This window comes from Phyllostomus hastatus, unplaced genomic scaffold, assembly GCF_019186645.2.
Source record: "Phyllostomus hastatus isolate PE091 unplaced genomic scaffold, TTU_PhHast_1.1 phas_contig_29, whole genome shotgun sequence".
Lineage (NCBI taxonomy): Eukaryota > Metazoa > Chordata > Mammalia > Chiroptera > Phyllostomidae > Phyllostomus > Phyllostomus hastatus.
The window spans coordinates 33376908-33448996 of NW_025333835.1; the positions used below are offsets into that span (position 1 = coordinate 33376908).

Consider the following 72089-nt stretch of genomic DNA (forward strand, 5'->3'; position numbering starts at 1 on the left):
CAAAGTCGAGACATCTTATTCCCAATTGAGCTATGACACTTCTGTATAGAACAAGTATTACGTTTGAAAAAACACAAAAAAAAATCTTAAATCCCACAGTTTTGAGAAGTAACACAAAGCTATTATTATCACTTGCAGTGAGCAAAAAGCATTGCATTGTGATGATAAATACCAGTCATCTGGAAGAAAAAAAACACTCATGAAAATAAGTTAAAAGAGATGACAAAAATGGAAAGAATAGTTGAGACTTTTATATTTTAAATGATTTAACTTCATTTAATTTTAATTTTTAAATTTATTTTTAACTGCCAAATTTGGATGATACGTGTTTAAACAGCTGGAAAGTAAATGGGATGGTAATTATTATGATTAGAATAAAAATTAGGTATGTGTGTAAATTTTTCTTAAATTGTAGATTTTTTTCTAAAATATTACTAATTTAATTTTTAATTTCAAAAAGAATATAATTTTTGATAGTAGTCTACAAAACAGGGTTTTGAAGGTTATAGGTTGTGGACATACTTTTTATTTTTGTTTTTTTGAGATATAAAATATGTTACATCGCTATGTATGTTATATCCTCAGGACTTATTTACCTTACAACTGGAAAACTGGAAGTTTGAGTTGTTTCTCTAACTCATTCCACACAGTGAAGTGCCCTTTCTGGAAAGCTGTACTGTCAGAATTTCTTTATTTTTTTATGGCCAAATATTACATTTTATAAAAATATAGCACATCTTTGTCTATCAAAAGAGACTTAGACTGTTGCTATATCTTGACTACGGTAATTATTCTGTAATAAACATGGGGTTATAGATATCTTTCTAAGATAGTATGAAATTTCATTTTCTGTTTTTTGGGTACATGGATATACTTTTAAGTAAACACAAAAATTAGATGTAAATATAAACAGGTCTAAATATGTGAATTATAAAGTTAAATTAGTAAAAAGGAAGAAAACTAAAAAATTTGAAGACTAGGAAAATGACCTTTTTAAATGTCTTTTCTATTAGTGACATCAATATGATGAAAAATAACTTCATACACAAACTGACAATGAGATAGAAAATAACAATGAAGAATCAAGTAACTGCGTTATAGATGGTTTATGTTTGCATGTTTGTATGCATGTTTTCAACCAACTAAGTATTCTAGTGTGATGTTTTCCATAGGATATAAAAGATGTTTATTCTTCTACCAATGTAAAAAAACTAAATATATAAAAATTAAATATGCATTTACATGGAAAGTAATCATTAAACTAACTTTAAACACTTAGAATTACTTTAAGTTAATTATTTCATTAACGAGAATGAATAACTTTCTTATATGTAATTTCTTTCACATCTCCAAGAGTAAATGTTAAACATATTAAATTACTCAGATACTTCCACAAGCCCATATTTTTGTTGTTGTAATCAACATATTGTATTCAAATTAATTTAAGAATTTGAATTTACCAAGGAAATTATGTCTCTCTAGATACCAGTATTAATATTCAATATTAAGTAAAAGAAATTTTAAATTATGAAGCATGATTACTATATACTTCAGAAAATGTGGCTTTGTTTTAACACATTTAAATTAATATTCAAATTTGATGGAACAATAAAAATTATACTCACTAAATTATGGTTTAATTTAATGTATTTTTCCTAAATATATATTTTAACATATTTTAAATGGAATATGTTTAAAAATAATAGATTGCAATATCTCCATGTAACTTCTAATATGTGAACTGATTTTCCTGAAATTTAACCTTTAAAAGGTATAATTTTTGAGGGATTATTTATAATTTATAATTGGCCTAAATATTTATCATTTTGTATGCAGAACTGAATGGAATTTTGTCAATTACATGGTTATGTTCTTTATTTTCCAGGTGGGAAATAAAGCATACAGAAATTATGTAATTTATTCCTTAAGATACAAGTCATACCAAGTTACTATCCATTTGAACATTTTTGCATATTAATCCTCATTTAGAAATAGTGAATTCATTATGTTGAGACAATATGATTTTAGATAATATTGTTTTGCATATATTTTAAATCATTATAAATATCCATATATCTATCTCTACATATCAATATATATCAATATCTCTATCAATATATAGGTAGAGATAGATGTAGACATAGAAATATAAGTATAGGTATAGATATATATGTATTTTACCACAGATTCATAGTAGCATTGCTTAGTTTTCTGATTTCAATGGATTCTTTTTAACAGGAACTCTCATTCACTGATGTGTTCATATTTTTCTGTCTATTTAATAGTCAATTTAGTTAATTTAATTTAGACACCCTTACTCTTGTATTTATGTTTCATAGCAGTTTTTGAACATCTATAAAATAGCAAATAGACTTAATTAAATTTGACATGTTTTATAAATAACTATGGTCATAATTTACAGAGCATTTCTAGACTTCTAGGACAGAGTGCTTTTTCTCTATACAACATTTCATTAAATACTAACAGCGGTAGCTCTGTGAGGTACTCCATTTCTGAGTTGAAACTGACACTAAGTGGGAAAGTTTTGTCCTGAGTGAGGAATGGAGTAACGGGAAAAGGGGTCTTCAATCTGCACCCCACACTTTCCTTGAACAGTGATCATTGATGATCAATATTCTCATGACCTTGTGTATCAAAGAATGTGTAATTAGGCAACAAAATATTTTTAAAAGAAACAGAAAGGTTAAATACCTATAATTTTCATACTGATAATTTATAGTTCTTAACATGGAGAATTTCCAAATTTGATCCTAATTTTCTGTAGTATTATCACAAACCCTATTCACAGTAAATATGATGCTGTCATATGCAGCTTCTAAAACTCCTCAGTTGCCCCCTCCTTGTACTGAGGCAATTGGATAATCCCTTCCCTTCTGTGTGGTCTGGACCTGATGACCCACATCCCCAGCTGACAAATTAATTGCAGCTTTGTGAATGACCTTAACCAAGACAATCTAGCCAATATTTTCCAACCCCTACTCAAAGAAACTAAGAATTAATAAGAAACTATGAATGTTTGTTATTTCAAGGCCTAAGTTTTGAGGTAATATTTTACACCGCAGTAGATAAATAATATAATTACCAAAACAAAGAAACTTATTTTTTAGAATTATTTTAAGATTTATTTAAAAGTTTTAACTTATACATATTTCTTTATATTTCTGCTTTAAAAATGAGTTTTACAGTCTTGCTTTCTTGGGTTAATTTATAGGAGACACAATTTACTCTGGATTTTCAGCCACCTTTCTGATCCTTCTGCTAGATTATGTTTTACTTTTAAAAGTAGCAGGAGAAGCAAAAAAGAACCAAAGCTAATGTTTATCACAACATTTATTATCATAGTAAAATATCTTATGAATATAATTTAAATGTGAGACTACCTAAATACACTAATGAAATGAAATATTAGACTATAATTTGAAAAGTATAGTTTAATGGCTCTAATATTTTAATAATTTATGAATAATTTATTACTATTGATTTTAATAATTTAATGTTTCTTTTATAATTTTAGTGATGTATTAAACAAACATGAAACATATTAGGCAATGTAAATATTTTTTCTTTCTTAAAGTATAATATATTTACACATAATTTCACTATTTCAATACTTTACATTATTTCAATAATAGTGACTTAAATATGTGAGCAATTTGACTGAGACATATTGTGTTAGTAATAATAAAAAACAATTACCTAGCACTATGTTTCAGGTATTGCATTAAACTAGTGATAGTTCAAGTGTGTTCCCTAGACCATTGCTGGTCTGTGAACTGTTTGTGCTGATTAATGACAAAGTATGGAAAGAGAGTTTAATCATTAAAAACTGAAAGACAGCCCTGGCTGGTGTAGCTCAGTGGAGTGTGCACGGGTCTAGAAACCAGGCCTACCAGTTCGATTCCCAGTCAAGGCACATGTCTAGGTTGCAGGCCATGCCCCCAGTAGGGGGTGCACTAGAGGCAACCATACATTGATATTTCTCTCCCTTTCTTTCTCCTTCCATTCCCCTCTCTCTAAAAATAAATAAATAAAATCTTTTAAAAAACTGTAAAGACATTTGACAGAAAAAAAATTCACATTTCTTATTCAAACAATCTTTAGATAACAACAAAAGATAGATTCCGAAAACTGCTTTTGCAACATCTTCTCTAGCCACCTTTTATATTCTTCTCATTTATTGTGTCGTAATGTATCCTGAAACTTCAATGAATTTTAGTTCATGAAGTGTGAATTTCTATAACTGTGGATGAATACCGACCATGTTTGTTACTGTTTTATGTTCTTGGCATTTGTTCTTTGTTTTTTATTGCTTATATTTTTCTGCCTTCTGTTGTTTTAATTGAGCATTTTATAATGATTTCATTTTATGTTAGTCTGCTGATGATCCCATAGAAAACCTTTTTCATTTTCTTACAGTGTTTTGATGTTTGCCATTTCATATTAACACTTTCAGAGGGTTTCCATCTTTTTGCTTAGACTACACTTTTATTCTTGCATGTTGTTTACTTTTTATATTTGGGCACATCACGTATTTTTAACTGCATTTCTAATAACTCCAAAAATCTGTGTTATGTCTGTCTCTGGTTTTGTCTATGTGTGCTTTGTCTATTTAAACTGTGTTTTCACCTGAATTAGGATATTTCTGGGATTTTCACCCTGAAAACCTGGTGAGGTTTCTAGAAGAAACACCCGAAAAGTGTTGAACTTTCTCTAAGATTGGGGTCCCTGTAGCTTTTCACTCACATATTAATATACAATCGCCATGTAGCAATTCAATACTATTGCTATTTATTTTTTACTATGATTTATGTCTCTAAATGTTTCTTCTCCCACGAAGCAGATCTTGGCTGTGGCTCTCTGGTATCACCTCTCTCCAGAATTCCTGTTGGGGTTTGCCCCACATCCTCAGTACTCTGGTGTACCCAAGGAAAGCAACCCACTTTCAGTTCATTCAGCCGTTGCTTGTTTTGAGGATGGAAATGGTACCTTCCAAGCTGTTTTCATGATGGGGCTGAGAGCAGAAGACATATGGGTCTATTTTGAGGCATGTTTTAAATAGGAAATTTAAATAATACAGAAAAATATGAAGAATGTAAAAATACACAAATAAAATTCTGCTCAAGCATTATTATATTCTTTCAGTATATTTGTAAAGAAGAATGAGCAATAAATAGATAAGTAGGTAGGTAGATGATAGATAGATAGATAGACAGATAGATAGATAGATGATAGACAGAAAGATAGATGATAGATAATAGATAGATAGAAGATAAGAAAGACTCCTGGAATTCGGATGAGAAGAGAAATGAGAACCACAAAGTTAAAGTTTCATCTCAGACAGTGCATGAAAGCTATTCAAAGAAGCAAGTGTTATTTTAGTACTTTAAAGAATGGCTACGCTAAAGCCACAAATACAGGTTTCTTTTCAGCCACCCACCCACAAATATGTGATTCTTTTCACAATAGTCCAGGTAATCAATGTTTTGAAAGAGCATTTTATTTTTATCTCAGTAAACTGAACTCTATGTTTTGTAAAAACAAGCTTGGTGAATCTTTTACTAGTGTAAGTTATATAAGGTTATAAATAAGAAAATTGACAGAAAATACTTAAACTAAATAAATCATGAATAATCTCCTGTTTTAACATAAACACTGAGAACATGTCAAAAATATATACTTTACAATATAGTTTGCTTTCAAAGTCCAGAGGTTGAACAATGAAACTGTTTATCTTTTTTTCTGGGATTTAAAATAAGTCCATATTATTTAGAGCATCCTCAAACTCTGTGTTCAAAACTCAAGTATTTGCTAAGTTCTACTCTTAGTATATCTGCATATCATAACTTGGTTTCCTGTTGCTGGTCACTTTAAGTTGCTTTTGTTACATTTCTTCTACAATGAACATTTTATAAAAAATTTAAATGTTCAATGTGAAAAGTCACTAACAATCCTAAGAATCTTTTCTTTAAACAAAATCATAGAAGACCTTTCTATTTCCTACAAAATGAGCTTATTTACAAAATAAGAGGATCGAATCAAGTGCCAGTGCCTTATGTTTACCCAGCTTCAGGTTCTAAAATCTCTAGATAATTTATGGTCAATTTAACGCATTAACTCATTTTCTTCCTTATAGTTTAAGAAAGCTAAAATGTTTTATTTAATTTGCCATCATTAAAGCTTCAAATTCTCTTATGAAATAATAGAAAATGGATTCAGAGTTGATAGGAGATTTAAATGTGATCTATGCAAACATTGTTTTATCTTATCCACTTACAGAGGCAGTTCGAAGATACGTAACTGTCACTGAGAGGGTTGAGGGGAGAGACACTTTTCTAGATTGCTGTACTGCAGTATCTCGCATTTCTCTCCCGCTTCTCTCTTTCTCACAGGTACACTCATGCACACTTTTTTCTTCAATGAACACAGATGGAATTCTAGGATAAGTGGTAAAGTTTGAATTAAACATAAAGTAAATACTCAGATTTATTATGCAGTCAGGCAAGGGCCATAGTACAGATGGATTCTGTACTCAAGTATGAGCAGTAACTACTTTTTGTTGGTAAATACACGAGTCTTAATATGTTGGAGTGGAAATGTACCTTATCATACAGAAAATAATTGCACTGAGATTGATTAGAGATAATTGATTATGCATATATACACACACCACCGTATATCATATATGGAACAAAAATGGTGCACATTTATTCAAATAGTACTTTCCTTATTAGTATATAGGGCCAATGGACCACAAGTAAAAACTATTTTTGAATTTGCTCCCTGTTTTTTTTAATTTCTGGCCTCTCTTACTCTCTTCTATCTCAAATTCAATGCTGTGTCACAGTGTAAGCCTTCTATGACTTGTGCTGGAGAGAATACTGTCTATGCTCTGTGTTCCCATGCCACCCTCGGCCCCTGTGAATTATAACACCCCTTCATATAACACTGCATACGGGTCTTTGCTTTTATCTATGTAACTACATTACATTTTACCCAGCACCTAAAAATTTAAGGAAAATTTTTGTTTCTATTCCTATAAATATTTTAAGCCAAAACCATTTCTTATTTATTTAAATATTCAGGTAAATGCATGTGCTATTTTACTTCTGTAATATGCACCCAGCTGTTGGTATTAATCAGCTCATGCTCTTTCCTGTCCTTTGGCTTCCTATTGACACAACTCTCATGGCCTGGGTCCCCGAGTACCACTGTTTCCTGAATAGAGTCACAGTGTTGGACAATTTGCTTATGAACTCTAGATTTTATGCTGGAGTCTCCATGAATAAATTTTATTAGGACTTTCTAAGCATTAGATGCATGTTCTTTGGTGAATGTTTTGCTGTAAGGCTTTTAAATTATTCTTAATTTCCTTTAACAATAGGCCAGTGTATTCAAAATTATTTAGTTATTTCAAGATTTCTGGAATAGATTGGCTATGAATAAACTACTGAGAACTTATGTTAAAAGTAAATTCTTTTATTTTTTCCTGTATACTTTCTAAGGGAAATAATATAGATATGGACCATTCTCTCTGAAGAGGGGTAGAAGTCGGAAATAGAAGATCTAAGCAATTTCCACTATTTTATTTCTTGATAATAATGATGAAAATGATCAAAAAATAAATAAAGAAAAAGGCGAGGCATACATAAATTGAAAAGGGAGAATTTTAACAACTTGTCTGAGATAATGTTGCAAGTAAGTGTCAAACCAGGGATTTGACCTCAGGTAGTTTTTTGGAGTTTTTTTCTTAAATATTTATTACACCTCAGCATCACATCAACATTTTTACCAAATATTTACCAAGTTAGAAGTTTTAATGTTATGTACATTTATTTTTGCCAAGATATATATGAATTTTTCCACAACTTATTTTAATATTGTACTACACATTTTATTGTACAATATACAAGGGCAACTGGAGATTTTATATGTTTAATATTACACTGTAAATATAAAGTGTGTGTGTGTATATATATATAGAGAGAGAGAGAGAGACAGAGACAGAGACAGAGAGAGTAGTTACAGTGTTCACAATGATAACGTTTGTAGGAAATGAATAGATCGGTCAGCTAATACAGTTAGTTTCCCTGTATTGTTATGTGTAGATGGTGCATAATGGAGAGGATGTTGGAGAAGCTTTGTTTAAAGCTGTGACAATATGTGACTTTACCATTGAAAGACATTATGTTTGTAAGACTAAAACATATGATAGTCAAGTAGACAATCTTTATTGTTACTTTCAACTAAAAAAACACTTTTATTTGAGAATTTACATTTTTAATTCAGATTCCAAATAAAAAGGGAAAATAACCATTAAAAGATATAAAAGGTGCATGATTTCTGTGACATTACAAACTGATTTATTTGAGTAATAAGGGTTGGAAAACAAACATCAAAACTAACTGTACCCTTTCAGTGTCAATAATTTAAAAATAAATTAAAAGAACAATGGAGCACTATATCCAAATGTCTTGGATTAAGAGGGGAAAAGGTTTTATGAAATTTGCTATAAGAAAGAAGTGATGTATACATTTTGAATATGTACTTTTGTTTTTAAAAAGATGTATTTGGAAGTTTTTTTATTATAACCTGACAAGATTACCTAAAAGAGTTATAATGACTAAAAATGGAACACTAAAAGCATTTTTTCCTTTACATTTTTTATATTTAGTGTTATGGAGTACTACATACTATACATATACTATTCCATTTTATCCTTTAAACATTATAATATTAAAATGAGTGATTTCTAATGAGCAGTCTCAGATATATATTTATTTAACTCAACTTATAAATAGAAGAATTACTTATACAACTGTTCATGCTGCAAAAAAAGGCATCTGACAATATGTGATTCAAACAAGGTAAAACTGTATTTCTCCCGGCACAGTTCAAAGTTAATTGGTGGCCAGGGTTAGAACCAATCTGCTGTATTCATACACTGTTTCATTCTGAGACTAAGATGGCTAAGATGGCTATTCCTTTTCTTTGGCGTTGGAAAAATGACAAAGCTAGGTAGTGCTCACACATTGCTTAATCTGTACATCAGAAGAGACTGACATTGTTGCTTCTTGCACCTCATTGGCTAGAACTGAGCCATAACAAAGAACAGACCAGTTGGGACAACATCAAAGAAGTAGTCCATATTTCCAGCTAAAAATTGTCAATATGACATGTAATAAAGGGAGCTTGGATATTGGTAAGTAAGTAACTACCTGTTTTGTCACAGAGAAAGCTAGGATAAAATTTTAAATATGTTTAATTTTGAATGTTTTTATTTTACCTCTGTTGCATACTAACTCCATTCCTTTGCATTTACCTCACTTATGATTCGAATGGTTTGTTATGTCATTTATTATGTATTATTGTACTTAGTATTAATTTTAATAAGTTTGTTTTTTACACTCTTGTGTTTAATTTTTAACACAAGATTAATAATTTGTAAATATTTCATAGTTCCTGAACCTTCTACCGATAGGTACCAAATTAAAGAGTGTTGAGAGAATGAATAATCCTTTGCTACAGGGATCGCATTAAGTACATTTTTGTTATTGTTGTTTACTGGTAATTGGAAGAGGTCAGGAAAAAAGGCCATTTTGAGCTCACATTGCACATTTTATCGAGTGTAAATGCTTTGGTGAATTTCTTAGAAAGTATATGATAGTCATCATTTATAAATCTTTGGAGAATTGTTACCATTCTCATGGAAATTGTTTGCAGAATTGCTGATTTCATATTCCATTGCCTGCCTAATTTTTTGGTGCACACTTTTTCTGTTCCAGAAAAAAAAGTGAAATGATTTTTGTTAAGTTAAACATATATCAGAGTGCAAAAGTTTTCTTTTGTCTCATAGTTTCTTTAGTTTCTGTACTTTTCAATGAATAAAACATTTTTTTCTAGGCCATTTATTTTTTGCCTGAATTATTTTTTGATGCTCTGTATACATTGTTCTTAATGCTGGCTACATATAATTTTCACTTGGAAATGTTTTACTTGTTTGCTTAAAAAGACTTCAGTTCATCACCCTTGAGGATTCAAATTTCATATTTGAGAATAGGAAATGAGAAACATGATTTTAAGCAATCTCAAGGTTGATCATTATTTAGAATCAGGCTGGAAAACAACTTCTTAAATATAAGACGGGATGGGATGGTGGTTACTAACGCAGGTTCTGAAATCAGAAACAGAGAAAAAAGTTCCAATTACCCAACTCATTGACTATGGACTTAAAGGTGGTTATTTTACCTGGAAGTACTTACTGTGACATCAGGCACTAGTCAACAAATAATAAATGTTAGCTACATTATTATCATTATTGTTATTATTTTGTTATCATTGTTATTACTATTATTGTTATTTGTTAGAGATGTTACAAAGTTTTGCAGTACGCTACTCTTTCTCTGATCTACTTCATTTGGCTCTATCTTCCTCACTTTTTAAAAATTTGAATTCATGCATTAGCATTCTATCTAAACGCTTGTTACTGAAATAACATTGGAGAAAAGAGTAAATTTCTAGAACCTCTAGTTCAATCATTGACTCAAATGTATCCCTATCATATTCTAGGCACTCCATCCAGGCATTGAGCTTGTATCAAAGATCAAAACAGGGAAAAACATTATTGGCTATCATCTAATTTAACAGGGTGGTGAACAACAACAACCCAAATAAATAAGTTTTCACAGTAAGAGTTATGCAGCAAAGACAGCAAAAAAGGGAAAGAGGATATGAGTGTCAATCAATCGTAATTTGAATGGCCCCGAATGGCTCACTGCAAAGATGAGAGATTAACAAAAAACTGGAAAAGTCACCTGGACAAGATATGTAGGTACCTGGGGGATGAGTACCTCAGGTGTCGAAAACAGCTTGCACAGAGACTCAAGTCCGGAACTTGGCTGCTGCAGGAGGCGTGGCCAACCGAACAACCTGCCTGAGGGAACTTCAGAAAATGTAAAGTCAAAATAAAATCAGGAAAGGCTTGGAAATGATTCTAACAACTTCCCGTTTAAATCTCTGACGAACACTTGAAGCAGAAGATTTACCCAGTAGGATCAATTAGGCTTCTCTTCTCTAAATATACTGAAAAACAAAAAAAGGAAAAGAAAAAAGGAGACTACAACAATGCAGGTATGAATTGATTGTAGCTTTGACAAAATTGATAGTAAAGAAAGGAGAATTAGTCCACTTATGAAAGCATTTTAAAGGTAGACCATGTATTTTGTTGATGAGGTAGATGTTCAAATGTATAGTGAGGGAGAGAGAAGTTGGGTATCTTAAGAGTTACAACTTTATTCTCAAGATATGAAACCATTTTAGATTCCCAGACAAAAAGCATTTCCTATAATTAGATTTGTGTTAATACAGCATTGGAAAATATGCAATCTGCTCATTTAAACTACGGGATGAAATGCAGAGGAAAACAGTCCACATGCCAGCATGTGTTCATTGGCTTGCCATCAGATTTGGAAATATAAAATCTACAAAAGGCATTGGATTTTCACTACAGATGGATCAACATTCTCTGTCTAGGTAGTCTCAATTATGTCCAAAACATTAGATGTCATTTGTATATGTTTCCAAATTTATCTATCTGGCCCCAAACAGGGAAATCATCCGTGATTCCTTTACTTTTTTATACAAATCTATAGGCCATCCATATGTCCCGCAAGTCTTAGCTTCAAAATGTCTTTAACACATCCACTGCCGTGTTCCTTGGCCCAATATCCTATGGCATCTTCTGCATAACAGTGCAGGTGTTTCCACAGCAGCCAGAGCGATGTCTTTAAATATGTAAATAGATGTCCTGTCTTCTATTAAAATGTGTATACCTTTCCCTGTAACCTGAACAAAATTTAAGTATTTCATAATGAACTGTGACGTACAATATGATTTCCCTTTCTCTCCAAGTAAAAAAAATGAACTACAAGCCTTTTCCTCTTCTCAGATATTTTTTTTCAGCTCCTACAACATAGAAATGCCTTTCTGTTTTAGCAAGTGTTTACAAGATTTTCCTTATGCCTAGGCTTTTCTGCAATATCTATTAAGTAGGTACATTTTTATCTTTAAACCACAATAAAAACTTAGTTCTTAAGAGACATCTTTTATGACCAGCTAATGGAAATAAGAACTCAGATCCCCCTTCTCTTAGCTCATTAGTACTATGGTTTATTGCATTTCTGAACTAAGAAGGAATGGATAATACCAAAATGTTTGTTGAGTACTAACTCCTAGGAGAGAGTCTCCATTTTGGGTACCAGCCTAATACTGAAAGGAGATTTGGACTGACATTGGACACATGCATTAGTTATAAAAGTTCTACTTAAGAAAAAAGTTGAATCAAGTGTTCTTCCGGTAGTTTGATTATACTGTTTCTGAAATATTAACGATTTGATCTGCAAATAAATACAATTGTTGTCAGTGGAAATCAGGCCCTTCCACAGGACCATGAGGAAGGCATTTCAAGGATCATGCATGGGTGATTGTGGCGTGGCAAAATGGTTTATTATGGTGGAAATCTGCTCTTGGGTTTCCGATTTTTCATCTCTCTCTCTATCTTGCCATGGAAAAGTCAAACCATGTGTTCTGCAAGGCCAAAACAAAAGCCAGCATTCAGAGTATCTACTTCACATTAAAGCTTGGCCCTTTGGAGCCCACACGGTCTGCCCCAGGCCCTGGTAACAGATAAACCCACGTGGCCATGCTCTCCCAGGTGAGAGAGAACGGCAAATGCACAGGGTGAGTGTGGGTGAGGAAGCAAGAAAATGAGAGAGAGAGAGAATAAGATCGCAAGAATGTATGGGTGAGATGGGTTCCCAGGTAAGAAAGAGAAAATCTTCATTTCCCTGGGATTATGTTGGCTTGGGTTTGCTATGGACCACGTGCTTTTTCAAAATAACCAATCAATTTCCCAGCTTCGAGGACGTTTCAATGGGTCCTCTCCCTAGTTATACTGGCAGGTTTCTATGTTCAAGTACTGCTCCCAGGGCCCCCCAACAATTCAGTAAGGTCAAGGGGGGGTGGGGTTCATTCCCTCCACAGAGTAACACTGTCATCCCCTGTAGTGTGAAATTGTAGCTTCCTGGTGAAAGACACAAGCTCATGCTCCCCAGTTTAAGCTTAATATTTGATTCAGTTCCCTTTGGCTCCTTTCTTATATTAATAATACACTGTGCTAATACATTGATTATTGTAAAACTAGTAGCAGACATCCCGTTTACTAAAAGATAAACTCTGAATTTGCCTTTAAGGAAATATAATACTTTTGGGGTGATTAAAACAAACAATGAGAAACAAGCACAACTTTTATGAATTTTCTCTTAAGCAAGTAAAATTATTTTCTGGGTCCAAAAATGTCTAGTGAATGTGAAGATATGAAAAAAAAATGCTGTTTTTTTTTTCTTTTTAGGAGAAAATCCGATCAGAGATTATGTTTATTAAATGGAGACTTTGGATTGTAAGACTGGGGAGAGTCAATTGTTTTTCTTTTTTCTGGATATTCACAGGATTGGGTACCAGAATTTTAGACAAGGAGGATACAGGTACGGATAATTTTAGCAGCAAAGGTTAAGGTCAGAGGAGAGTGGAGGAAACCCCAGAAAGGTAGTTGACCTATGTGACAGTATCAGTAGGAATCATTATCACCATGTTGTAAATCAGTATCACCAAATGTCAACCAAGTTTTAAAAATGTTAAAATTTTATATAAAACATACCTTGGAGCTTTAATGGACACCCATGCATGCTGCGACAGACATTAGGGGGAGATGAAGCAGCTTGTAAATTGTCAGTCCCGTGATCTTTATGAAACAGAGGAACTGCAGCCACCAGGGGACTGTTCACTGGCTAATGAAATAGACGGCACAGAGGACAGCTCTGTGGTGCATGTAAGCATAGCTTAGAAACTGCCACATACGTACGGACAAGCTAACTGGGAGAAGACTTGAATTCCTGAGGTCAAGAAAGATGACTAACAGATTGATATTACCTAGCTAATTTTAAAAGGCGAAATCTAAAACCTAGAATAATCAGACTTAATAGCTCAAAGAAGAAATTAGGTACTTAACTTTTATAGGGATATGACAATTACATAATAATATTTTCTGTTTCTTCTCATTCTTGCATCATTTTGTTAAATTTTGAGACTGTGTTAAAATATTACACACAAATTGTGTTTTTAAATTTTCATTTTCAGCACAGTCCTTTGCCCAACGTCTTAGTGCTCTTCTTTAGGATAATCTTAATAGACTAGACTTTTATCAGCTTCTCTTCCTGCTATTTGGCCCTCTGCCATTCTGAAAAAAAATTGTGCATGTGAAAAAATGATCTCTTGCAAAAATTGAACAGTCATGCTCCTAGAATGTGTCTGTTGGAACTCTACGTTAAGCCATGTAAGTCATTTATCTACTTGTCTAATATTTATGCAGCCTATTTATGAATATAATTAAGAAGAAAATGATGAGAACTTTTAAGAGAGAAAATAAAGATTCCTTGGTACTTCCCAGAGCCCTGGGATTTCTGCACAGAGTTTTATATTTGATAAGTGTTACAGATCTCTGTTCCTAGAAGTACACATTTGGGGGAGGGGGCCAAAGTTTTCTCCTGATCTACTTAAATCTTCCTTGTCTGAGAGGATGTGTAAGGCATTGAACACTATTCCCATTGGGACTCCACTGACTGTGTGACTACGAGCTATTAACCTAGATTCTAGCACTGAATTATATATAACTACTCTTTCAGAGTAATGAGGTTTAATTTTTTTTTACTGATATTTCAGCAGAAATTTGGAAGTCTGTCATCAGATAAGTATTTTAAAACTAGATTTGCATAGATTCCTTAAGAAAAAAGTGTATTTATACTAAAATTCTACCATCCCCAAATGTATTCAATGTTATGCTAATTCTACTTACAACTAATATGTTGTTATTCCCATAGAGAAAGTATTTCCTAGTGAATGAATTATATTTTTATCATATAGGGTAGACACTGTCATAAATTAAAAATAAGATTGAACTGATAAGAACAGATACTACACTTGATCTTAGCCAAAAGGATAAGAAGAGAATAAAGAGGGGATAAATGATGATGGAAGAAAACTTGACTTGGGGTGGTAAGCACATGAAACAATACACAGATGACATGTTAAGGAATTGTATACCTGAAACCTATATAATTTTCATAGCCAATGTTACCCTAATAAATTCAATAAAAATTTAAAAATATCAATGATGTATTTGCAATTTGATATATAGCCTGTTCTATGTAATTTTAAAAGCCAAGCAACTAAGAAAAAAGAAAAATATAAATTGCGTATAACAATAAGAAAACATTTTAAAAGTTAATGTGATTTGATACTTCATGGAATTTTGTTTTTACTTTAGGGTTTTGTTTTTTGGTTACACCATTGTAGTTATTGATTTATGTATGCATTTATAGTTTAATCAAAGTACAATACTTTATTTTGAGTTGGAAACCTGACTTCATATAGTTTTACACATCACACACTATTTTAAAAAATGGCATTTGTAGATTGATGCTATCTTTGAAAATAACGTGCTGAATGTCAAATAGCAGTTTATATAAAATTTATATCAATTTTGGATTCTAGATTAAAATTTCACTGTTCCTAAATGGACCTTAGATGAAAGTATTGCTACTGAGATATTTATATTGAGCAATCCCCAAATTTGAGGAACTGGTTTCATCAAACTTCCTTAATCTGCTAATGTCATCATCATCATCATCTTTATTATTAGCATTGATCTTATTATCTGAAAGAAGTTTAAGGATACATAACAGGAGGTACTGAACAGTCATAGTAACCCAAAATGGACAGGTAAAAATATGAAATGCATGCCCTTTGGACATTTTAAGAAATAGTAATGTTAAATTTCTTTTTTCCTCAAGAGCACCCCTTTGCCCCAGCTGCAATGTTTGAAGTGTCCATTCTCTGAAATGTCCTTAGAAATTCTGTTTTCTACACTTTCCATTTCTGTCTTTGTAATTTACCAGACAATCTTTTTGGCATAGACTCCTTAAAGACTTAGAGCTGTGAACATGAGGATTTTGTCTACTGAAATATACTTGCTAATGGATATTTTCCAAGCAATTTGTGTAAAACTACAAGCTAACTGGTGTAAGAATGCATTTTCTTTTCTGCTTCAGTTCACTGTAAGATATACTAAAAATCAATACTCAGTGTGGAGAAATAGGGCTTTAAGAGAAATAAGTTCTGTTGAGCATGTTTGGATGTACGTTTCTTGACAGAATCATCCATACAAATAGGATGTAATTTTTTTAAAGATTAAAGTCTAGCTCTGTCAAATGAAAGTTTTTACCAGGCAAATACTGGGTCACATACATATGAATCCAAAGAACTACCCATTGAAATATTAGTTTTTATTACCATGAATACAAAAATTATATTCACATTATATTATGTGAAAATACTTACCTGAAAGTTTATTTTCATTTTGAAACTTTAATAGAGTCACTAGTGTTCTATGTATTAGCCCTGAGACTATAACAATCTGATGCAGCATATCTTTATACTTAATTAGTAATTAGATCAATTTTTCATATTATCTCCTACTTAAGTATATGAGTATATCACTTCTCTATAGTTTTCCTTTTATTTCCTTATACATTTGCTAAGCCGTCTTTAAAATTTAACATTCAAACACCATGTAGAATAGCCTTTGTGAATGTGAATATATAATTTACAATGACATATACTTTCATGATTCTGGCATGCCAATCAAAATAATAACATAAATATTATGGATTGTGTCATTCAGCTATTATAAAAATTCTGCACATTGGCCACTGGATATAATAATGTGCAATGCCAATCCATGGGACAGCTGAACCTTATTAAGCACTATTAACACAGAAAGTATTACCAAAGCAGAAGTTATCTTTATAAATACTTAAGGAATAATATGTTTTCTTACAGAATTGAATAAACCATCAACACCTTCGCAGTTAATATTATAAACTTTAAGTTTCAAGAGTTAACTCTTGTGATGAGGATAAACTGTAGTTCTATATCTGGCAGTTGATAATTAGATGCCCAAAGTATGTGTAGTAGTGAGCCATCTGAGCAGATTACTACTTTTTGCATTTGCATTTAGAGGAAAGTATCCCTTCTTTAATGACTCTTAAAATAAAAGAAACTTAATAATCTATCCTAAGACGCTTATTAATAGAATTAATTTCAAGTATGTTACCCCGTGAAGACCAATTAGCCCTGAGATTCTATGGCAAGAGATAATAAGCTGGTGTGTCTGTCATCAACAGAGCATTAAAGATTCAAAACAGTTGTCACACATTATGCCCCTCATCTTGTCTGGTTAGTCCTGAGGAACAGTCAGCTTTAGATGAGCAGAGATCATTTATCCGTGTTAACCAGCATTAATCTGGGGTAACATTCATAATGGACAGTCTTAGAACTGCTAACCATGTTCTCCATTCTCTTCCTACAACCCAAATTACATCGCTGCATTATAGACAATGGGCATATCACTTACTTTTGTAGACTTTGTCAAACATCAATAATGCTTCAAGTCTAAGGTTTCTACAGCCAAATTACTTGTAATTCCTGGCATGCACCACATCTACCTTTCCATATATATTTTTGCACTGTTCCTGGAAGTATTGCAATACTGGGTTGATACACAGAGTGGATGGAGCAAGCTCCTATTCCACCTTCCAGATCCAAAAATCCATTTAATATAATGTCCTTGGATAGAGGACATATCAGATATTAACTCATAAGAACGGATACGATGCTGAGTTTAGCCAAAAGGCCGAGGAGGGATGCCCTTTTGTATTTTTTATCTGCACAGTATTGTAGTTTCAAAGCCCCTCCTTCCTTATCAGCATATCCAACAGACACATGCTACTGTTCCTTTCATTTTGCAACACTTTTGTTTGAGTACATTTAGTAAAATTTTACATAATATTTTATTAGAATTAAAATAATGATATATATCAGATTATGTATTAAAATAATTTCTACATGAGATATTTTAAATGTCAGCTGAACATTGCCATTTTGTGTTGAATCTAGGGCTTATTTTCCTTAATTTTCTGATATGCCTCACATTTCTTAACGAAGAGGTAAACCAAAAATGTTTTTCCCAGAATATAATAGATTGTGATGAATACATGACATGAGAAATTCTGTTTGACTTTAATTTGTCAGTTTTTCTCATATGATTATGATAACACACCATTTTAAAAGAAGGAAAAACCAGGACATCTTCCAAAATCAAAATACTACACCACATGCTGTAAAGAAAAGAAAGCAACCCTGTCAAAGTTATTGTGTTATTAGTTAAGTGTCAAGTCTTATCTCTAAATAGCAGGAAAGAATCTTGGATTGGGTTAATGTGAGGCCTGTGCAGGGCCAAATAAAACAGCCTACACAACCCAGTTTATATCTGTAACAGGAAACTAAAAATTAGCAATGATAAATAAGGAGTTAGAATTCTGAAGCTTATGATAGTGCTAATTGAGACATATTTCTAAATCTTAGCATCAAGTCATAAAGAAAACTTCTCTAACATACAGATTGATTTCTTATTTAGTATAAAACAGATGAGTTTAAATATAAACTTAACAATAATGTTAAGAAATATTGACTTCAACGCTAAAAAATTTGCATAAGTAAACTTGAACAAAGATACTTTATGATATAAATGATGCAGTACAAAGAAAGAAATGGGAACAGAAATAGTTAAGATATAAAAAAATAAAATAAGTTGTACAACCACATTAAACTGAGGTTAGACTATGGCTTGCTTAAAGGATTTTAAATTATTTTAAATATGCCTTTCCTATTAAAAAAATAGTAACATGCTTTAGTATTACTTTCACAACTAAAACCTTATCCATACAAAAAAAAAAATAAAAGGATTTCTCTTCCTATGGCTGACTGTGAAAAAAACATTTGGAACATATTTGTCGGGGCCCAGAAAGAAACAGATTGTGTACTCAATCTTGATTTTGATGGTAGTTTAATAAAGGGACTAGTTACAAAAGTGGATGAAGTATAAAGAACCCCCCCCAAATTAAGTACAGCTTACCTGCCCAGACATGTAAGGGAGGGAGTGGTAACCCAGGAAGTGGACTTGCATTGAGACAGCTCCCTGGAAGCTGTGAACTTTGGTAAAGGTTCCAGTTACTCCCAGGTACCCTTCAATGAGTAAGTGAGGTAATCAACATCCTGAACTTCCCCTTCTCCATCCTGAAATCTGATGTAAGTGCATTTATTGGAGTCAGTTGGAAGTCCAAGGCTAAGGAAGACTATTGACATAGTCTATACAGATTAGTCCATCAAAACACAGAACAAGGTAGAGAATAGATATTGTGAGACACTGTAAAGATTTTCAAACAGTGATGAAGAAAAATCATTCACTATACCATTCGTTTTTCTCCGTTTTTTAAAAAAGATTTTATTTATGTATTTTTAGATGGGAAGGGACAGAGAAAGAGAAGGAGAAAAACATCAATGTGTGGGTGCCTCTTGCACACCCCCTGCTGGGGACCTGGCCCACAACCCAAGCATGTGTCCTGACTGGGAAACAAATGGGCGGAGCTTTGATTCACAGGCTGCCACTCAATCCATTGAGTGACACCAGACAGGGCACTACAGCATTTGTGTGAAGGGCAAAATCAAAACACCTTTCAAGCAAGAATAAAATGCAGCTTGACCTTAAGTTTATACCTGTGAATATTACAGAGGTCAATAATGTTAAGTTTATATTTACATATTTATATTTACATAATAAAATCTCATTGGAAAGGAAGGTAGATGTTGTGGTTACCTTGTGGAGATGGGATGGACCTTCTTACTCCCACCAAATTAATGTAGATTTAATGGTCTATTTGCATTGCCATACTTGACTACATACAAATAGATGCAACAACAGCAGAGCTAGAATACATTTTCTTTGTATTAATATAGTTCTCTATGATTAAATTCTCATTTTCCCAGTCAATGATTCATGTTATAAGACATGAAAACATTACGATCAATGCTATTAAGAAGACTAATGAAAATTATGTATGCCTTTTTCCGATATGATGAACTCTATCAATTCCTCAGGATTAAAATAAATTTATCAGAGCTGTACTCTGAGGCTAGTGGAATGTAGGCTGTGTTAGGCTGAACTGAGTCTCATATATATGTTAGGATATATTATATATATATATCCTATTTAAAAGTAGCTTTGAATGTGACTTTATAGGGAAATAGAATCATAGAGTTAAAATTAAGATGTAAGTTAAGATGAGGTCATACTGGAACAGGGTGAGCCCTAGTTGGATAAGGCTGCTGTCTTTATAAAAAGAGAGAGAGAGATACACACGGAAAGGCAAACACCATGTGAAGATACAGACACAGGGAGGGAAGAGGGCCATGTGGATAGTAAGACAGAGACTAGAATTTTGCAGCTTCAAACCAATGAATGTCAAGGATTGCCAGTAACCCACAGAAGCTAAGAGAAAGAGCATAGCTCAGCCAATACCTTGATTTTGAAATTCTAACCTTCAGAATTGTGGAAGGATAATCTTTTATTGTTTAAGGCCACCCAATTTGTGGCACTTTGTTACAGCAGCCCTAAGAAGTGAATTCAGGACCCCAATATTATTCAAATTAAAGTCTGTCTGTAAGGTCACATATTCCGGTTTCCCTAATATGTGCTACATAGGACAATCCTTTCACATGATCATGTCTAAAATTGAGAGCCAGGCACCAGCCTTCTTGGATTCTCTTCCTCCAATTTTTGTCCCTCCCTCCTGATTTATGGATACCTGTGAGTTCAGATACCTCAGAGGGAAAATTTCCCATTTTTAAATACTTAAAAATGGTTGGGCCAGCCTGCCCTTTAGGGCTCTTTTTTGGAAAGGAAAGCATAGTTGATGAGTTTGAGTATAGCTTCTACAGGCAACTTGTTTTCTTCTTTGTGGAGTTGCTTCTTAGGACCCTATATATATGTGAAGGAGAGCTCTCTGGCCAAATTATTATACTTACTTTTTTAGAGAGTGCCCCATACAAGTATATGTTTATAGTCTAGTACTTAATCATGCAGTAAAAAAAAATAACAATGGTCTATGAATCTGACTAAAAGTATATTTTGTCAAATTCAGGATAATGTGCTTTATAAATGGCAACCACACCTGTGCTTAGCAACACCTGAGTGGTAGTCCAGTGCTCAGAATCATCAGCGTTGTGTGTTAGCAGTAGTTTAGCATCATTATGGTGAATAGCTTAGCATTCACTTGGCTTTCACCATGCTTCACTTTATAGGGCACAGACCTGGTAGATAAGGGCCCCGCTTGTCTAGAAGTTGAGGTAAAATAACAGGACAATCTCTGTGTAAAATACATGGATAATCACCTGGACATGAAGGTGGCTAAGTAGTATTAGATAAGCATTCTTTCTTAATTGAAAGTGTCATTTTTGTATCATAATGTAATCTTTGAGAACTTGTCCCACCTGGAACTTGCTTGAGAGAAGGCCCACTGTAAGGTAACAATGTCAAGTTGGAGGATCATGACTTTTTTTTTTGTCCCAGTGAGACAGTAAAATAATCTGTTTCTGTTTGCATCCACAAATGAACTCCACATCGATACACAGCAGCTGGATGAAGTTCTCTAATCCCAGAGCTCAATACACCTTTAAGTCTCAGTGCAGTTTGTGATCTCAGCTGGACCTTCTCACTAAAGATTCAATTAAGATGTGAAATTGCTCATGAATCTAGTCAATTCTGTGGTTCCTGAGAAGGTAGAATTTTTCATGTCAAGGCTTGTTTTATTGCTTAGCTTCACTGTTTTGGGGTTTTATATATATGGTTACTCCTCAACTTTGGCTATTTGTTTAATGACTTGAGTCACCAGTCAGAGTAAAATCCCTAGATGTAAGATGGCCCTTGTCTATAAAAGCCCATCGGTCTTGATAATTTTTTAATTTGAGTTGATAACTACTGATCAAAAGTTTCCTCTCAGTAGGCTGTGAACATCACTGTGTGTTTCAGGACACACAGATCCCTGAAAAGCCCTGGGGAACCAAAATCATTGATATTGTCTTCATTCTAGCTCTCTTGGATAATATTCAAAGTGATATGCAACATAAACACATTTTAAGTTTGAGCTTTTAGCAAAATCATCATTGCAATTAATTATTTGCATTATTTTTAACTCTCATACTCAGTTACTATTAATTCAACCCACAGGATTCTTTCTCTGGAGTATTCAGGACACTGCCTTCTTAGCAAAGGGAAGGCAAACCTGAGAGGTATAATAAATCTGGCATTAGTAGTATCCAACGCTGCATACCATCCAACACTGAGAGTGATTTATTCCAATGTTGCCCTGATTTTAGTTATTTTTGAAAAATTGTTGGCCTTTTTCATGTTTAAATCTCGATGGCCTACATTGCCCCAAGATTCTAAGCCCCATTGGCTTCCACAAGAATATTGTACTATTAAATTTTAAAATAATACTGTACAGCACCCTTGCCAGCATAAAATATTTATAAAATGCCTAAGTAATTTGTCTTCCCTAGTTCTACAATTTTGTTTAGATTTTCCTATCTTGGAAACATGTAGGGACAGAAGCCTTTTGTACCATTTGTTTGTCTGACCTTTATAGAGGCTAAAAACAGAGGTACCAAAGAATTCATTTCAAATAGTATGTAGATGTGACTAATACTCGGAATATCTTCATAAACCATAAAGGCTAAACAAACAAACAAACAAACAGTGAGTGCAGTCCAGACACAAAATACAAAATCCCAGCCATGTAAGTTCTGTCTTCTAAGTACAGGTATTCTTGGGTCTCCACCTTGGGATCAAGGAATGCATGCCCAAATCTTATCTTTGCCTTGCTAAGTCTTGGGTTCCTAATTCTCTCTGCATACATTCCAAATAACAGCTACATATTAGTCCACTAGCGGGTTTAAGTCTTTGTTCCCCCAAAGCTTTAAAATCTATGTCTTTTGTTCACATTAGCACCTCTGCTTGGTTGATAATCTGAACTGTCCTCTATCTTGGCTGTCCTGTACTCGCCTCTTTAATTAGGTGAATCTTCAGCTTTCAGCTGTAACACATACAAATTCTTACTATTTGTCTGCTTGTTCATCCTTCTCAGAGCCTGGGCTTCTTTACTCAGGCTAAGAGCAGCCTTGCTAACTGAGCTTTCCATTTCAATATAAGTCCCCATCGCTTTCACTTCCCCTATTCATGTTAGGGGTAACCCCGTCTCCATGCTGAGGTAATGTTTCCCATCAGTGGTGTGACACTGCTTAACTCTGTCTCTCAAAATACAGAGCAGTGGCTCTTAAATGTTCTTCCCACAAAAAGAAGTGAAATTATGTGAAGCGATAGAGGTGTCAGCTAAAGCTATAGTGGTAATCATATTGCAATATGTAAATGTGAGACCTGTCTGAGCTCAAAAGGGCAGAGAGATCTCAGAGATAGCTTGGACAACTAGAGTAAGGTATGTGCAGAGAGTTTAAAGGTAAGAAATTTATAGAAGATGGAAGATAACAAAAATGGATTGCACTGATGCAATTAATATAAGGCTATGACTATGAATGTTTTGAACAAATGGTGTCAAATCGCATGGTATGAGATATAAGCATGACAAAAACCTATGAGTTTGAAAAGAGCTCCAAATAAGGATTCTAGTTATTGAGAGTGATTAGATTAATATTTACTGAATGCCTACTAAGTGCCTCACACAGTATACTAAAAATATAATAAGTAAGCTAACCCGTTTCCTATACATTTTCCCTGTAAACATAAGAAATTTAAAAATGTGACTTTGAGGACTCAGGTCTAACAATCTGAACCTTTCGAGGCCCTCGTCCTGAATGTAAACCACCCCAGGACATGTGCCCTACTGGGATCCGGTGGGAACACAGAAACGGAAACAAGCCTTCCTACTCCCTGCTCTACTTTCTTTACTAGTTAGCAACAGAATTATTTAACAATGAACTCCACCACTTCCCTCTTCTAGTCCCTTGATTTTTTGACTAAGTAACATTTATGTACTCCTATTACAGAGCTCAACCAATTATTTTATAATGTCTATTTATATAATTTCTTCCTCCTTTGTTAAAGTCTATTGAAGACAGTGTTTGACAAAAATTTAGAAATAGCAAAGTTAAAGCCACCACATTAATACACAGAATTTAGTAGGCCTTTATTTTGCATCTAAGAATAGTTCACAGCCTGGGAAGTCTATAAAAGAAAAGCTGATGTGAGGCTCAGAGGAATAAAGTCACAAGATGGCTTATAAAGCAAACATGAGGAGGCTGTTCACCCTTACAGTGATTGTTATTACAGTGTGGGTTTCTGGACAGCAGGGGATTGGTTAGCAGTTACTAATTAACTCATACCAATTTCAGGATGATGACTTAAGTTTTTCCTCTGATTGTCAGAGGCATGTATAAGAAATAACCTAGGTTCAATTTTGCTTATGTACATGAAATAAACTAGATTTAACTTCGCTGACTTGGCTTAAACAATGTGTCTATTCAGGATATACTCAAATCTTGTCTCCATATTGTATGCAATTTAGAATGTTGCAAAATCTTCCTAAACTAGACTTTATTCTGAATAATTTTTTAATGTGGTAGAAGTTTCTAGAAGCTAAGGAAAAAAGCATTACATAGACTTTTATTAAAATATTATTAATTTAATTTCCAGTCTTCTGCCTTTTAAATGAAATTTTTAGTCCCTTGGTTATTCCTGCGCAGAAGTAGTGTTGAGTATTTGGTAACCTGGTCTCTGAAAAGAGTTTGCCTGCTCCCACAAAACAGTCTTTGCACATTATACATGACTGGTGTCTTAAGTGAGAGAGGGCACACTAGCTCTTTTACTATTCTCCATAAGCAGAAATGTAGAGTCCATTATGGAATTCAAAGTGCTTTTGCTTTATATGACTGAAAATGGTATCAGTTATTACTTGATTATATGTCAGCGATTCTAGGTTTTATTTGGAGATTGCTGACAGATTTCCCTATAAGCAATAAGAACCAGGAACAATCATCTTTAAAGTGTACACTGTAGACACAGACATCAATAAATATTTTGGTGATTGAATAAATGTCTAAAAACTTGACAGGTACAACCTGAAAAATAGCCATGGGTTACATAAATTTTTCTTACAAAGTAATGCATGATATTTTATATGGTACGTGTTTTTAAATGCATATTTTAGTCTACAACCATGTTATATAAAAAAATAAATGTACAGATAATAAATGAACAAACTTCCCAATAACAATGTAAAGCTATGGAAATTTATTAAATGTATTTTAAATTTGAACAACAGTGTGGTCATTGCTGGGGGTAAGAGTATGGATGGAGGTGAAAGAGGATACAAGGGAGGTAAAATGTGGTGGGAAAGGAAATAAATAAATCAATGTAAAAATACATTTAATGTTGTTTCATCGACAATTATAATATTGATCCAAATTCTTAAACTATGAAAGTTTTGTTAACTGAGTCAAATTATGAGGCAATCTAACCTTAAAATTAGTCTAATACTCATTTTTCTTTGATTATTCAAACTAAGCCATTTTCAACTTTGCAGCTGCTCTGAAAAATAACAACATATTGCCACGACAGATTTGCAATAATGGAATTTGCATTTTCACTCTGGTGAGAAGGTAGTCTTTCAAGTGTTTCATCCTAAGCTACTGGCTACTTTTGATAGTTCAGGGTTACCTAATGACCCATCTCTTAGTAAGTAATACAATACATTTTGTCATTTGTAGATACTCTTCCTATTTTTTTAGTTAAACAGCATAGATGCTTGTTACATTTCTGTAAACAATATTTGACTGATTAATTGTATTGTTAAAATTTTTAATGAATCACATTATTTGTTATATGTAGTTGTTACTTTTTACAACTTAAGATATTAAATATTTGTCAGTTTCAAACAATCATATAGTATAGATCTTTAACTAGTAAATCTTTATCTCTTTCCAATATTAGCTTTTTCTCCTTTTGTTAATATCAATAGATTATTATAGGAGCATATGTTTAAGGTAAATATTTACTTTTAATATATTTGCTGAATAGAAAAATGGTATAACTTTAATGTAATGGTATCACATTATTTGTTATATGTAGTTGTTACTTTTTACAACTTAAGATATTAAATATTTGTCAGTTTCAAACAATCATATAGTATAGATCTTTAACTAGTAAATCTTTATCTCTTTTCAATATTAGCTTTTTCTCCTTTTGTTAATATCAATAGATTATTATAGGAGCATATGTTTAAGGTAAATATTTACTTTTAATATATTTGCTGAATAGAAAAATGGTATAACTTATATGTATCCGTGCTACATATTAAATTGGGCCAAATATGTTAAAGGTGTTTAGCTTTTAAAAATGTTTCAAAATAGGCACTTTCTCCATTGTTTTCAAAACCCACCTAGAATTGCTTTTGTGAAGATACATTATGGTCTTACTTAACTTTAGTAGTTATATCTAAATAATTTAAGTAAGAATACTTCAGAAATAAGCCTTTCTTTACAATAATAGCTAACAATTTTATAGCTCTTACTAGGGCCCAAACATTTTTAAGTACTTTACATGACTACATTAGTTAGTTACCATTTTGAAGTTGAGGAAACTGAAAAACAAAGACATTAAGTAACTCACTCAATATTAGAGTTTAGTGGGGTGAAAAGCAAAGATTCTAACCCAAGTATTTTGACTCTTAGTTTTTTGCAGTTTTCTTTTATTTGCTAGATTATGACATCATTTTTTTCTATTAAATTATATTTTAATCCATTATTTCACTGGGATAAAGGAAAGCAAATAAATCCAACATAATTTTTTTTAAATTTTAGATAAAGCAAATGTGATATTTTCATGATACTAATGAGAGACTGAAAAATTCTGGAAGATAAAATTAAGACTAGAGTCTTTCCATTCAAAAATAAATGTTTACCAGGGATAAACATTTATTTAAACAGTTAAACTCTGGAAAAAATAATTTAAAAATATGAAAGTTTCAATGTCATAAATAATTTTACTGAGTGAGTATGAGTTTGGAAGAAACTCATGGAATCAAAACCCTTAATTTTAGCAAACAAGTAAGCAAGGGCAATTATATGCTTAAACACAATTTGAAGAAATTAATCATGATAGTGCTTAATAGTAAATCCTATAAAATATGGTATGTATACATTAATGTGAACATTTCATTGAAATAACTATTACAACATGTACACAGCAAGCATTCTTTATCCTAATATAAAATTTTTATGTGATCACAGGAGAACTTTTCTTCTAGATAAATTCTTAGCAAAAAACCTATAATTAATTATTTAAGTAAATGGATTATTATTTAATTTTATACATGCTTCCATATTTTAGCCACTATAGTATTTTACATAAAATTTTGATTCAGAATAACTTTTAGTATCAACATGTCCTAAGGGAAATTGAAAATCATAAAAACCAGTCAATAGTCCTTGATAAATGTGAAATTCATATAAAAAAGTATTTCCCATTAAAATATCAATATATCTGGATATGATTAATTCCCTGAAATAGTTTGATATATTTTATTAGGTATTTTTGTTGTTAATTAGCTTAGTTTCCATTGCTCTCTGAATACTTCTTTTCTATATGTTATATTGTGTTCAATGAGGAGGCCAAAACAACAATTAATTTAAATTAGATAATTTAGTGTTAACAGTTCTTAACTTGATATTAAATCCTGAGTTAGGTAACTCAAAGTAAACAGGAACTGCTAATGTGTCCTTTAGAAGTGGGAGAAGGAATGGAAGACATGAGGATTTTTAAAACAACGACGCTTCACAGAGGGAGAGGCCTTGAAAAACGTGGTGCCCCTGTTCCCTCATCTGAATCAGTATCAGAGGAGTAACCAAGAGAAAGAAAGCATCAGAAGTAATTCTGTGTGACTTCAGAGGCTAGGTGTGACAATCTTACTCCCCTTGCTTCTTATGGAACATTTATCGTGAGGGGATATCATCTGCCACCTAAAAACTCTCTCCCCGTGAGATCGCCATGGTGAAGAGAGCTCTCCTGTTTACTAAGCCGGCTACCCAGTTGAGCTTTCAGCTGAGAGCCGGCATCAACTCCTAGAGGTAGAAATAAGCCATCCTCAAGGACAAACCCCACTGTGCCATCGGGTAATCCCCAGAGCAGTTTTAGCCAATAGTTTACTGCCATTATATGTGAGACACCAAATTAAGTCCACACTGAGTTCCTGACCCGATGACTCACTATCTTTAAAAAAGGGTAGTTCTGTGTCACTATATTTCGGGGTGCAGGGTTGTTGTGTAGCAATAATAACTGGAGCAGAAATTCCCAATAAGTACACAAGCAAGCAGAAGACCCTTCTTGCTCAGCCAGCCTTGCAGTCTCCCTCTAGTGCACTGTTGACAGTGCCTGGTTGGAGTGGTAGCTGGCAAAGCGCCTTGTCCTTTGCCGAGTTTTAGGTTCTGCTTCACAAAGCAGAGTATAAAATAGCAATTCAGAGCTAAGTGACAATAGCTTAATAAATAATACACATTTACATTAAGGAAAAAAAATCATGCCAGGCTAAACTAAAACTCTAATGAAATTTAAGAATAGTTTAATATGAAATTTGAAAGTGTTTGGAAGTGACTCTGAAATAGTAAACTGGGAAATGGGTTTGAGGACATAGATCAAATTTAAGTGGAATTGATGTTTTTAATAGAATCAGCATGCACAGAGACTAGCCATATCCAGGATTCATTTCCCTTTCCACTGCCATGAATAAGAGTTAATTATTAGAACAGCTCTCAGGTAATCTCATGTCATCATTAAAAAGACTAACACACATTTCACCTGCCTCTTGGCACTCTCGATATTCAGGCCACGTTAGCAACAGAACTGTTCCAGTCAAAAAGGAAAAGAAAAACACAGCAAATACAAGAACTAGGAGAGATTACATATTTCCATTTGCTATCTCTTACCTAGACAAGTCTTATTATAGCGTTTGCTCCTAGGCATATCATTAAGCTGCATTATTAGAAATTAAATAATTATTACACTGCTAATATTATAATAGCTGCAACCTCCCAAAGTTCCTCTTACATGAGCAAGGAATAGAGTATGTGTCTAAAAAGGTAATACTCCTTGGAGTAAGCATTTTTGCAGTACTAAAAATATTTATAGTAAATCTTAGTCACCTTTCACAAAATCGGCCTCTCATTATTCATTGTATGACTCTTGAACCAGAACTATCCCTAGTGTTCCCAGGCAGAAATTAAGAGTGCCTACCTCTTATCTTTACCTCATTAATTAAAGTCCCTTTTGATTCTTGATTTTGATTATGTATTTGAGATGTACAATATATTTCACTTATGAACTTGGCTTTCTATCCTAAGTGAATTCACTTTCTTCTTTATTTTGTATTGAAAGGGACTTCCTAATGTGAAAACTTACGGTATCCTATTTAGTGTCTATAACCACTTATTTTTAAAATCTTCTTTGGACACTCTTTCCTATAAAGTTTTCTCTGGTACCATAAACTGGACACAGACATAAAGTTATTTGAAATAAAGGTGTTTTAGTTTATGGCTTTTAAGAAAAATAATGTGCCATTCTCAGAAATATGCCTTTAAGTCAAAAATAAAAGCAATGGGGAAAGCTAATGCTATTAATCTTTACCCTAACTTTAAGGACTGTTCAATCTTACAGTATCATATGCTCCAAGTTCTGCTTGATTGATTTATTTTGTTCATTTTTTTCCATTTCTGGATTTGAATTATGTATAATGAATACTAGAATTTTTCTGTGGGCATATTTCAAAGTTAACATTTTTCTGCTATCAGCTGTGCCACATATCACTGCAGTACAATTGACCTAGTTTCTGAACAGACTAAAATTTATAGTAAGAAATTTCCAAGTGTATCTATAACCAAATGCATTTTTGCAAAATATCCTATTATTAAAACTTCAAAAATTTAACTTTTTATGTGGCATTTAATCTGTCTATTCAACGTATCACAGCTAGTTTCTTAATTGCAATGATCAGTAATGATGTGATTTTGTCAGAAAGATTCATCCATCAAAAAATATATGAGCAAGACTTATTGAATGAACTCTAGCAAAAGAATTAGTGTACATATGGCTGCTGCCATAAGAGTGAAATATACTAATTTCCATGAGCCAGGAATTCACTTTGGATAAATATGTAGAAGTCCTATTATATACAGAACATCAGTATGTACTTTTAAATTACTCTTGCTATTTTAGCTTTAAAAAACCATTGCAGAAATACACATGAAATCTTAAATATGCTTATTCATGCTGTGCCAGGTAACAGTTACTAGGCAAAAATAATTACAACAGCTCTTGAATATTTCTCCACTAATCCATATGTAGTCAATATAAAGAAGTAGTTAAAATGATCATTTCAGGTATCATTAAAAATAATTAAAGATATTTGGACATTATAATAAAATAAAATAATATTCATTTAACTGTGATAACTTTAATGAGAGAATAGTGCTCTATTTGAACAGAGTAATTTGTTCTACTTTTACCAAATTTCATTAAAATTATTATGTTTTCATTGTATTTTAAACCATACATAAACTATTATTAGTGACAATTTTTATATAATTAGTAAGCATAATTTCTATTTATTTATTATAAAATTAACTTTTTAAATCATAATGCTTTATATCTTAATTGTTAAATCCTCATTAGACAAACACATAAAGCAAAGTAATCCACTGAAAAAAATTTTAAGGAAAATCCTGTAAATATAAATTAAATCATAGATTGGTGCAAGAAAAATGTGTAAGTCAGAGTGCCAGTAATAATTCCCCTTTATATTAGCACTACTAATATTCTTTCTATTTTTATTTGCTTCTTCTTCCATTGTGAGAAAACAGACTGACCAATACCTCTCCCTAGTAAGAAAGCACTGATGAACATCTGCAGTGTTTGAATGTTAATCTTAACACCACTTGGTCTTTCAGTGTCATCTGTATCTTTGCATTTGAACTTTAGGATATTCAAAAAGTGCATTAGAAAAATTAACACCCCCATGTTGAGATAAGACTTACACTTGTAAAAGAATAATAATGTTCTATTTAGTAAAAGAACAAATTTTTTTTAAAAGAATGATAAAAAGTTTATAAGCGGATAAAAAAGGTCAGTAACATACCAGAGGATGCAAAGTCATTCATTAAGTCATACCTGACATAGCTTTAACCTATCTTTTTGGTGGTGGACACCAATGAGAACTGCCAGTTGTAAAGAGGGAAATCCAAAAAGACACAGCAATTTTGGCACCATCTACCCTGAAGTCAAGAGTATAGAGGGCATGGAAAATATCTGTATTTGATGATAGTTTATGTAAGGACAAGTTAATTTTCCTCCAGGCCCCATAAATGTTTATTTGTTTGTTTGTTTTTACTGAAGCAAAATATAGGGACAGCATGTTTGGGGAAAGGAAACAAAACAGATGTATACCCATGAGCACCACACATAGAGATATAGGTGAATGCCATAACAAAAAAGAGAAAATAAATGAAAATGTGCATCCTGAATTATATTATCCAAAGCTACTTTCCCTGACACAAATTGTAAACTGATTTCATTTTTTGTGACCTTATGTTAATAGAAAAATTCTCTATAAGAAGCTGTTCAAGAAGGAGAAAGACAAGGGCTCATGGAACAAAACAATCTGACATGGTAGAAACACCAATGTCCTGTTTGGTAGAGGCAGGGCCAGTGCTAGATGTAGAGTATTGGATGTGATGCAGAACCTGTCCCTAACCACAGAAAGGGCCTGTAGCTTGGTTTTATGTTCTGTTGGTGCTGTCCTGAAAGTCTTAATAATTTTATTTTTGATCTTTTGTTAGATTCCAACTACTCAACATTCTGGAAAAAGCAAAACTATAGAGACAGTAATGAGATGGGTAGCTGGCAGGAACTGGAGGGTGGGGGAAAGGATGGACAGGTGGTACGCAGATGACTTTTAGGGCAGTGAAACAACTTTTTATGATACCATCATGGTGGGATCATGCCATTATATGTTTGTTTAAACCAGTAGAATATAAAATACCCAAAGTGTACTCTAGTGTAAACTATGAGCTCTGGGTGATAGTGAAGGTTCATCAATTGCAACAAAAGTACCATTCTGGTGGAGGATGTTAGTACACTGTATGTGTGGAGGGCAGAAGGAATATGGGAAATCTCTGAACCTTTTTGCTCAATTTGACTGTGAACCTAAAATTGATCCAATAAAGATTTATTAAAAAGGCTATCCCTAAAAAAGAAGGGCTCTGTATATGCATTTTACACTGAATCCCACAAATTGTTAGCACTCACAAATCCAGTCCTTCACATGAGTTATGGGTGACCTAGAACTACAGGTAGAGATCACGCATTCTAAATCAGAGCAGGAGGGTGGTTATAAGATTGTGAGGGTTTTTTTCCTAAATGAGAAAAAGCAGATCCATTATTGGGTGTCTTTGACTACATACAGAATGTTGAGTTCTATCAGAAAATAGAGGGCTAAATAAATGATAGATACTTATATATAAAAAAGAAGAGGAACAGAGTGGTAATGTTAACTGTCGTAAAAAGTTATGCAATAAATGAAAGATAACCATGGGTTTTGGCATTCTTTATACAAAGGGAAGTGGAGGGCCCATGATGCTGGCATCATTTGAAGTATTTTTAGAAGTCCAGTTATCTCAAGTCCTACTAAAGATCCACTGAGTCGGAATCTTCAAAAGTGCACCAGAGAAATTTTATTAACATGTGGATTCTTATTCAAAATATAGGGATATAACCTAGATCTACTAATTCAACTAAAATGTTGCCAGTTAAGGCTGATGTTGCCATTCTGTTGTTCGTGTTGATTAACATTTCTCATCTGTTAACCAGATGTTCATACATAGACACAGAAATATAAACACTACACATTGACTTAAATAAACTCTGTGCTGAGCAATGTTGGTAGGTTAAATAGTGGAAAAGTGCATGCTTGGGTGGGGTGTAAGAGAGCTAATATTTTGCACAGCAGGATATCAAATTATTTCTAAATTAAAAATATTGTCTTTTTATACTGTGACTTAATAGTGCATGAAATATTAACATAGCTATCTTGAACAATTGAGTGAATTTCAATATAGGAATTAAAAAATTACTTCCTCTGCATGTTGTTATTAAACATTAACTAAACAGAGGAAGGTATGAAAATGTACAGCATTACAATCTATGAGGAATACACATTTGAAAATACATTTTGATTGGATATTCCAAATAGAAGTACAAATAATGTAATGAGAAAAAGCCAGATTAAAAATACAATGTGAATCTATATAATCTGATTAATCAATGTCACTTCAATAGATTCAATCAAAAATACAAACCATGGGACTAGACAAAGAACATGCATAACCCATAGAAACAGGCAACAGTGAGGTGATGGCCAGAAGGAAGTGGGGGATCTTGGGGGATGTGGGCTGGGTGGAGGAGGGCAAAGGGGGAGATATAAGGACATCTGTGATAGTGTCAACAATAAAAATAAAGTTAAAAATGAAATAAAACAAAATTGTTTTTGACTATTCTAAAAAACAATAAAAAACCTTTAATAATACAACCTGACTTTTGAAGCAAATGCATTAAGGAAACAACTATTCAGCAGTATATAATTAAAACTCACATTTGATCTGATCAAAATTAACAAATTAAAACAGATTAATCTAACCTCTGATTAAAACAAGATGTGAGTGGTTGGATTCATCTGTGATGATAATAGAAATATGTATCCTGGGTTAAAAAAGCATCCGCTCATTATTTTGAATACAATGAAATAATATTGGCTTGTGTGGTTATGTTTATTATCAAAAATTTAATTATCTCCTTTTTTGTTATTATTGTAAAGGGACAAAAAATAAAATCATTTAAGTGATTTTTAAAAAATATACAAAGAGTGTTTTCCTTCTGATTTTCAGTTCCCTAGCTTCCCCGGGGATGTCAGACCATGTGTGACTTCTTTTGTTTGGCAAGGAAATAAGCAAACTATGTTTTAAGACAAAGCTCTGTATTGGTACAGATCCAAATTTTGAAATGGTTCCAGACATTTCAAAGTAAGCATTATTTAAAAATAAAAACAACAACAAAAAACAAAAATAATAACAATAGCAATCAAAATCCATATGGTCCACAATGAAGCAATAAAACCTTTCCTTTCAGCTCTGTTTTCTTTTTACATCCATTAACTAAACTCTTACCACACAAGAAGCACAATGTCTTTTTTATCCCTTTGTACTAAGCAATGAAAGTAAAACTGAAAGATACACAATTTTCACCCTACATTCTTTCTCGGACATTTTCTGCATTTAGCTGTGATGAACATAAACAAAGACAGATGTCCACAATCATAATGTCCAGATATGTTTTCATTAATTCTTCTCAAAAGAAAGTTATGTTGCATATTATAGTGTGGGGATGATGACAATTACACATTCTGTGAACCCATCCCTTCAAACTTGATGAATTCTAGTATTTTTTTCAATAAAGGGTTATTTTAAAAACATAACCTCCAAAACAGTTTTGACATTTAAAAATTTCAAGATAAATGATGAGACAATTTGATAAATAAAATTTTGACCTAATCATTGGCTCTGTAGTTGCACTGATAACAATTTAGGAATTCAAACATCTCTGGGTAAAGATCATGCATGGATACAAATACTTTATGACAGAGGCATTTGTAATACGTACTCATTTTGCATCCCCAAGTAAATTGAAAAGACTTTCAGATATGTGACCCTACCTTTTGTCTTTGAGGTCATATGTTCCTATGAATAAACTTGTAATAGAAAATGTGATATATTGTAATTTTATTGTTGTTAATATTATTGTAGTTTTGTCTTCCAGTAAAGAAATGGAAAATAAGAAACGTGTTTATCGAGTCTTGTCTACTATACTCTCAACCTTACTTATATTATTTTCTAAATATTTGCAATTAATTGTTTAGTTAATTGTAGAATACTACCAAGAATGACCCAGATATCCTAATATTCACACCAATGACTAATTATAAATCCATTAATTCTGACTTGTGTGCTATATAACCTATAAAGCTTAGTTATTCTGGAATCTATCGAGGAAAAAAAATGTATGTAATCCTGATTTTACCTCCTCATCTTCCAGTTACATCACTTTGCTGGCAGTGGCCTCCACGATAATACAGATCCACCAGATGTCATCAAATGCCACTTATATTGCCAAAATTCCATACCTATGTCAAGTGTGGGAAAAGATTCTCTGAAGGGCAATATCACATATGGCCACCAATGCCTTAAGGAGCAATGTTTATTCCAAGACCAGCAAACTCAAACCCTACAGCAAGGAAGATAAAATACTGGAAACATCACTGGGGGATGGTAACGAAACTGTAATCTAATTATAAATTAATGGATCACACTATTGACTTATTCACTATTTAACAGAAGCATGACTTTAAAGCTTAAAATGAAGATGTAAATTTTAATTTTGAAAATAATATTTGTTCACAATTTGCCTGTTTGAGTCAGTAAAGTATTGTTAACATCTACATAGAATTGCCTTAATAAAATTGTAGAAAATTGTAATTTTTTTGAAAATTGATGGTTTCCAATTATGTTTAAGGACAGTAATAAAAAATCATTCTTTCTTTTCAGGAATATGTCCTTCATATACTTGTTTCCTCCCAAAGCTCCAAAAGAAGAATGAATAGAAATTTCTAAAATGTTTCTCAGAATCAAGTGACAATAAAGACAAAAATAAAACTCTCCTTTGAAAATTTAAAATAGTAATTTTATTTTATACCTTCAGCAGAAGTTTTTATTTGCTTCTAAAACAAGTATGTGACAATTTAATTAAGAAATATAGCACTATCAACCATCAATTAAAACACTTTGTCTTTTGTTCATCAAAAAGTGTGGATAAAATTCCATTGGATTCATTTCCAAGCAGCTTTTAGGCTGCTTTAGAGTGTCACTGGTGGCAGTGGTGATGACGATAGTGACCATGGCAGTGGTGGCAGCGGTAGTGTGGCTCTGACACAGGCTATCAGGTACAGTAGAGTGCATTGCTCAGAGAAGACCTCTTCTTTTTACTCACTTCACACTGTCAAATAGCTGTTTAAAATTCCACGAACTTTTAAAAATGATTTTAAGAGTAATACAAATGAACAAATCGCCTGTCAATTTCTATTATTTCAATAAATATGAAGTAAATAAAATATTTTAGAAAATACTTCTTCATGAGGTAATTAGCAATATGAAATTTTGTTTAGTATAGTGATTAGAAGTTGTGTCTAAAATTAGAATCTTTGGAGTCAAAAACAATTATACTACTTATATACATAGCAAATGCAGAGAAAGACTTAACATCTATAAACTTGAATTTCACCATCTCTAAAAAGTGAATGATAATATCTACAACATTGATTTTATAATATATTTAGTTAAAAGTGGATTACATTACAGGACCTAACCCAGCTCCAAAACACATTAATCCTTTACTATATATTAACATAATTGTTAATAGTATTACTACTGTATCATGATGATGATGATGATGATGATGATATTGGTGGTTGATGTCCTATGTTAATTATTTTTAACTTATGTTGAAAGCCCATGAGAATATATAAGCATTATTTTAGGGAGGGAAATTTTAACAGATCTAACAATATTAAAAGATATTCACTATCTAGCAAAACATCAGCAAAGATGATCAAACGCATATAAATTGCAAAGTATTTGTTGTAGTTCAAATTGGGCATAGACTGTGAAAATAACATTACTATATAAATTCAGTAAAATAATAGAATAATGAAATTAAAATATGTTTCTGGCTGCTATTTATTTACAAGAGACTATATGAAAAAATTTTGGATGAAAACAGGAAATGCAGTAAGTAATATATTCATGGCAAGCTTAATAACAAATTACATCATAAAAATTGGTGAGATTTACATTGTGCAAAGAAAGCTAATAGATTGAATTCTCTATAATGGAAATACTATTTATTGAATAAAAATGTGAGATGCTTTACAGAGGCGATCAATTTAAATTCATCTACTTATTTCAATTTATTTTTATTAGAGGATATGCCAGTAGGAAAAAATAAAGTAAAGCCAAAATGTAAACATTTATCTGATCTTATCATGATAAGATTCTTTTTTTTCAAATTTCTTGGGTAAATTGCAACCATACATTTTATACATGGGGAAAAACTGGCCCTGCCAATACTACATACAATGCTATACACAGGGTCCAGCACAAATAATACCCCTTTTTATTACAAAATCATAAGCATAACAATTCAGTAACATAACAATATCACACTCGAGCATACCATATGACATTTTATTTGAAATGTTCAAGTTAAAACTATAAATTATTGCACCCATATTATTACCTTACCAATCACACTCAAGCAGGTCTTCTGCCAGACCCTTTACAATTGCCAAATCAGGTAAAAATTTTATAATATAAACACAACCACAGAATGATGTGACACTTAAATAAAATTTCCTAAGTAGCAGAGGCTATAGAAAGAAACAATTGTATGTTTACTGTTTGAAGTTGACTTTGTCACATACTTAATAAAGTAATAATGTCAAATATCTGTAATTTCTTTCAGAATATAGAAGTAGAAAGAATATTTCTTAATTCAGCCTATAATGTGAATATTATCTTAATACCAAAACCCGATGGAGACATTACAACAAAGGACAACTAAAGACCAATGTTTCTTATGCACATGGTTGTAAAAATCTTCACCAGGATATTAGAAAATTAAAACCAACAATATATAAAAAGAATTAACATCACTACATAGTAGAATTGACTACAGCTTTGCTGGATTTGGACTTTTCCAAAACATCCATAGGGCCATTTGGTCAACACCAAAATGCCTTTGAAATTTGGTCCTATCAAAAATATCTGTGAGCCTTTTATTTCTTTTTCTTGTCTGATCACTGTGGCTAGGTCTTCTAATATTGTGTTGAATACAAGTGGTGAAAGCAGACATTCTTGTCTTGTTCCTGATCTTAGCGGGAAAGCTTTTAGTTTTTTCACATTGAGTGTAAGATTGGCTGTAGATGTCTCACACGTGGCCTTTATTATGTTGAGTTATACTTCCTCTACTCCCACTTTGCTGAGTGTTTTTATCATAAATAGGTACTATATCTTATCCAATGCTTTTTCTGTATCTATTGATATGATCATGTGATTTTTGTCTTTCCTTTCCTTTATGTGATGTATTACATTTATTGATTTGTGAATATTGCACCATCCTTGCATCCCTGGGATGAATCCTACTTGATCGTGTCAAATACCAGATGGTCTCACCTACAAATGGAACCTAATCAACAAAACAATCAAGTGAACAAAATATAACCAGAAATATTGAAACAAAGAACAAACTGACAGTAACCAGAGGCAGGGGATAATGGCATGAAAAAGGGGAAGGGATACCAAGGAACTTGTATAAAGGATGCATGGACAAAGCCAAATCATGGCAGGATAGAAAGTAGGAGGTGGAGATGGGTGGGGAGGTGGGGAGTGGTGGGAGGAAAATGGAGACAACTGTACTGGAACAAAAATTAAATAAATAAATAAAAATATTCTGGGGAGAGAAAAAATATCTATGAGTGTATTTGGTCCATATCAAATGGTCCCTGATATTTGGTCCTATCTAAAATGTCCACATTTAGCTCTGGCTGGTGCAGCTCAGTGGATTGAGCACAAGACTGTGAAGCAAAGGGAGCAAAGTGTTGCTGGTTCAATTCCCAGTCAGGGAACATGCCTGGGTCGAGGGCCAGGTCCCCAGTAGGGAGTGAGTGTGATGCAATCAGTGTGATGCAACCACACACTGATGTTTCTCTCCCTCTCTTTCTCCCTCCCTTTGCCTTTCTAAAAATAAATAAATAAAATCTTCTAAAAAATAAAATAAAATGTCCACATTTAGAAAGCTATCAATAAAAAATTATATATATTTTTGTTTTACAGAAATAATAAATAAAAGTACTATTATACTTATTGTTTCAACCATTGTGTTGTGACTCTATTGTCAATAACACTTTTAGCCTCATTAGTATAGCTGGCAATGACACCAGGTAGATGGATCCATTTGTCTCAAATATCAAAGAACTTTTGGCATAAAAAAATGTCTCGAGGGATGTTTTAGACAGAATCATGTCTGCTAATTCATTCTATGTATGCAGTGCTGACTCTTCATTCAAAAATCAGTTAAAGAAATCCATCATATCAGTAGTCTACTTAAGAACAATCATATGGTCACATCAATATATACATAAAAAAGCATTTGATAAAATCCAACACATATTCATAATAAAAATTCTCATTAAATTAGGATTAGAAGAGAACTTAGGGGAGCTTGCCACTTCATTAATTTGTTAATAACATCTACAAAAAATTCAATAGCTAGCATCATATTTAAACGTGGGAAACTCAAAGGTTTCTAATGAAGATCAGAAACAACACGAAGATCTACATGCTTACCAGTTTTTTTGGTTTGTTTTTTTATGTCATACTGGAATTCTAGTTAATGCCATTATCCAAAATTAAAATTAAAATTAAAACTTATATAGATTGAGAAGAATGAAAAAATTTTATTTTTGTTCATAGATGACATATTTGTCTATGTAAAAAATTTCAAAGGATAAACAAAAATCCTCTGAAACTGATATGCAATTACAGCAAGATTACAAGATACAAGGCATATATGTAGAAAGTTAATTGCTGTTTTATATTTTATCAACAAATTAGTTAGGTTTGAAATTAAAAACACAATACCATTTGCATTACCACAATTAAATACTTATCAACCCAACAAAATCTGAGCTATATATGAGAAAATCTAAAATTCCTCAAGAAAGTTTTTAAAGCTCACAAAAATTTAAAAATAAAATAATAAGCTGCCTGTATATTTAGATTTAATGGTATATATTATATAAGAAAATAAAATGAAAAATTATGCCTCCTTTCATTTTTATATGTTAAAAAGCAAGAAAACTATTATTTGAAGTATGATGTATGAAATGTACCTTTTATTATCACTACAATTTTCAATTTAAGGTGTTCATGCATTTTTAATATATAAATTAGCCTTAGAAAACCACTTTTCTTTAATTACTAAGTAATGCTCCAGGTAAAAAGAATTGTATGTCCTGTGGTAAGCTTTCAGTGGAGAGGGAAAAATTATGTTTAAGGCAATTTCAGTCTTCAATCCGTAATGATCTTACAGTCAGAAGAAATAATTTTAAGACTTCCTTAAAAGGATTAATCATCAATAAAATCAGCAGACCTAATTACTTGCTTTAGAACTATAATCATTCATATGTATAGTAAAATGTGTATTTGAATATTCAACTTGTTTCTCTTTCTCACAAGTGTTTATACACCTTTTCCTCTTGCATTATTTCCCCAAGCTTAAAAATCAAATCTGCTGCAACAGCCAGCCTTTAAAGACTGCTTCTGGCCCTTGCTGGTGTGGCTAGGTTGGAGGGAGTGTCATCTTGTATATCAAAAGTTGGATTCCTCATCACGGCACATACATAAACTTCAGGTTCAGTCCCCAGCCAGGGAGGCAACCAATTGATGTTTCTCTCTCTGTCTCTGTAAAATCAACAAACTTATTTTTAGAAGACTATTGCTTCTGCTATAATTTATAGAGAAATAACTCAAAAGCTAATGACTATAACTGATTTCTGTGGGATACTGAGATACTGGAAAATGGACCACCATGGGAATGTTGCCTTAGGCTGGTTTCTAACAGGATTTTCCAAATCATCTCCTATAGAACAGGGAGGGGTAATACTAAAAGGAACTTGACCTGACACCATACTTATCACATACTAATGATTTATGAATTAAAGAAAAGATTATTGTGAATTGGCTGGGGGGAGTATTTGGCTCCCAGGCTATTCAAGTGTTGTTTTTCTGTAAAGTAAAATTCTCTTTCAAGACATCATGGGAATAAAAAAAAGATGTTCTGGGAACTTTGAAGGGGATTTAGGCCATATGCCTAAGAAAAAGACAGAAACCAAAATAATAATAATAATAATAATAATAATAATAATAATACATTTTCTTTAGTTTCTCCAATTAGTGTTTTATTTTTCTACTAAAGGATTTTATAAGATCACATTACTTGATAATTTTTCACTTGCAGAGGGAAGAGGCCCCATTTTGCCTATAACAATATATTTGATTATGTTCCAAGCATCCAAGTATAATGCTGAATGCTGGAGATACATGGACCAGTACAGGCTGGCAACAAAATTTCCAGCACTTTCAGAACTAAAGTAAGCTATTGACCCATACAGTAAGACGTGCGCTAGTGGAGGCAATGTATTACATTGTTTTAGAGGACTGAATATAGCACCAAATTTCTGAATTGGAATCCTGTCTCTGCCACTTAATAACTACGTGTCCTTGGAGAAGTTTATAACAGTTTTAGACCTCAGAGTCTTCATCACAAAAATAGGCATGATGATAACTCACTTTATAGAGATGTTGAGAATTAATGGATTAACATTGCATATGTAAGTTCTAAGAATAGTGTGTGGGACATCGATTAAGTGTTTACATTTTGGCCTGAATATAACAAAAAAAAATCTATTAAGGCAAAAATAAAAAGAAGTAAGATGGCCTTTAGAATTGATTGAACCAATAATTCAGTGATAAAGTGAAAAGTATTGCTTTTTTCTCTTTTCTCTGTTTAAAGTGATATAATCTTAGCTTCCCCACAAGTGACAAAGGCATGTAGGATGGGCAATGAAAACTCCCTGGAACTCAGGATTGCCTTCATGATGCACAATGGGGGGCAGGAATTATATAACAATAATAATAGTAATAATAATAATAATAATAGACATTCAATCAAAACATCCATTATAGGTGATCGTATAGAATGGTAAAGTACAGCAAGAAGGAGAGAACATTGCACTAGTGGTTTAGAGAATAAATTGGAAAAGTTTTCACAAAATATAAACTGAGCTTAGAAAAAAGTCTTAATATTTCCAAAGGGTGGTTTAAGGTAAACATATTCTAGTTAGAAATCTTAGCAAATGCAAAACCATGTAGACTTGAAAAGCAAGTATATTTTATTTTTAAGTCAACACAAGATACCTTAAAGACATGAAAGCTTAGGTGCAAATGTGTAACCAATAATTTCAATTTTATCTTATCCTAAATAACAATTAGAATCAAGTTGCCTTACCATTGTATATTCTTAAAACTCCCACATTACACAATGTCAATTTTTTTCATTCTGCTCATTTTTATTGTGTAACTCGACTCTTCTGTTTACTCAAATAGGCAAAATCACATTTCAGCATAACAGGAGCTAGATAATGGAAGTCTTTTACAATGCAATGGACAAGGTACAGATGTGTTGTAATCTCACCCTCTCATCTAGATTTTTTTATTGCTCTAATTTTTTTTTACAGTTTGAATTCTATAATCACAAAAAATAAATTATAAGTCAAATGCTATTTGTGAGGCCAAATGTTAGATAATTTTTTCATTAAACTAAAGCACTTTAATTCAACAATTTAAACCAATATTAAGCTAATTTTGTCACATTTAGGCATGGGTTTACTGATTTTTCAATTAATGATATCTATAGAAAAATAATTTACCATGATTTTTAAACAAATGATTTAATTTTGAATTCTTGGTTTGCATTTTATAAGAATGTTGAACAAATAATTTGATCTTTCTATGTCTGTTTAGTAATATATCAATACATAATAAAAGTTCTTCCTAACCACCTTGCAGAATTAAAGTGAAGATCAAATGAATTAAATTTTATTAAAGTGATTTTATTATATCAATGAAAAATGATTCAAAGTAATTTAAGTAATCTAATTTTAAAAGTTTATGACAAATGTGAATGCATGTTTCTTTACCAAATGGAAAATAAGTAACTCAGATATTGTCTAGAAAGTAATTAGAAGAAAGTGCTGATCCGCTGCCAGAGATGGACACAGATTTCCGTGGCCACAAAAAAGCGGGCCATCTGTGTGTGCTGCAGCTCCATTGCTCTGTGACAACTCCCTGCTGAATGCAATGGAGCTAAAACTAGAGCAAATTGAATAAGTGTGAATCTATTTTCAAGCACATTAGTAATTTATTTTGCTGTCAAAGAGTGTTTTTATTTGTTGTTGTTGAGTTTCACATTCCTAGTCATTTTAGTGTGCATTTAAGCTAGAAATCATTAGCATCAACACTATATGGTTGAGTGCTTTGACAAATGAACTCAAACTTAGAAATTTTGTCATGTTTTTAAGTATTATAATCTAAACTATACTTAACCAAAGATACTCAAATGAGATTCGGTCATGCACATAATTCCATGAGTATAATGGCTTGTCCTCTAACCTATATATGTGAAAGTCATAGTCATTTATATCTGTTTTGATTTTATAAATAAATAATCACTACAGTAAAGGAATCTCAAATATATAAATAATATTTCTGTATTTAGATGGTATAATGGTTACTTTTATGTGTCAACTTGACTGAGCTAAGGGATTCCCAGATAGTTGGTCAAACACTACTGCTGGGTGTGTCTGGGAGGGTGATTAGCCCTTGAAACAGCAGACTATAAGGAGACCCACCCTCACCAAAGTTGAGGGCATCATCCAATTCCCTGAAGATCTGAATGAAACAGGAAGGTGGAGGAAGGGCAAGTTCTCTTTCTTTCTGATCAGGGACATCCATTTTGTTCAGACCACTGACCTTGGAGCTCATAGTTCTCTGGCCTTTTTGCTCCTTTGTACTTTGGATGTACACTAGCACTCACCCTCCTACCAAATTCCCAGGCCTTTGGACTTGGACTGGATTATACCAGCAGCTCCCTTGGTTCTTCAGCTTGCAGGCATCAGGCAGTGAGACTTCTCAGTCTCCATAAACACAAAAATAAATCCCCATAAGACATCTTCTCTTATATACCTGTAACTGTATATATTCCCTGTTATTTCCGTTTCTCTGAAGAAGCCTAAGTCATACGGAAGGGGTTGTTCTCAGACACAACCTTTGCATACTCCCCTTAGATTAAGATACTTCTTGTATGTAACTTAATAACAGAAAAAATGTCCTGTCATAACCATTTTCATAAACTTCAGCATTTTATTTTGTAATAATTTCCCTTGGAAAGGTGAGTCTTTTAGGGTTAGTTGCAGAAAATATAATCCCTTCTAGCTAGTTTAAGCAGAGTGAGGTTTCCCAGTCTTTGGGAAGATAAGATTCCTTCACCCATTAATAGTCATCAGTTGTTAAATCTTTAGTATTTTATTTTTAAATGTTTTAGTATATTTTTATTTATGTAAATTGTCCTAAATCTGATACTAAATGTTATGCTCATCCTGTTAAAATGGTTGTCAAATTGAGAACTAGTTTTAAACTCTAAAGCTTCCTTCATATTTCAAAATTTATATGTGACTGTTATATTTCTGCTGAAAACACATGCACAAAAAAGGAATACCTTTTACACACATAGTTATGTTTATTTTCTAATTTAAGTAAATTTATTAGTTTTTTTTTTAAAATGACAAAGAACACAACATTTGTGAATTACTTCAAATTGTGGAAATTCATTCAGGTAAAGATGATTAATTTAGTAGCTAGATAACTAATCCAAAGAAAAAAACATTCTCACGAGCTCAGACTTGTACTTAAAGTGCAGAAATATTTATGATAATGTATTAAAAATTGAAATTTTGATTTCCTTTCCTTACAGTGGCCCTAATCCTTACTTCTTCCTTATCATAGTAAATAGCACTACCATCTGTAAAATTAGTCAGGCTAGAATCATGGGAGTTACTCCTGACATCTTCCTCTTCCAAACCCCTCATGTCACTCATGGCTTGCTCCTGTCAGTTCTTCTGAAAACTGAGTCCCAGGACCATGAGCAATCATTGTACAATTTGTCATTCATCGAATACTATGTTATATAATGGGCAAAAAAAACGTTACTAGCAAAAATAGAAACAGAATCTGAAGGGCTTTAAATAATAGACCTATTATGTAGAAAGTGATTAAATATTTTTATAAGCATTTAAAAATTAGCAGAGAATCAGTAAAAATACAGACTTAAAAGAAACATAAGAACTGCTAGAAATGAAAATGTTACCTTTGGAATTAAATGTTATGGATGATTTCAACAGAAAATTGGAAAAACCAAAAAATTAATTAAGAACAATTTTCATAGAAAATTATTCAATGGGCATGAAGCATAGTGAAGAGATGAAATGCATAAATATTTCCCCCGCAGTACCCACCTCTGCCTCTTGACTTGTTTGTGAAGGTTGCCAATTCCTTAGCAATGTTTGTGAGTGTTACCTGACATGTCTTGTTTTTACTTCTACTCAGAAGGACCCACTTCTTCTGGTGGTTCCTACTGATAGTAATGCTGATGACAGAAAGGGTAGGAAAACAAAATAGTCACCATACCAACCTGCAATAACACTCTCACTAGCACCAAATAAGCAGTCATGTATGCTGCCTACATGAAAAACAAGTAAATTTGCTCATCTTGCATCATGTTTCATTCCCATATGTATACTTTTTAAATTAGAATTGAAAACAAAATACTAAGCCTCTTTAAGTTTATTCTGGTAATTCAGAATGGAAATCGTTATTTGAAAGGTCTTAATTATGTATGAAAAATGTTAAGTATCTCAAAATAAAGACAAGATACTATAGGCTGAATCTTCAAATATAATTTGTTAGTGTTTTTAAAAATTTTGTGATGATTTTATACAATTCCCATATTAGTTTAGTATCTAATATTCTTAAAACTGCTGTAAACTAAGTAGTACCATCAACATTTATTAGTGTGGTATGCATTTACTTAGCCACTTATTAAAAAGAAAAATAAGTTAATTTTATATCTATTTTTGTTCATCAAATATTGGAAAATGGTAGAAATAAAATTTATTTAGACATTTTCTTTAAATTCTAGCATATCATGTGTTTACCTATCAATTGAACACCAAAGAAATCATCAGAGAAGTATATATTTTGGCAAGAAATAATATATTTTTAAACAAAAATATATTTTTGTTTAAATTTTTTCAGACAGACACATGTGTAAGTAGAAATAAGGACAAGAAGTATTTTGTAAGTTCTGACCTTCTTAGACCTGGCAAAATATATTAGCTTTGTCCTGTAACTGCCAACTAAGTTCTTGAAATCAAAGGGCTATAGATTTGTCATTATCAACAACATGTAAAGTCCAAAACTATTATTGTTATTGTTGCTCTCGATTAAAGGTATAAGTCATTGTCGACTGGATCTTCCTGTTAAAAACTTACAGCCCTGTTTCTTGGCACCATTGTTATCACGTGGCTTTGGCTTTGCTCTCATTATTAGCAATCTGTATCTTTGTATAGCTTGGAAAATTGCCTTAATTTCATGTCCAATTGGTTAAGGCTTTGACATGAGGATTTACTTAGTCGGTTCCTTCCCAGGAAATTTATTTTGCCAACTTTTTCTTTTCACCTTTTCACATAAATAGCTGACTGGGCCTCAGCTGAAATTATTTCCTGGAACCACATCAACACAAGCCCACTCGTTGTATTCCCAAGCTTAAACATATTTCCATGTCCAGCCTCTCCAACTAAATCTTTCTAAACAGTTTTCTAACTGGAAATCGAAAGCTTGATCTGCTACAAAATCTTTGGACACAATATACTAAACTATTGATACATTTTGGAGCCAACTCTATAAAAATATTAAGTCCCATTAATTTAAACCATCCTAGTAACTGTATGTAATATCTGTACTGAACAAGGAAAGTCTTCAGTAAGTGAGGAAGAGTGCCAAAGTATTGAGAAAGAAATAAAAAGTTACAAGGAGATGGGACTGTTAGAATGAATTTGTTATGTAAGGCAAGATAACTCACAACCCGATTATATTATTTTAGGGTGTCCAAAGACTGCTTTTATTACTTAAAGTAGTACAGAACATATTGATAAAAAGAATATCCACATCATTGAGAATCTTGAAGGTGACTGTTCTCTGCAAAGTGTAGGTGTCAGTAGGAGGATAATGCCATTAGCCACCTAATAGTAGACATGGTGGGATATTGAAATGGCAGAACCTTTGTGGTAGCACTTCCGCTTCAGAGAGGCAAGGAGGAGAAAACTTATGTATATGCTGGGTAATATGATTGGAACATCTATCACAATAGCATCACATTCACAACTAAATGGATCATGGTTTTCCTAGAGGAGAGACACCCATGCTATATTTTGATTGGTACAATAAAAAAAAGCTCAACATCAGTGAGCCACTATGCTAATGAAAGATAAAAGTGTCATCTCTCCCCTAATTTCTAGATCTAATGTAGTTCATAAAAGTAAATCTGTTTACAAATCCATAACCTGTTATTTAAAGTTGATGCCACATCCCCTTGAAGAAGCATCTGGTAATACCAAAAGACATGGAAGCATTTACTAACACAATTAATATAGAAAAAGAAAATTGTCAAGACTTTCAAAGAGATGTTTGATTGTTCTTGCTGACACTGACACCTCGGAACAAGAAACACTACCTTAGCTCTTCAGTTAGAGTAGGAGTTACTGAAGCCCCACATTAAAGATTTTACCTAAGTCATTGTTTACACCTGGGTTGTAGAAGGCAGCTGTAAAACACAGCTTTGGTTCATTCCCCTTGGGCAAAATTTGATAAATTGAAATTAATATATAAGCAACTTCTAAAACTCTATTGCTTCCCTGTTCTATAAATTAAGACATATTAGGATAAGAAGATTCACATAAAACACCAAGAAATATCTCTACTTCACCAACATAGAAAATCAGCAGCAATAAAACAACCCATGAGACTATAGTAATTAGTAACACTAATAAAGACTTGAAGGTATCTGGTGTACTCATATCCACTGTATCTCTCATTCAATTGCCTGTCTGATTTCTCCAAAAGCCAAATGGATGAAAGTGGGTATCTCTGAACTTAACCAAATATCATCTCCAATTGCAACTGCTATTCTAAGTATGGTATCTTTTAGTAGAGGAGGACAATACAATTTTTGGCACTTAATATGTGAGTAATGAATTGGTGATTATTTAAGTCTTGATATCCATTAGTACAATGGTTTCATTGTATACAACATACTCAGAAACTCTAAATGGAGCCCTCTAGATAGTGTAGATGAAATCCAAATTAAGTGAGTAAATACCTAAGTATAGAAAATTTTAAGTACAATTAAGTGAAAGGCAAGGGCTGAAGTTTCTTCATCTCTGTCTGTGCTTCGTGTTCTATTTGTAGTGTACTCCCTCACTTCTCAGTAGCTAAGCATGCCTTATATTGATGATCGTTTCTCTACTCTGACCCCGTCACCTCAGTTCCGGTTTTCTGTCACCTGATATGAAACGCTCTAGAGGTGGCTATTTTTACATTTTTTTTTTTTTTTAGTGGTGGCAGGTTGACTTAAGTGACATCATCCCACAGTAATATAACAACTTATTAGAATTTTCTATCCTACATATGCTTTTTTTTTAATTTTCACAAAGGAAAATAAAGAGCTAAAAGGCATGATATCCCTTTTTTTTTTTTTTTTTTTGCACTCTTCCACATTTATTCTCTATTTCTCTTTACGCCTGAAGAGGCCAGTCTTACAGACTGTGTCGCTCATTCACTCATGCTCCCATATGAGGTGACTTCTAGATAACTGGACTAACAGGAGGCCCCGAGAGGGACCAGAAGGAAAGAGGAGGGACAGCTGCCATCCACCCTCCTTGCTATGAGCATCACTTCCTGGCTGTGGCCATGTGTGCTCACCTGGACAGCCTCCTTTGGCAGCCATTGCTCTCTGGTTCTGACTCCCACAGGTCTTCAGTAGCTTGATTTTCTATTGTGCTTTTCATTATTTTAAGCCAGTAAAGGCATCTTACTATCTGGGTACCTCAATACCCCTCATTAATTCCCCTAACCTCCCCATCACGGCTGTTAAGCATTTTCTTTAATAAAGGCTCCTGAAAAATCTGAGCAGAAATTTGTTTCCTGATGGGATTGTTACTGATACTGCACCTACCATTTTCAATAAGGTGTTTTTTTTTTTTCCTAATTGTATAGGAGACTGAGAAGCTGACAAGAATATAGAGATTTGTGCGCTCTCTGTTTCGTAACCTTAACCCTGACCATGGGAGAGGTTTCTCATACTTTGAGCTTTTCAAAAGAATCTATATAAATCCAAGGCTTCTCCTTATAATTCTTGTTTCCTTTGAACTTGCTAAAGTTTAAATCCCTGCGGCACTGCTAAGCAGGGGGCTCCAAAGAGACCTCTGCTGTTTTAATAAAAGGAACAGAAAAAAGTCAGAAAAAAATAATGAAGTAAAAGGCCCTGAGAAGTGACTCAATTGTAAGATTCTGGGATGTTTTCAGAAAAAAAAAATAGGAATAAAAATAGAGTAATCATTAAAAGCTTAGATTTTATTATAGAAATATAATCTATTTAGATGTTCTCTTTATTTTAGCTGTTACTTGTTAACAATGTATAAAACTAGATTTATAGATATATTTTAATTTGCTATTAAGAATTTATACCATAAATATCATGATGGGGGCAACACTGTGCTTTAAACTTATACAAAGAAAACTGTAAAATAAGAGTGTTCTAATCTCTGTCGGAGCTGAAATCACAAGAGCTGTAGGAGAATTGTGGCATTATATAAAGTCATAGAAATCCTGGCCTTATTATTTTTAAAACTTTCATCCATCTAGCAAAATAGGTTAATAAAATAAGGGACTCAGGGTGCATTTCTCTTCCAGTAAAAATTCTAAAAACAGAGTACAGTTGGGCAATTCTGAACCATTATAAGATTAAAGAGCCGTCTGCAGCCTAAAGAAAAGTTTTATCCCCATAAAGACCCAACAGGACAGTGATGGATGCCTGGCTTGCCATGTTACTGACATTTCTTGAAAGAATGGATTATGATTAGAATACCCTGGTTGGATACTGTTGGCAAAGTGAATTTTTTCATAGTTTTGCTCACAAGAGCAAAGCTAATTATTTCTCTTTGAAATTCACCAATGTAAAGTGTAAGAACAAGGTTGCCCATAAAACTTATCTTCAAATGGGTAATACTTTACTTTGTTATGACCTAGGCATTAGATATTGTTCCATCATAAAGCCCTGAAAGGTCTATCTAAACCCAAAGAGAAGAATTGGAATCATTCGTACAACGTGATAGTCTTTCACAAACTTTCATTTCAACTTCTGACTTTTCTATAGTGTCCCATGTAATTAAAATTACATCGTTGGGAAAAGCTTTTGCTATATATTCATAATTTCAGTAGCATCAGGAAGAAGTGCCATGTGATATTAGGTTAATGACAGAGCACTAGTCATCTAATATTGTCATCCAAAGGTAAAATACTTTGTTAATGCAATATCACATTCCATACTTGCCTTATGTTGTGTTTTATTTTTAATCTTTACCTGGTTTATGCTGTTTTTCTTATTTTTATTAATTTATAATTTTATAAAATGTTTATAGTAATGATAAGATGATTGTCATCATTCACTCCTTTTCAATGTTTTGGATTGTAACATATAGTGGGGATTCTAAGCCTGCAGTACCTTCCTCACTGGGGTTAATTTACTTGAATATCAGTAGCAAGTGATTCTCTTACCAAACAATACTCTTTATTCTTGACATATATCTCTGAATTTATTTTTCTTCTGAAAATGAACTGAAGAGAATAATCAGAAAAGAGTTCCTGGAGCTTCCTTCTCTTCCATCCTTGAACTTAAATGTAAAGTTATCATATAATGTTTTACACCTTTGGGCCTTATATACAAATGTTTGTCTTTTTATAGATTTAGGGCAGAGCAACTTACCCTCAGGTTCATCAAGTATAAAATATAGAAAATAACAGTATTAAAATCATCTAGAATAGAAAAAAATGACATAATGACTATAGAATATTTAACACAGTGGCTGAAATATATTGTCAGTATTCAAAATCAATGACAAATCCCAAGAAGAATTCTGTATTTTCCAGAGCAAGGAAAAGCAGGAGAATTTATTAAATTCTCCAAAGGCTAAAAGCCAAATGTTTTCACCCATCACCTTACAAGATGTTCCAGCTATCCAAAAATTTTTATAGCTGTCTTCCTCTTGATAATGTCCTTGACCTCAACCCCTGCTCCTCAAGCGCCTGCCATGCTGTGATGCCAGTCCTTGCTGATGAGAGGGTCTGAAAGTGGTAATGACAGAACATCTATATGTACCTATTTCTCATGGTGCAGTATACCTACCATATCTACCTACATGTTATTCAGACAGGAAGATATGTAGATTGCTAATCTGAGGCAGACAACCAACTTGAAATATGAAAGGGCATGTTGCCCAGACACTAACTACTGGGCATATGCATGAAGGCCAAGGTTGCAGGGGGTTGATAACATCTCTTTAGAGTACAAGAATGTCATTGGGGAGGGAAGCTAGAGTTGCTGGTAGAGCTAAGGCAGAAAGCTGAGCAGAGTACACATGTGCAAAGCTGGCTGCCACAGCAATGTGTATCACACAGACAAAAGAGAGGAGGGCACAAGAGATGTTTGATACACTTGTCATGGTTCAGCCACCCTGGAAATCTTTTGGTTCCTCAGTGTTGCTGAGCACCAAATTTTGGTCTTCGAGATGTCTGCTCCTTGTGCTTGGAATGTTCCCTCTGCATGTTAGGTGTATCGATTCTCATTCCTATCCAGACTACTGATTAAGAACATATCTTCTGAACACCCAATGTAAGTATTTACTCTGTCTGCCTGTACATAATCATTTTATTACTCAGCGTAACACTCACCAATTTTCTACTTGCATATTTAACTTTGCTTATTTTCTCTACCATTAATTGAATGTTTCATATAAACAGTATCCTTACTATCTTGTTCTCTTCTGTATCCCATATAAAGGGCATGTCTTAAAGCACTGTCTGCTATAGAATATTCTCTCAATCAAAGTTTTATGAATTGCATGCATAGATGTATGTTCTACGATGTAAGTAGACACATCTGGGAGAAAAGGGTGATGCCTTACTAACAGATGTACTTGGAGGTGGCAAAGAGATTGATGAATCTTTCAGCTACCTAGTTAACACTCAGGTGATGAGCAGCAACTTAAAGATCTAAGTGGAGTTAAAAATCTTGTGAAGAAACACAGGTCTCACCCCATCCTTATATTCATGGATTGCTCATTATGGAATGCCTGAAAAAATTGTCATGTTAACATCCGGAGCCAGCAAGAAATCAGAGAGAAAACTTTGGACCCCTGTGTAGAGCAGCAGTGTTCAATGTGCAGCCCCCTGGCCTGGTATAATTAGGGTTATTATGTGAGGTCTTTTTTGCTTATCTGCGCTGGTGTATATCAACAAAAATGATGCACAGACTTTTTTTTTGCTCATCAGTTTTTGTTAGTGTTTGTGTATTTAATGTGTAGCCCAAGACAACTCTTCTTCCAGTGTGGCCCAGAGACACCAAACATTTGGACGCCCCTGGTGCAGTCTCCCTTTCTCCCACAAATAACATGTGACTATCCTGCATGCATGTCAGTGCTCTCCTTGTACACTGGTATGTAGGGTCAGTGGTTGAAAAACTGGGCCCAGAGAAGCTTAAGAAAAGATAAAGGTCAATTTTGGACTGTACTGTGGCTGATGTATTTATTCAGAGTAAATACATTTGAAATTACTGGGAAATGCCTGAATTCTTTAAGCTTCTATTTAATAAGAACAGGGTATAGTAATTGTCAAGCCCTCTTGGCAATAAGAGGATTTGGGTAAAAAAATTCAGGCACAAGAATTAATATGAATTGTTTTAACCCAGTTCCATTTAATTAACTTGAAGTTTCAGGATTCTAGTAGGTGTTATGTATCACATAAACAAGTCAGTTTTCCCCACTGTACATTCATATTAATTTTGTAGGTCAGAGAGTTAGATACCCTTTCACTTCTTTACTCTTTTCCTGTGATGTCAAGAACAAGTGCCAAGAACACTGTGCCAAGAACAAGCTTTTCCCGGGGGGTTTAGGAGTAATTGAAATAGTAAGTAGAAGCATTCACAATTGATTCATCATTGCCAGATAGTTTTCTAGATGTTGTTGAATACCACCTTTAAGAAATCTATATATATTAATTTAAAATACTGGACATATTTAAGATCTTATTTTATGTAATTTATTGATTTATTATATATAGGTACATGTACATTTTAATTCAAAGAGGGCTTTATTATTGTTTTCACTTCTTATACAGGAGACGGGGAAGGATTTACAGGAACAAATATAAAGGACACATGGACAAAAACTAGCGGGGGTGTGGAAATGGGAGGGAAGTGGGGAGGGTTAAGGGGAGTTGGCTGGGATGAGAGTAAAAGACAGAAAACTGTACTTGAACAATAATTAAATTAAAAAATTTTAAAAAAGAAACAAACAAAAAATACTTCCAAGATGCTCTCACTAGAGATCTTAACTCTATCTGGGAACAGAGGAGCAGGTTTATTTTTGCAACAGATGTCTGGTTTTAATGTTAGGTTGAGAGTCTAACTTTAGAGCCTGACATAATGCGGCAGGAAACAATTATCTGCACGTTGTTAAGAATACAGAAGAAGAACGTAAAATGGGAGCAGGTTAAATTGAGTCCAGTGTTCAAGCAGGACTGAGTGACTGAGGACGCTGATCCCTCTGGACTCAGGAAAATTATTTATTTACCTAACTTACTGCAGCTTCTCTTTACTGGCCTATACAACCCTCGAGCCCTGACCGTGACCTCAGCTTCCCAGAAACCTTGCACGTGTCCTCCTCCTGGTCCGACTGCAGTCCCCAGGCACCTGACTTACCAGAGCTTGATGACGTCTCATTTTTTATTTCAGAGAGTTGTGAGAGTGTCTCCGGTTTGAGGTACAGCGTGGTAACATAGATCAGGTGCAGCTGCTAACAGGTCTGGTTTGAATTATACCAGGTTGAACCTGACAGGTTTTAAAACTCCATTGTAAGTCACTTTCTTCAAAGAGGATAATGAGCCCTAATGAGAGGTTTGTTTCACCTGAATAGATTTTAAATTTAAACGGTAAAATTTACAAAATGGCACATCACAATGAATAGAACACCATTCTTGGTTGACATACTGAACACTATTATTGGTTGACATACTGTATGCTACCTCAGTGATAATGACCAGAAAATATAGCAGCAGGGGAAATATTCACTTACCTAGGGTAAAGAGCTATTTCAGATATATTGCTGATGTTCTTGGTGTTTCTTTATTTTCAAATACCATTCTATTATGTGACAGGGTTTAACAAATTTCATCAATATTTTTACTATAGGTAAAATGTTCCTAATTTATCTCCATTAATCTAACCTTTATTTGATTCATTTTTATTCTTTTTTGTTTCTTCTATCCTCTTTATCTCTGCTACTGTTTGCATTTCATAAAGGTTGACTATTGACTCATAATGTTAGCCACCAGAACACTTTGTTTGCCAGCGGAAATATCAGAAGAGTGTTTCTATATATTGTCCCTTCCCTATGCTCAACTTCTCAAAAGGAATGGAAACAGTCGATTAACTGTGGTTCTTTATTTCCTGCCCTTCTCTGACACCAATAAAGTTGGCCTTTCCTACTCAGTTGCTATCTACAAATGCTTACTGACAACTTTGTTTCCTAAAATTTTTAATTCTCATGTATACAAATCTGCTTATAATGAACAATTTGGTAACAATAACACACACTGATTTGAAACCCCACTGCTTGGAATTTATTATACTTTGGACATATATAGTGCATAGTCCAGCACAAATAACACCCTTTTTTATTACAAAGTCATAAGTATGTAATTCAGTAACATAATAATATCACACTCAAGCACACCATGTGACATTTTAGGTGAAATGTTCAAATTAAAATGTGGTTAATAATATGATTTCCCTACCAACCACACTCAAGCAGGGGTTACTTCTTCTGGATCCTGTATTTCAACTTAGCCACTAATTCCCTCTCTCCCTCTGTCCTCTCTCTCTCTTTTCTTTCTTTCTTTTTTCATTCCTCCCTTTCTTATATCATCTTTCTTTCTTTCCTTCTTTCCTTCTTTTCTCTTGAGTTCCTCCCTCTCTGTCTTAGCCCTTTCCTTCCGCACTTCCACTATGTTCCTTCTTTTCTTGTTTCCTTTGTATAAAAAGAAAGGGCTTATATAAGGGTTTCCTTATATAAAAGATATAAGTATCTTTTAAAATATGACAGATTTCTGTTTTGCTTTTATTCTAGAAACATCTCCTTTCTCTCCTCTGTATTATATTAAAGGGATATATAAAGGAGAAAAGGAAAGAATGACTTGGTGACTCAATCTACTTTCCATATCCAAAATTAGCCCCCCAAATTAGAGCTGTTGGACTTACAGGAAATTGATTATCTGTCCTTCATTCAAACATGGATAAATACCCATCAATCTGAAATAGATATTTTTGTAGGAATTTCTTAGGTTTATTACAAAAGAAAGATATGTGTGTCATTCCCAAGGATATTTTTAAAAGCATTGGATATCAAAACAAGAAAGAAAACATTTTGGTGCAAAGAAAATCATATTTAATAAAATACTTTCACTGCTTTTCAATCTTATAGTAAGCTCTGATTTTATGTTCTGGAATATTTTGTGACCTATGTAAAATCTGAAAGTCATATTATTCTGAAAAAAATTGAAAACATGTGCATTGGCAGAGATATTTTTGTGTGTGTGCTGTGTGAGAATGAATACCAAGCAAAGCAATCATTTTTTTTTCTTTTCTAGCTAATTATTATGAACAGAAGTTTTTATTGGTTAACCTTTACTTTTACATTATATATAAAAAAGTATTTAAAGTATATGAGTATATCACAGATTGAGAATTTAACATAATTCTATGTTAAAATTTGTGTTACAATTTTTATCACTGCCAACCTATCATATTTTGAATAGATTTTAATTACTTTTAATAGCCTATGAGCTTCTGCATGATCCATGACCACAAACAAAGGTCCTCTCCATGACCAAACTATAGTCAGTCTCCTCTGAGTACTTTTCTCTACTAGATCTTGACCTTGTCCCACCTCCACCCTTACCTTGACTTTCATCTGCCTAGCCCAGGCTTAGCAAAAGTCCTGCTGATTGAGTTTAGTGAGAAGGTCCTCATCTTTGCTATTCTGTTCAGTTCCTCAGCCCCTATCTTTGATGTGTATGGCCTTGACCTTCTTTTAGCAAGTGTATTGTTAACTGCATTTAAAAAAATCCTCCTATCCTTCTTTTCCCTCTTAGTTACTTCCCTTTCACTGACTCCCCTACCCCACTTTGCTCCTTGATTTCAAATTCTCTATTGTCTTCACTGTTTTGGGACTTGAATTCCCCATTACAACATCTATCCCTGTTGCAATAGACTTGAATAAAGTGTTTTTTTAATAATTTTTAGGAGATGTCAGGAATATTTTTTCTTTAACATCATTCACCCATTCATACTTTCCTTCTTGTTCACTATATTTTATCTAGAGTGCTACATGTAAATTTTGGTAACATACAAATTGTTGCTACTTTAGATATGTGCATATTCTTCTTCCTTTTGTATTGCTTCCTAACTACTCTTCAAGAGATTAGGGCCTTCTTGATGTGCATCTGTCATCCTCGAAGTCTGTTTCTCAAAGAGTCATTATTGGCAATCTTTCACAAGCTCCCTCTCCAGCCTCTTCACTCCACCCCTACTTATGCTCTTACTTTCTGTCTCAGATTTTTGTATATTTTATTCATAGCTTTAATAACAACATTTTGCTAATGGCTCTCCCCCTCCCAACTCATAGTACTGGACTGTGATATCCATAATATATTTTCTCCAGTATATAGCACATTTCATATTACATAGTAAGTGGTTAATGGGTATTGTCAACAACTGTGACAGGTTTGAAGGGTTTTTTTTTTTTTCTGCTTAAAACTTAACATGTTAATTTGCCATAGTTTCATGGAGGCTGTCTGAAGACAGAAATTCCTGAGGTAGAAACAAAAAGTTTATTACCTCTCAGCTAGCAGCTAAATTTATATTCACATCAGTGTCTTTTGCCATCAAAGCCCCATGGGGAAACATGAATGGGCCCAGATTTCATACACAGCAGACTGCAATGAAGAAGAGAAACACAGAGCATCAAGAACTGAAATTTTCTGGTATAGACATTTTTCTTTTGTACTTGGGAAAAATATTGTAAAAATACATTTCACGTTTCCATTTTTGTTACGTGTTTGAGGTTTAACCAGAAAATACATTATTTTAGAGAAAATAGCATCTATAAAAAATTATCTGTGGGAAGAAACAATCTGATTTTTCTCTTTCTCTTTTTTTTTTTAATCTTAGGGTACTGGATATACAATGAGGTCAAATTAGACACTACGGCTATTGGCCAAGGGCTATAAATATGGAGATCTTAAAGAAAGAATTAAATAAACTATTACACTACTTGCAAACATTGTGCATTTTAAAACTCCAAAGTTAATTATCTTTATCTCATTTCATAGTCAAAGGTGGATAATGAAAGCACCCATGCCTTCAATATTTTCATATCTCTGTTATATGGATATAATCACAGTATGCCTATGTTGGCATTTGATTACTGAAACTCTTTAATTTCTTTTTAAAAAGCAGACATTTTATTTTGGGTCATTAGATATCTTAAAACTTGAGTAGTTTTTGTCTTTAATTATAGTAAAATATTATTAAATACATTTTTAAATAGTGACTATGGGTTTGAAATATTGATAGCAGTTTGTAATTTATTATGTTAAGCATATGCTCTACAGAGAAAAACATGATAAAATATACTTTTACATGTTGTTTTTTATTTTCAATAAAATAAAAGTCTAAAGGGTTTTTTCTGGAAACAACAACCTTTGTCACATTGAGACAGAATAAAAGACAGCAAGAAATGGCAAAGTTTTGTTTTTTCTTGGTTTTAAGGCTAGTTAAATGCATGAAATCCACTTATAATGGAAACACTGTTATCATAAACTTATGAACACATATCTCCAAGACTTTGGCTTATATAATTTTTATAATTATTTATAGAATAAAGACATCAGCAGCTATAAAAACTACACAATATTGGGGGCAGCTACATTAAAAAAAAAAAACAGCAAATCTCTCCTTTACCCAGATGTCAATCTGATGAACATCATTTACAGTTTTGAGAGAAAAAAAAAACCTAGAACAAAATAAGCTTAAGTAAATTATCTTGAAAGAGAATGTATGCTCAAGGTCAGTACTGTGTAAGTATGGTATACTGCACGCCAGCATCAGTCTATAAAAATTTGGTTCTAGTAAAATGAGTCTACAAGGATTGAAAAGATATGAGATTTCAATGTCTTAGAGTTCAAATTCAGTAACTTTTAAAAGAAGAAACATAAGGTTTCTTGCAATGTCTAACCCATATGATATATCATAAATTTAAAAAAATTACTAGGCATGCATAGAAGAAAAATGTGATATATATATATATATATATTTTTTTTACAGAGTATTTTTTTCCAAGATTTTATTTAAGTATTTTTAGAGAGGGGGGAAGGGAAAGAGAAAGAGAAGGAGAGAAACATCAATGTGTGTTGTCTACTGGGGACCTGGCCGCAACCCAGGCATGTGCCCTGACTGAGAATAGAACTGTAATCCTTTGGTTCCAAGGCCAGCACTCAGTCCACTGAGCCACACGAGCCAAGGCTGATATATGTATTTTTAAAAATTTTTTAAAGATTTTATTTATTTATTTTTACAGAGGGAAGGGAGGGAGAAAGAGAGAGAGAGAGAAACATCAATGTGCAGTTGCTGGGGGCCATGGCCTGCAACCCAGGCATGTACCCTGACTGGAAATTGAGCCTGCGATGCTTTGGTTCGCAGCCCACGCTCAATCCACTGAGCTACGCCAGCCAGGTGATATATGTATTTTTTTTAAATAAGTAGAAACAACTTCAATATGAGCCAAATTATCTAACAGCAGAGAAGATCATCAAAAGGTATATTATAAATATATGCACGACGTTAGGCAAAGGATTAAGCTAAAGTGAACATATATAAATTCACAGTAGATAAATAGAAACTATTTGTAAGTTGTAGAACTCAAGATATAATACCTGATATAAAATTTTCAGAAAATTTTAACACAAATTGGAGATTCCATAAGAAATATTAAGTACATTTGAACAGATAACAAGCTAAAGTATTGTCCACACTAAAGAAAAGAGAATGGATAAAAGAAAAGAGATTATAAAACAAAAATAAATAACTGAGCAGGTGAATGACCAGAAAGGAAAATATCAAAAGGTATAACATATGTGTAACTGGAGTTCAGAAAGAGAGAAGAGAGGAAATAGTGTATGGGAGCATAATTTGTGTTCATATGAATATTTATGTATTTTATATATAAATAATGAATTATTAAGAGCTCACAAACTTAGTCAAAAGAATAACTTATCAACATATAAATTCAAGTAAGTCAGAAAAACCCAAGCAAATTTGTATAAATAATGGTATTATTGTCAAAATGAATGAAAGTAAAATATAAAGAGTAAAATTCTAGACACAATCAGGATAAAACAACGAAGTACTTAGAAAGATGTAATACCATAGATAGTTGACTTATAAGTAGAAACAGCAGAGGTCAAAGGAAAGTGAAGTAACATTTAAAAAATGCCAAAATTATATCATGTCATCATCGTTACTACTTTAAAAAGTAATGTCTCTAAAGAGAAATTAGAGTTCAAGAATTGGTAAAATAAGATTTTGTAAAAATAAGCAGGTGCTGAAAAAACATGTAACCAGTAGAACTGCACTATAAAAAAAAACACTAAAGAAACATCTTTAGATGGAAGAGAGATGATACCAGATAGAAATTAAGTTCATGGAATGGATTAAAGGGAAACAGATATTTACATATTATACTAAATAACAACAGTGTGATGCAGAGAAAATACTGTGATTAAGAAAACATAACAACATTGCTGTGTAGATTGAAATATATGATAACAATTGCAAAAAGACAGTAAGTGATAAAAGGCATTTAGTATTGTAGGTTTCTTAAATTTCATAAGTAATATAATAATGATAATTATTATATATGTATAATACTGTGATAATTAAAATATATGATAATTAAAATATATGTATTATAACCTATGGAATAATCACCATTTTAAAAAATCATTGAGTGCTAGTAAAAAACAAAAACAGTAAACAATTTCATGTGACAATTTTATCATATGTAGACAGTAATATCATTCAGAAACAATCCTTTTAGGAAAATATTTCCTCATTTGGCTTAATTCACAACCTCTCAAATTATTTTTTTTGAACAAATGTTTGACTATAAAGAGGAATACTCTTCTCACCCAAAGAAATGTCACACATCAATAAGTAGGTAAAGAGATTGTAAAAGATATATTACATAAAGCATAGTAATTGCATGACAATCTTGAATTCTGTCATGTAGATAATGATTGATTTTGCTAAAACATAAAAAAGGATAAAATGCATAAAACAGGTCATGGGTTTGGAAAGCTGATCTTGAAGCTGTTGTAGCAAAGAGAAAAAAAAGTTAAAATATAGTCTCTTCAGTTTGATAAATGAATATAATTTGAACAAATAAGCAATTCTTTTTTTTATTATTAACAGTACAGAGGCCGTCTACTTTTTTACTGACCATGCCAGAATGCACAGGGGTTGGTGCCAGTACCTTAAGTCCTTTCCCTTGGATTTCATAAGTGTGCTTCTCCGGCTGGAGCAGGATGAACTCAAGTCACTTTCTTTTTTTTCCCTTTTTTCTTAGTATTTTCATTTACACTTGTCAAGATGCTATCTTAGCTCTTAGAGTGCTTAATATTTAAATGTGCACATTAATTCTTTTAGCAAGAATCTTTCCCTTAACTCATTTATGCACAGCACTGCCCCCTCACACTGGGTGACGTTGCAGACTCCGTTTGGCCCTGGGAACCTCTGTGAGGCGTTCCTTTGTGAACAACGCCCATTCCCTTGATGTAGGTGATAGCGCCTTTCTTGTAGATTCCCATGTATGGGGCCAATGGAGCAACTCTGTTTTCTAAAGGCTTAGAGAACATACGGCAGCATCCTTTCCTCTTCCCCTTTGTGTTAGTCATTTCAGCAAATTACTGGAAGATGGCTGTTCCAGACAAAAGGCCAGGTGATTCTTATTCTCATGTAACCTAGTTGATTCATATTTGTGTTTTTCTCTGTGAACTGGGAACCAGCTTGTACTGGGTTCCCATTTATTTAGTTTCTGCAGTGTAGATGTTTGTCTGCGAGGTGATCTCAATTAATTATCTTGTGTTAATTAAAACTCAAGTGATGAAATAGAATTTTCACTTGGCTGAGCAATTTTGAAGGAGAGATCATGAGTGGAAAACTATGACTCTAAATGCTTGTTACAATTAACAATTTCCTACAGCAGATGCTCTACACTTCTGGAATTCTGAGGCATCACGAAAACAGTCAATAGAATTCAAGAAGTTCACATTCACATATATTTTAAGAGTATATGCTGTACTATATGAATATAAGAATGAAATAATGAGAAATAAACTGACAAACAAAATGGAAGTATATGTATGGATATATGCAACAGACTGAGAGCTACTGAGGGTGGGGAGAGTAGATGAAAACAGTGAAGGAATTAGCCAAATAACGTAGATGTGTGGCCCACAGACACAGGCAACCGTGTGGCCAGAGGGAAGGTGGGCAGTGAGGGGGGAGGGACCTGAGCAATGGTGGGGGGGAGGGTGGGGGGGAGGGACATCTGTGATATTGTCAACAATAAAAATAAAGTAAAAAAAGAATGTTTACAAAGAAGTTGGGTACAATCCAAATACAATTTTTAACTACATTTTTTTGAAAAAGGGAGAAATAATGACTTAACTTTATAATTAAGCAAACATGTTTTAAGCTTGAATTTTTGAAGTAACTTACTCAAGTCCCTACTCACTGGGAATCTGTAAACAAAATCCCAGAGATAAGAAAGTAGATATACAAGGTCATTCTGCAAGGTCTATGAGGATATTTATATATACCCATAGATTTGAGAGATTTATTTTCTTAACAAATACAAACCATTTGGTATTTAATTTCATGTGCTAGCAAAGTGTAACTCCCTGGTTTTAATAAAATAACTTATAAAGAGGTTCAGAAATTCTGTGGACATCAAATACCTCTTAAAACACAGTATTTTTATGAGCTGAGTGTAAATGAATCAAAACCATGTGGCAATCATTTCCTTTAAATGAAATGCACATGGCGAAAACACAAAAGAAGAAAGTGCTGGGAAGAACTTAATGGAAACGCAGCCTCTGGATTTCTTAATATTGTCTTTTGCTGGTACTAGAAGATTTTGGATCGACATGAGGCATTGCTGCTGTTCTTCCAAAGCTTAAGATCAGTTTGCTTAAGACTGGCCAAGTAATGGATGTCTCTTTTTAAGTATTTCCATTTTATCAAAGCACTTTTCTTTATAGATTGTGCCTCTGTAAAACAAGTGTTTCCAGCCATTATCTTTCTCTATAGTGCAGCTATAATCCAGACATGAAAAGAAATGCATGGTGTGGACATGATTTGGAGAAAGACATTTAGAGTAGGAAATACCATCGATATTACAAGATATGAAGTTTAGAAGAAAATGCTATTTTAAACTACTTCCTGTGGTAAAAAAATAAAATTGAACTTGTATGTTCCTACACATACCTCCTCGTTTATATCTTTCTAAAATGAATGTTTTTGAAAGTGTTATTATAAAATCAAAATGTGCATAAATTGTGAGACTATCCTCACGAAATTCTATCCCAAGTACATTGTAACCACTGATGCATATTGTGTTCAACATATGAGTGATGAAACAAAAATGATTAGTGATTAATAGTTTATAATCTCCATCAACATCATTTTCTTGAAAGATGATTGAAAATGAAATGTTTTTTTTTAAGCCTGCCCCTAAAGTGATAGCTTTACTAAATGCAGTACGGTAGCTCCTCAGTATCCACAGGGTATTGGTCGGTCCTAGGACCCCTACAGATACCAAAATTTGAGAATGCTCAAATCCCTTCTATAAATGGTGTAGAACAATGCATACGGTTGGCCCTCTGCACCTGCGAGTTCCCAACCACGGATTGAAAACACTGGCTTGGATTTGAGGTTGATTGAACCTGCTGATGTGAACCTTGGCTATAGAGGTGTGACTGTCTTTTAGTTTTCAACTACACGGTTGAGAAGAAGGGAAGCAAAACTGACCACATAATTTGACAAGGCCATTGCAAAATGGAAATGTAGGCCTCTTTTAAAAAGTTACCAAGACTTCAAGATGGTGGCTACAGAGTATCAAGGCAAATGTGGCATGCCCCCAAAATGTGGAGTCCAGTGCCCCAGGTCGCATGCCCATGAAGCCAGAGAAGTCAGAAAGAAGAGGAAGAGACTGATTTTAGGGTGAATTTCTTTCAGTTACCTGCATGACTCTTTGTATTTCTACTTTATCTTTTTATTATAATGGTGTCAGGAACTATAAAAATTTTACTATCATTATATGGTATGGGCTTTTTATAAAAAAGGATATATAATGTCATTTTAATTATGCTAGCTAATTAATTGGGGATGATTATCATATACAATTCTGAAACTACCAATATCCAAAGTATCATAATACAAGGCAATAAAACTATTTTGATGACACCCTATTTTATGAATTTACCATAGTATCCCATTTTCTAAGTACCTTTTGCAACAAAGTAGGGTTAGAAGGCAGAGAATGATACGATAAATAAATATACAGCTAACTTTCTTTTTGAACTAAATCACTTGTGTTAATGCTTTCTAAAATTCAGGTTCAATCAATATTTGTCATTTGATATTTGTCAGAGAGAGAGAGAGAGAGAGGAAGAGAGAGAGAAGCATTGATTTGTTGTTCTACTTAGTTATCATTCATTGGTTGATTCCTGTATGTGCTCTGATTGGGGATGGAACCCACAATTTGGTATATCAGGATGATGCTCTAACCAATTGAAACTTATATTCATGGTTAATTATTTGTGGCTTAAAAATTGGGGACAGGGAAAATTCTTGCAAGACAATCACATTTTAAAATCAGCTTTATGTAACATAGTTTTCTCTTTATATCTAGTTATTTCTTTGTTTAAAGTATATTATCTACACATATTTGAAGCATTCCAAATTAGCATATGTAAAGCTATTTGCATTTTTTAAGCTGGTTGTCCTGGAATACTTTGTATGTACTGACCACTTCATATCTGAGTACTTACTATATTGAAAATTCTGTGCTACTGAGTGGGCCTATAAATATGTGACTTTACACAGAACAAAAATAGAATATGGTGCTCGTGGTGGGATATAAAATGGGAGTAAAAAGAAGACACAAAAATAATGCAATCCATTATAAGTGACAAATAAGTGGACAAGGACAAAGTAACCCAAGAACTTTAAAGATTTTATTTATTTATTTTTAGAGAGGGAGAGGAGGGAGATAGAGAGAGAGAGAAACATCCATGTGCAGTTGCTGGGGGTCATGGCCTGCAACCCAGGCATGTACACTGACTGGGAATCGAACCTGCAACATTTTGTTTCGCAGCCCGCGCTCAGTCCACTTAGCTACACCAGCCAGGGCAGTAACCCAAGAACTTTAAAAGGAGACAACTATGTACCAACATTACCAATACAGAGTTCACAGAGGTTTGAGGCCTAACCTCACACTTGCATTTTTTCTAAAAGAAAACATCATTAATTGGAGAGAAGGGAAGTTGGTTCTCTGGGGAGAAGAAATGATGTGATTGAAACTGAGCAATAGAGAACATGGGATTTCCAGACGTGGATGGGTGACCAAGCCATATAGAGCTAAAAGAGAATGCTGTACAGCAATTATAGGGAACCAATTTGGCACACATGAAAGACTTTTGTCAGACTAATTACCACGGCAACTATTTTGTAGAGAATACAAAGCCTTCAAATATTATAAGATTGATAGAGTTGTATTATTCCCAACTGGTATTTCTTAACAAGTAATGCCATGGAGGTAATGGTGTGGACAAGAAATTGTGGTGGAAGAACTAGACACTGCAGCTCTTTCCTCTGGGAAGAAAAGCCAGAGAAATTAACAACTTGGGAGGAACTGTTGAGTAGGGCTGTGATATGAACAATAATGGAAAGAAAAAAGAAAAAAGACAGTGATTAACAGAATGTGACTAACCAGAAGTTTGGTGAATATATTACTTTACTGATTAGAAAAGTATAATAAAATTGACAAAACAAGAATACTCAAAATGACAAATTGTGCTTCATTCTCAGCCCCATCTTTAACGTTCAGAACATACTTTGAATTCAAAGTGATAATCCACAAGGTACAAGTGGAATTATCCAACAAATGTTTGGAGTGGCAGAAAAAAAGATGAACGTGGGGAATGCTGAATATAGAATCACTCATGTATACATTACACTGGAAATAAAGGCAGGTGCACATTATGGTACAAGTTTACCATTAATAAATGGGAACATAAATCTGTGCTATGGTCCCAGAGCAGTGGGGCATTGACTAGCAAACTAAAAGAGTAAAAAAGATACATAGAGTGTATGAGGCAGCCTCTGGTGTCACATTGACTGGTTTCCAGAATGAACTCCACCACCTCCTAGAATATGGTGTTATACAGATTATTCGACATCTCTGCATCAGTTTCATCATCTCTAAAATGGGGATAATATTAGTAACTCTGTCATAGAGCTTAGATTAGACCTAAATGCTTGAGTACTTATGTAGCATTCCAAACAATGCCAAGCTCATGGAAATAGCTCAAGAAATTTTCATTATAAGGAAAAAGTAATTTCAAAAGGTGAGGTGTTGGCATCTAGCAAAAAATATACATTCTTTTATAATCATGGGCAACTCTTCACTCTGTTTTTTTTTTTAATTAAGCTTCAAATTTCAACCACACCTTTCACTTCTTTTTTGAAAAAGAAGCAAGAGGAACCAGCTTAATTATCAATGCCAGTTAAGGAGAGGAAGGTAGGGTTGTGTAGTAAATTCATTATATAAGATAATAGTGAACATTTACAATAAATTTTTTATGTATTCCCATAGCAGTTTTTTTCTTAGCCATCTTCAACATAACACAAGGTGATCCAATTGTCCATTTAGTTTGGTGCTTTCTTGAATAACTTCCCACTAATTTTCCAGGTTTCAAGTTAGCGGACCTATTGCTATAGCTAGATATAACTTGACCTGGTTAATATACTTGAAACTCTGAATATAATGAATGAATGTAAGGGATTTTGTGTTCCTTTTCCTCTCTATTATGGCAATTGATTCATATAATAAAATTCATTGATCACCTGTCTCACAAAAATATCAAACAAATCAGCATTACTTGCATAAACACCATGGATGAGACATTGAACAATTGCTATAAAAAGACATAGAATTTTGCATTTAATCACTGCCAAGAATGTATATTCCTGTGGGGAAGATAAAACAAACCACATACATATGAAATAACCATAAACATTTAGATAAGAGCTTGTCAATGATAAATCATCTCAAACACATACACAGTTTACAAAGAAATGATTAAATAATGGGCAAAAAGGAGAAAATATTTCATGTTTTGAAGTGTTCCTAATATCATTTTGACAGAGCAGATGGGTGTTAGTTTGGCTTGAGAAGTAAAATTAGATCTGATTGGACAGTGAGAAGAAAAGTAGATGGTCCTAACGATAATCTAACATAAATATGATAGTCATGTATTTGTCAGAGGAAGGTTTTGGCAAAAGTCATATTATTTCATCAAAAAATCCCACATACCTTTGAAATTAGCACTCTATCCACTCCTCATCAAAACAAGAACATTTCATAATATCTTTAATTAATCTATAATTGTCCTTACATTAAAATTAGGTACCTGTTTGGACAACAATAAAAAATAGATGTACACTTGTTTTTCTGCAAAATGTCAAAATGTTAACATAAAATAGATTTTAATATGTTGATTATTTAAACCCAGTTATAGACAAAACTCCACTTCTCATGATTCTGATAAAATCTAGTGTTTTCTACCTCCTCAATATGGAGATTTTCATAATGCCAATAATAATGAAATTTTCTTGATGCACAGACAAAAAAATGAGTTGTGCTCATGTCATTTTTCAACTTGCTACAAACTAACACTGGAAAAAATATTTCTATACTAAGTTCAGCCTCATAAAACATAAACTCATTTAGTCCTGTCCGAGTCTCATTCTTTGGCTTGTCGGTGAAAAAACTGGTGATTATTGCTAAATATATTTGTGTATTTTAATTGCTATTTATCTCCAAAGCTTTTACTGTGTGTAGAAACAAAAGAAAACAATTAAAATATCAGCAGAGGCTGGCAGAGCAGAGCAGTTAGCTATTGTCAGCAGCGAACTATAGAACTCAATTAGGAATAGGAAAAAGTCCATGGTCCAGTAACCATGTAACAGAGATATCGGTATAACGAGCCACATGAACTAAGGTTGCAAAGACTTTCCGTACTCTTTTCAGTTTGTCTGGCATGCAACATGTATGTGTATATGCATGTATGTACCTACATATGCATACATATTTTAACCATGGCAGCCCCTTAATATTTGCGGGCAGTTCATTTGAGCTATTCATTTTTAATAGAAACGCTTGAACAAATTACAGGAAAAAAATGAATAAGCAAGAATGCTATGTGATGTAGGAAATGACAGTAATTGGAAATCTGTCTCCAAGATAATAATATCTCTTGATTTTAAACTCACATCGAGTACTTTGTATATTGATTTATATTACCAGAGCTAATATTTCTGAGTACCTTGGGGAACCAAAACCATTTTGATAATATTTCAAAAAAACTTATTTATTTATTTTTAGAGAAGGGAAGGGAGGGAGAAAGAAAGAAGGAGAAATATTAATGTGTGGTTGCCTCTTATGTGCCCCCAACTGGGGACCTGGCCTGCAACCCAGGCATGGGCCCAGAGTGGGAACTGAACCAAAGACCCTTTGGTTTTCAGGCCCACACTCAATCCATTGAGTTACACCAGCCAGGACCTTTTTTTAAACTCTAAGTGTGCAGTGGTGAAGAAAAGTGACTATTGGTATAGTTCAGTGTTTCTACCTTGATGTGTGCTGAGACAAGAGAAGTTTTATTAGTGGTGTTTTACCCCAACAGTGCAAATGTCAATACAATTATTCCAAGATAAAGGCTGAACATATTAAAAAGTATTCAGCACTTTGCATACTTCATAATCTTTTATGATGTTTAAGTTTGCACTTATTCTAGGCCAATTCAAGCAAATAGCAATTATTTTTAGTTTCAAGTTAGTTTCAAGTTAGTTTCAAGTTTAGTTTCATAAAACTCCTTCTTAAAACTTTCATTAGTATATAATATAGTGATGTAGATATGATTCAATAAAAAGAGATTATGTATGCACCAATCCAGTGATCTTAATTCCAGGCTTCCAATTGCCTGTAAAATGAATACTAGGTTATTGGACCTCAGGGACCAGTAACAATGAATGCTAATAATGAAAGGACACAATAGGGTAGCTGAGTGGGGACACAGAAATATCAAAACAAAATTTATACTCTATAATCATCAACATTGTTAGAGAAAATGAAATTATCTTTATTATATGTTCTATTTTATTTACTGACATTCTTTTCAAAGCTATGCCTCTCTCCATTACACTTTTTTGATTTTATTGTGTTTAATTTGTATTCTTATTTGCTTTATTTATGAAATTGAATTTTTCTTTTCATAGGTAATTTTGTTTTATTTAAATGGTACTCTTTTAACTTTATCACAAACACTGTGTTAAGACATTCTGTATTTTTTCTGAGAAAAAAATCATAACTTTGTTAAAGGTTTCATTTCATTTGAACATATTTACTTTTTAAAAATACAATATATTATGTATGTATGTATATATGTATGCATGCATGTATGTATGTATGTATGTATTGTACCTTGAGCCAGTGGACACCATATCATGTATTGGCTCTGAACCATGTATGGTTGCTTATAAAATACTAGATTTTAGAATGAATTACTACATATCACTCAGTTAATTTTCCATAAATATATTTACCTTAGCTAAAGTTTAATAGTTATTGACGAGACACAAATTCAAGATTTATTAGCACTTGACAAGGAACTGGAGGCTAGCTAAGTATGTTGCTAGTTTAGTAAATCCACATTTAAAAAAGGAAGATTCACTCAGCAACATCTTTAAAAGCCAAAGAGTTTATCGAGAAAATGTCTCTAGAGGTCACTGACTCTATCTTAAAGTGGGTTGTGATAATACCACAAACAGAACTGAGACTAAGCTTGTAAAGCCATTTTGGACCCACTCTAGCACACACATAGAAAGAAGATGAAAGCCTCAGATATATAATATAGTATGATGGAATAAACATATACCTTGAAATATTGTTAATTCAAATGTAATTCAACTCCTCTCATTCATTAAAAGAAAAACCGCAAATAATAGGAACAAGTAGGTAAAGCACACATAAAGCATTTAGCCTTGACCAATCTAACTTGCTGGTATGCAAATTCAAAAAGAAATGGTTTGCAAAATGTACAGTCACATAACTCAATAAATAACTGATTTAAATGATGGAAAAATCTTTAAATGGAGGCTTATCTAAGGATGTTTACAATGAGATATTTCTTTTTGATCTGGAATTGTTCTGACATTGGAATGCTAGGTAAGTGCCCCTCTTGCAAATATCTCAACTGCCAAATCTTTAGAGTTCTGGTGTTTATTTTAAGTTTTTCCTTCAGGCTTAAAGTCTGCAAAACACATGTTACCCAGGCATATTGTGTTATTTGACCCAGACATCTTTTTCTTCAGCAATTTAATTAGTCATGAAGAAAACTGCAAGCACTCAAACTGAATCTTTGTAAAATAAAACCGAATCTGAATTGAAATAGAAAATGCAATCAAGTCCATTTCAACTCAACTCCAAACAAAAGGTAATAAATGGTCATTACAGTTTTGCAACTCCAGCTACCCTGACCGAATGCCCAGCTATTGGGTGAACAATATTTTATAGTCTGAATCCTGTTGAAGTACCTGTCTACTTGCATAACAGGCTTTCCATGCACAGTACCGTCTCAGCCCAGGACTACTTAACTCTTTAAATGTCAGTTAGTAATGATGGGGTTTTCAGACATTAGTGCCAGGATTATTGACAGATGTTTTTGAGATCAAAGCATGCTACATCTACCACTGCTGTTAAAACTTGGTACTCCATCTAAGTGATTAGTTTCTACTATCTGAATCTTCATTTTTCTCTGTCCTGATTGCTTTGCATGGAATTATTCACCTACCTTATCTGTTTTCATTTTGTCGCTCCTTTGAAAACTTGTAAGTTGAGGAGTTAATAGCCTCTCACGTGCATACAACTTTTATATTCATATGTTAACTGCCTTCTTACATATTCTCATATTTTCCTATGAACAACATTTCTAAATGGTTGCAATTTTCTCTGATAAATATGCATTTAATGTCTTAGCAGATAATGGATTATATTTTTCACTGCTCAAAAAGTAGAAAGGCATATACAAAAACAGGAAAAGATGGAACTGCAATAGCCCACCTGGGGTTTTGCTCCTCTGCATATTTCTTATAAAAAGTTATTCTACCCTTTAATTCAACAGGGACATCACACACATGCGCACACACACTCCTATTTACTTATGACCATTAGTTCTGTGGGGATGATTATGACAGATGGTCACACATTTTAATCTTATGTCATATTTACAAATTTAGACAAGTTTATTCTCTGAGGTAATAAACTTATTTGTATATTATTCAAACTATTTTGATTTTGGCTGGCAGAACAGGTTAGAAAGGACATTAAGGAGTGTTAATAACATAAATCCTTAATGCAGGCATGCATTGAGATTTTTAAATAAAATCCTACAAAATCTTAATAATTTGAAATAGCATTTCTTTTTTTAATTACTTTATTGTTGTTCAATTATAGTTGTCTGCATTTTCTGCCCACCATTCCCCCCGTCCCAGCCAAACCCACCTCCCTCGATTCCTGAAATAACATTTTTTAAATACCTTACTTTTCATGTCAATTATGCAAATTCTGTCAAATACTGAGGGTACATGGTCAAAATCTTTAAGCTTTTGTGGGAGCCATAATATTCTATAAAATAATTCACAATTGAGCATAAAGGTAAGCGAAAGTACATAGTAAACTTTCATTATACAGAATATTTTACAAACAAATAAGAATGAGTTAATGAAAACATATTAAATTGCTAATTTTTCTTCATAAAGAAACATTTTTTTCTTAAAAATTTGCCTCTATAGTTCCCTTTTCTTATCTGTGCACACATATTATTAGCCATTATTTGATTCCTCTTGCCCTCACCTAGATAAGAATGTAAATAAATATTATTAACCTAACTTTTCCACTTAAAAAGCTCTGACTGAATGACTCAGTTGGTTGGATCATAGTCTCACACACCAAAACGTTGTGGGTTCAATTCCCAGTGAAAGCACATACCTAAGTTGTGTGTTTGATCCTTGGTTGGGGCATATACAGGAGGCGACTGATCAATATCTTGTGGGAGGTAACCAATCAATGTTTCTCTTTCACATCTCTCTCTCTCTTCCCGGCCTCTCTCCCTCCCTCTCTCTCTCTCTGAAGTCAATAAACATATTCTCAGGTGAGGATTTTTAAAAAAGGCATCCAGCCAAAAAAATGTAACTGATGACAACTCATGCCCATGTACTGTTCTAGATGTTAGTGTACCAAAGCCAGTATGGGAATGCTACTTAATAAAATCAGATACATTTACCCTTTGAGGAAAAGGTTAATCCAGTGCTAAGATTTTGGGGGGTCTGAGAAATGGTCACTTTTTCATGAAATACACAAACTCTACAAACTGTC

At 33.1% G+C, this 72089-nt stretch overlaps 1 non-coding gene and 1 pseudogene across 1 annotated transcript; both read right to left on the reverse strand.

The window, feature by feature from the left end:
* Positions 1-14990: 14990 nt before the first annotated feature.
* Positions 14991-15081, reverse strand: LOC123818974 (annotated as a pseudogene).
* A 2566-nt stretch (positions 15082-17647) lies between these two features.
* Positions 17648-17836, reverse strand: LOC123818967. Its single transcript, XR_006785741.1, has one exon. It is a non-coding gene; the product is annotated as a U2 spliceosomal RNA (small nuclear RNA).
* Positions 17837-72089: the final 54253 nt, after the last annotated feature.